The sequence below is a fragment of the Chiloscyllium plagiosum genome, unplaced genomic scaffold (genome assembly GCF_037043375.1).
Source record: "Chiloscyllium plagiosum isolate Xiang-an unplaced genomic scaffold, Cpla_swu_hap1 HiC_scaffold_20, whole genome shotgun sequence".
Classification (NCBI taxonomy): domain Eukaryota; kingdom Metazoa; phylum Chordata; class Chondrichthyes; order Orectolobiformes; family Hemiscylliidae; genus Chiloscyllium; species Chiloscyllium plagiosum.
This window is the reverse complement of record NW_028270158.1, coordinates 47,655,630-47,727,718: the sequence shown is the minus strand read 5'-3', so window position 1 is coordinate 47,727,718 and position 72,089 is coordinate 47,655,630. Positions and strand designations below refer to the sequence as shown.

The 72,089-nt window shown below is 40.5% G+C and overlaps 1 protein-coding gene across 2 annotated transcripts; it reads left to right on the top strand.

Moving 5' to 3' along the window:
* The first annotated feature begins 17,667 nt into the window (after positions 1-17,667).
* pdgfaa (platelet-derived growth factor alpha polypeptide a) lies at positions 17,668-55,506 on the top strand. Of its 2 annotated transcripts, XM_043711349.2 has the most exons (7): positions 17,668-18,436; positions 19,515-19,611; positions 26,175-26,279; positions 35,696-35,883; positions 49,455-49,578; positions 50,774-50,903; positions 53,217-55,506. In XM_043711349.2, exons 1-6 carry the CDS (start codon positions 18,377-18,379, stop codon positions 50,881-50,883), a joined length of 684 nt encoding a protein of 227 aa, XP_043567284.1. In that variant the 5' UTR covers positions 17,668-18,376; the 3' UTR covers positions 50,884-50,903; positions 53,217-55,506. The 2 variants fall into 2 exon arrangements, with proteins under 2 accessions (XP_043567284.1, XP_043567285.1); XM_043711350.2 differs by lacking the exon at positions 50,774-50,903 and having other exon boundaries at positions 17,671-18,436.
* The last annotated feature ends 16,583 nt before the right edge of the window (positions 55,507-72,089 follow it).

Here is a 72,089-nt window from a genome sequence, read left to right as displayed (position 1 = left end):
CCAAACAGGATTTGGAAAGATATTAGGGCAAGTGACCAAGAGCTTGGTTAGAGGGATGGGTTTTAAAGAGGACTGAAAGGAGAAGGACTAGGCCAAAAAGCTCAGATAATTTCTCCTTAGTTCCAGGCAGCCAAAGGCACAGCCAACAATTGTGGTTCCATTAAAATTGAGGATAGACTAGAGGCCAGAAATAGAAAGTTTGAACACCAGAGGTGACAGAAACATGAAGAATGAGGCAATTGCGAAATTTAAAAACAAACACAAATTAATACGTTATATATTTATATATGAGTCTTCCTGTGGTAGTTTCTACCTGTCCATTTTATATTGTTTTTGCAATGCTTGATCATACTTTGTCACTCTGTCTGTTCCTATCATTTCTCATACCTCTACCACACACTTTGATGTGTCGTGATTTTGAAGTCTTTACACTTCATGCTTTGTCTCTCTGCCAGGACCAATTCGAACATGGCCATAATCGTGTTAAAAAAGACATCAAATGATTAGCGAATGAGAAAAGCAAAGCAGGGAAACAGAGGAAAGTGGAGGAACTGGGAAAACGAAAAGAGGGGAAATCTCAGAAGCATGAGAGAGGGAAAGAAATAGAAGTAAAAAAAGATAAGGAAGAAACAGACTAACCCGGTGAAACGAAAGTAGGGAAAGCAGATGTCAAAATATTGAGGGAAAGAGAGAGAGAATTGGGAGCACCAGAAATAAGAGAGATAAAGTGAGAGATGTGCAGAGGGAGAAACCAGTAGCAGAGGCTTACAGCTAAACCTGCTTCCATGACTGATGAGAGAAAAAGGAAGAAATATGATGCACGCTCTGTTCAATATTTTCTTCTTTCTCTATTCTAATAGACTCTTCTCTCTGCTTCATAGTTTCCTGCTGACTAGACTGCAGCGGACAGGACTCTGGTCTCTAAAGGAAGGTGAACTAACCAATAGAGATACTTCAAGGAGAAAGTTAGGACTGCAGATGCTGGAGATCAGAGCTGAAAATGTGTTGCTGGAAAAGCACAGCAGGTCAGGCAGCATCCAAGGAACAGGACAATCGACGTTTCGGGCATAAGCCCTTCTTCAGGAAACCCTTCCTGAAGAAGGGCTTATGCCCGAAACGTCGATTTTCCTGTTCCTTGGATGCTGCCTGACCTGCTGCGCTTTTCCAGCAACACATTTTCAGCAATAGAGATACTTCCCATACATGGGCTGGGGAAGCATAAAGAACTTGCTGTCAGAACTGGCAATGGCTGCCACGTTATCCACCTGTCAGCAGGCTGCACTTCTCATCCTCTCCACAAGGGGCAATGTTTAGCAAAGTTCTGCCCATCAAAAAAAGAAAAACATGGAAACAGAGGAGCAAGTGCAAAAGAGGATGCCAGAAGGGAGAGGGTATAACCAACAGCACACAGCATCAAACAAATTTAATTACATGTCAACACAAGAACACTCTACAAGTCAAGCTTCTGTGTATTAAATGTCCTGCCTACAGTATTCTTCCTCAAAGTCTTCCCAAAACGTAGTTCTGCTAAAATGAAGGTTCCAGTGTCCAGTTCCTCCTTGTTTGCTGTAGCCAAGTTGTTGACTCATAGTAACCGCAGACTTGCCCTTATCCACCAGCCAATAGAGTCAATGTGTGAGACATGTGTCTTGAGTATGGTTAGCTGAAATTGCACCTTGTTTTAATAAGTTAATAAACCAAAAGAAAAAGTTTCCAGATATAAGAGATTGGCCAATATGCTCTTAGTAATTAGTGGCTTTGCTGGGAAGGCACTGGGTTATGTTACACCCTTAATGTAAGAAGTCTGTTCTATGAAGGTGACTCGATAACCACTGAAAGTGAATTTTTCAGAGAGACTGTGGAAAGTGGTTTCAACAAACATGTTATTTAACTTTATCAAAGAAGCTACATGAACATTGTAAATAGTATTTGCGTCCACTAGCAAGACATGCTTAATATTGGAATATGAGATATACACTGATCAGCCCACCTTATCCAGTATTGCATTTAATTATCAATAGTTAATTGGTTTGAACAAAAGAACAAAGAACAAAGAAAATTTACAGCCCAGGATCAGGCCCTTGGGGCCCTCCAAGAGTGAGCCGATCCAAATCCACTGTCTAAACCTATCGCCCAATTCCTAAGCATCTGTATCCCTCTGTTCCCCACCTATTCATGCATCTGTCCAGATGTACCTTAAATGAATCTACCATGCCTGCCTCTACTACCTCTGCTGGCAACACATTCCAAGCACCTACCACCCTCAGTGTAAAGTACTTGCCACATAAATCCCCTTTAAACTTTTCACCTCTCACCTTGTACGTGTGACCTTGAATCCCTCACCCTGGTAAAAGGCTTATCTCTATCTACCCTGTCTATACCCTTCATGATTTTGTAAACCCTCAATCAGGTCCCTCCGCAATCTCCTTTTTCCTAATGAAAACAATCCTAACCTACTCAACCTCTCTTCATAGCTAGCACCTTCCATACCAGGCAACATCCTCCTAAACCTTCTCTGCACCCTCTCCAAAGTGTCCACATCCTTTTGGTAATGTGGTGACCAGAACTGTGCACAGTATTCTAAATGCGGCCAAACCAAAGTCTTGTACAATTTTAGCATGACCTGCCAGCTCTTTTACTCAATACCCCATCCGATGAAGGCAGGCATAACCATGTGCCTTCTTGACCACTGTATTCACCTGTGCAGCAACCTTCAGGTACAATGGACCTGAACCCCCAGATCTCTCTGCTCATCAACTTATCAAATGCCTTACTAAAGTCCATGTATATGACATCTACAGCCCTTCCTTCATCTATGAACTTGGTCACTTCCTTAAAGAACTCTATTAAGTTGGTAAGGCACAATCTATCCCGCACAAAACCATGTTGCCCACCATTGATAAGCCCATTCTTTTCCAAATATAAATATATTTTATCCTTCAGTACCTTCTCCAGCATCTTTCCCACCACTGACGTCAGGCTCACTGGCCTGTAGTTACCTGGAATATCCCTACTACCCTTCTTGTACAGGGAGACAACATGAGCAAGCCTCCAGTCCTCCAGCACCTCACCTGTGTTTAAAGATGCTATAAAGATATCTGTCAGGCCCCCAGCTATTTCATGTCTAACCTCCCTCTGCAGCCTGGGATAGATCCATCCAGTCCTGGGGATTTTTCCACTTTAATATCCTTTAGCCTACCCAAATCATCTTCCCTCCTTATGACAAATGATCCAGAGTAAACAAACTTCTATCTCTAATCTCAGCATTCATCACCTCCCGTTTCTCACTGAACACTGATGCAAAGTAATAATTGAGAATGTCATCCATTTTCTCAGGTTCAACACACAACTTCCTTCCTTATCCTTTAGTGGACCAATCCTTTCTCTAGTTACCCTCTTGCTTCTTATATAAGAATAAAAGGCCTTGGGATTCTCATTAATTCTACTCACTAAAGTTATTTCATGACCCCTTTTAGCTTGCTTGATTTCTCGTTTAAGATTGGTCCTACTCTCCCGATATTCCTTCAAGGCTCGTTCAGTTCTTAGCTGCCTGGACCTTATGGACGCTTCCCTTTTCCTCTTGGCTAGTCGCACAATTTCTCCTGTCATCCACAGTTCACGAATCTTGCCTTTCCTATCCTTTGTTTTCAAAGGGACATCTTCGAGGAGAAAGTGAGGTCTGCAGACGCTGGAGATCAAAGCCGAAACTTTATTGCTGGAACAGCACAGCAGGTCAGGCAGCATCCAGGTTCGACGTTTCGGGCACATGCCCTTCTTCAGGAATGAGCAGAGAGTGTTCAGCAGGAGAAGATAAAAGGTAGGGAGGAGGGACTTGGCGCCCACACCTCCCCCCTCACTTCTCTCCAAGGCCCCAAAGGAAACTTCCATATCCGCCACAGATTCACCTGCACCTCCACCCACATTATCTACTGCATCCGCTGCAGCCGGTGTGGCCTCCTCTATATTGGCGAGACAGGCCGCCTACTTGCGGAGCGATTCAGAGAGCACCTCTGGGCCACCCGGACGAACCAACCCAATCACCCTGTAGCACAGCATTTCAACTCCCCCTCCCACTCCACCGAGGATATGCAGGTCATTGGACTCATCCACCGCCAAACCACAACAACGCGACGGTCGGAGGAGGAGCGTCTTATCTTCCGACTGGGAACCCTCCAACCACAGGGGATGAACTTGGACTTCACCAGTTTCTTCATCCCCCCTCCCCCCACCTTGTCTCAGCCGAATCCCTCCAGCCCGGCACCGCCTTCCTGACCTGCAGTCTTCTTCTTGACCTCTCCGCCTCCATCCTACTCCGACCTATCACCTTCACCTTGACCTCTTTCCACCTATCACATTTCCAACGCCCCTCCTCCAAGTCCCTCCTCCCTACCTTTTATCTTCTCCTGCTGAACACTCTCTGCTCATTCCTGAAGAAGGGCATGTGCCCGAAACGTCGAATCTTCTGTTCCCTAGATGCTGCCTGACCTGCTGTGCTGTTCCAGCAATAAAGTTTCGGCTTTCAAAGGGACATGCCTATCTTGCACTACCTTCAACCTATCTTTGAAAGCCTCCCACGTATCAAATGTGGACTTTCCTTCAAATAGCTGTGTCCAATCCACATATCCCAGTTCCTGCCTCATTTTGTATAATTGGCCTTGGCCCAGTTTAGTACTCATCCCTTAGGACCACTCTCATCTTCATCTATGAGTATTCTAAAACTTACAGAATTGTGGTCACTATTCCCAAAGAGATCCCTTACCGCAACTTCTACCACCTGGCCTGGCTCATTCCCCAACACCAGTTCCAAAATGGCCCCTACCCTTGTTGGACCATTGCTTGAGAAAACTTTCCTGGACGCTCTTTACAAATTCTGCCCCATCCAGACCTCTGAAACTAAGTGTATCCCAGTCATAGTTGAAAAAATTAAAATCTCCCATCATCACCACCCTGTTGCCTCTACATCTCTCCATAATCTGTTCACCTATTTGTTCTTCTACCTCACGCTCACTGTTGGGAGGTCTGTAATACAGCCCCAACAATGTAATTGCACCCTTCTTATTTCTCAGCTCCACCCATAATGCCTCACTGCTCAAGCCCTCCATAGTGTCCTCCTTTAGCACAGCTGTGATATCATCCCTGACCAACAATGCAACTCCTCCCCCTCTTTTACTTCCCTCCCTGTCCTGTCTAAAGCATCTATATCCTGAAACATTTAGTTGCCAATCATGCCCTTCCTTCAATCAAGTCTCTGTGATCGCAATAACATCATACTCCCAGACAGCAATCCAAGCCTTACCCACGACACTCCTTGCGCTTTGTGATCCTCCAGTTTCCACCTCATTGACTACTACTCTCCTGTTCTGGTTCCCAGCACCCTGCCGCTTTAGTTTAAAACCTCCCCAACAGCAGTAGCAAAAACTCTGCCAGGGACATTAGTTCCAATATGGCTGAGGTGTAGACCGTCCAATTTGTCATGGTCTCACTTTCCCCAGAACCAGTCCCAATGTTCCACAAATCTCTACGCCTCTCTCCTACACCATCCCTCAAACCATGTGTTCATCCTGCCTATTCTTTCATTTCTCCGCTGGCTAGCACGTGGCACTGGTAGCAATCCTGAGTTTGTATCAACTTCATTTATCCTTTTATATCTACAGCTAATATCATGGATGTAAATTCATCCATTTGTTAGATTTCCATCTGAATAAAGCAAATGTTTTATGAATTCACATGAGTGAATTGATAAGTTTTTGTAACTTGTTCCTTCACTGAGTTCTTGGTTCTGTAAGAATGGAATCTTTGCAATTCCCTCTTGGGATGTCCCACAGTGCTTTAAAGACAATGAAATACTTTGAAGGTATAGTATTTAGGAAATCTGGCAGCCAATTTGAACATAGCAAGCTCCCACAAAACAGCAATATATCAACTTGGTAACTTCTGTCTATTTATGTCAAAGAAAATGAGTGACCTTGAAAAATGGGCAAACTAACACATCTTGTCAGGGAGTTACAGAAGTAAAGGAGGCAAGGGGGTGACTAAAGCAAGTTGGAGGCTCATCAACCACCGGTTAGAAAGGGTTACCTCACTCAGGAGGTGTGATTAAAGAAACTCATCTTTCTTATTCTTGGTGAAGTGGCCCATAAAGCACCATTTTTTACACCCAGCATATGGTTGCTATTTTCCATAACAAAGCTTGACTCACAAATTCATAAAATTGTGGATCTGTGCGATGTGGAATTTGGTCTATTAAGTCTGTTCTGGCTCTTGAAAGATCAGTTCCAGGCAGTACCATTCTGTTTAACTCTCCGCTGTTTTAGACATGTCCATCAAGTTTCCTCTTCTCTACTCTAAACAGAGCAATTTCATCTTTTCTGTGCTGGGTCAGCAATTGTATTTTGTCCCTTGGTTTAATTAACTCCACATCCCAAACAGAAACAATTAAATGTGGTTCATTGCTTCATTAGATTTTGGGTTCTGTAAACTGGTAATCCTGTGATTCCTACATTTGTACCAATGTTCCATGCTGGACTGGCCAGAGGAGGTGTTTGCTTTGAAAGTCATCACCTCTAAAGTGGGAAATAACATAATTACTAGAGGAATGACTAACCTGAGTGTTTCTGTTTTGTTGCATGCTCCTAATTCTCACTCAGGCTACTGCTGAGAGTGTAGATTCCTGCCCCCATGGATTCCTTCATTCAATTTTTGGTGTCATAACATGCAGAACTCAGTGTATGCCAAATGTGGGTTTCTTCAGGTGTTGATATGAATACTTGCAATGCTCTTTATCTTTACACTCAGTTCATCCCATGCAGTGTAGTACTTCAGGTCGTCTATGATAAATACGCCACTATCTGCTCACTATTGTTTTAGATTCTTCCAAAGCCTTCCGTACATTTGTAAGTGGTGGGTTGCCCATCTGAATAAAGATGTTAGTTCGACATATCTTCAGGTGAGAGACTGAGTAATGTTACTTCTGGTGTTGATTTGATGGAAATGGTAAAAGTCAAAGGAAAATTGAATACAGCATGTAGAGATAGGCTGTTTCATTGATGAATTGATTTAAAGAAGCTGCCAAAGAATCAGAGGCAATAAGGAGAATTTTGTTATGCAGTGAGTTGTTTTGCACAATCTGATGAAAGATGGAAGTAGATTCAGTGGTGACTTTCATAAAAGGAATTAGTTGTACTCCTGAAAGATGAAAAGAGGAGTGGAAAGGCAGTAATTTTTTATAGTTCTTTCAAATAGCCAAATGAGGCAGAGGGGGCCAAATGGCCTCATTCTATGTTGTACAATTTTACGATTATATCTCTAGCTTTTTGTTTGTACTTTTTTTTCTCATCAACAGTAAACAAATTACTTTACTCCATAACCTAAATTGCAAACTCTCAGCTTTTTGTACCAGTATGTGGCCCTGTAAACAAGGATGTTAGTAGATATGCAGTGCAACATTTCTCTAATTCAAAGAAAGCAAGTTCCTGATAATTTATAAAGAACTTACAAACATGGAACAACAACGTGCCTTTATAAAGAACATAAATGTAGGAAATTAATTCATGATGCATCTGTGATTGATAATCAAAGAAAATTTAACAGAAGGCCACATAATCAGATATTAAGATGAGAAAACAAAATATTGGTCAACGAGGTAGATTTTTAAGAGAGTCTTTAAGGAGAGAGATGCAGAGAGACGGAATGGTTTAGAGAGGAGATTCAGGAGTTCCGGGCTCAGGCAACTGTAGGTGCAGGCTCCACAGGTAAAGCAATTAAAATTACGGATGTACAAGAAGCCAGAATCAACACTGACCTATCGTCATTTTCTCTTCAAAGGAGACTGCCCTGGATGTTAATCAGCTGTTCAGTTGCTTTCTGATTTTTCTGTTGTTCATTTTTCTTTTAATCACCATTTGATGCAAGACTCTGATTTGGAGCCAAACCTCACATCTCTTTAAGTACAGCCCACAATAAATGTGTTTTATTCAGGTTTTCTTGTCATACAGAAAACATTAATGATGGGTGTTACCCTGAACCACTTTATGTATCACACAAAATCGTTGCAGATCACTTTGACATGTTGCCAAATAAGTCACATTCAGCAATGAATGATTTATTTTGTAGGAACATTGATTGCAGAACCGTATAGTGAAGTCTTTAAAAATCTTGGAAATTTAGGAAATGATTTCATGTCTTGTTTAATGATCAAACAAGGTGAATGTTTGTATGGAGGTGGAATGAGTCACTTGAATTTCAGTTCACAACGCTACTCACAGAAACATCATCTGGTTGTTATCTCACTGTTTGTGGGAGCTTGCTGTGCACAAATTGGCTGCTGGATCTCCTAAAATAGTGACTATACTTTTAAAAGTACATGATTGGCTGTAAAATACTTTGCGATATTCTGTGGTTGTACAATGTGTGTTAGCAAATTCAAGTCTTTCTTCCTTTTTAAGACCAAAACCATTCTGGTGAGTAATTAAGACCATAGCCCCAACACTATCTTCTTTCCCACTGCACAATTAGAGCAAATCCAATGGTGCTAAGTGTCAAGGGATATTTTACTACACTAAAGGTTTTGGATGTATCCAAATTATTTCACAAGTGAAATTGGAATCCTTCATGAAGAAACACTGGCTTCTACGAAATAAGTAGCACTATTGTCTCAGAGACAGATATTTGCATGTAGAAATCCAATTCCAGAAATTCTTTAAATAATCTTTTTGGACAATAAAGTGGGGTGTTGCTCTGGTAGCGATGTTGTATTTTGAATGGTTAAACCCAGACCTGATTGCCTTCTCAATTTCATATTTAAAAAACACATGATATTCTTTGAAGAAAGACAAAAAAGGTTGTCCCAGTTACTACTGAATCTTCAAACAATCACCAAAACAGAATGTCTGCTGATTTATTTATTAGTAGGCTTGCTAGCAGAATAAACAAGAGTAAATTTGACTAGAGTAAGATTAGGACCAATCAAGGATAGTAGTGGAAAGTTGTATGTGGAATCTGAGGGCATAGGGGAAGTAATTAATGAATACTTTTCATCAGTATTCACATTGGAAAAGGGCAATGTTAGTGACAATACGGAGATCCAGGCTCCAGGATTAGATGGGATTGGGGTTGACAAAGAGGAGGTTTTAGCAATTTTGGAAGATCTGAAAATAGATAAGACCCCTGTGCCGGATGAGATTTATCCTCGGATTCTCTGGGAAGCCAGGGAGGAGATTGCAGAGCCTTTGGCTTTGAACTTTATGTCATCATTGTCGACAGGAGTAGTATCAGAAGACTGGAGGACAGCAAATGTTGCTCCTTTGATAAAGAAAGGGTGTCGGGACAACCCTGATAATTATAGGTCAGTGAGCCTTACTTCAGTTGTGGGTATGGTGTTGGAAAAAGGTTATAAGATTTATAATCATCTGCAAAGGAATAATTTGATTAGGGATAGTCAACACGATTTTGTGAAGCGTAGGTTGCACCTCGCTAACTTTATTGAGTTCTTTGAGAAGGTGACAAAAATGGTGGATGAAGGTAAAACGGTTAATGTGATGTATATGGATTTCAGTAAGGCGTTTGATAAGGTTCCACACGGTAAGCTATTGCACAAAATATGGAGTTTCGGGATTGAAGGTGATTTAGTGATTTGGATCAGAAATTGGCTAGCTGAAAGAAGACAGAGAGTGTGGTTGATGGGAAATGTTCATCCTGGAGCTCAGTTACCATGGTGTTCTGCAAGGATCTGTCTTGGGGTCACTGCTGTTTGTCATTTTTATAAATGATCCGGATGTAGGCATAGAAGGATGGGTTAGTAAATTTGCAGATGACACTAAGATAGGCAGAGTTGTGGATAGTGCTGAAGGATGTTGTAAGGTTACAAAGGGACATAGCTAAGATGCAGAGCTGGGCTGAGAAGTGGCAAATGGAGTTTAATGCAGAAAAGTGTGAGGTAGTTCACTTCGGAAGAAACAACAGGAATGCAGAGTACTGGGCTAATGGTAAAATTCTTAGCAGTGTAGATGAGCAGAGAGGTCACGGTGTCCAGGTTTGTTAAGAAGGCATATGGTGTGTTGGTGTTTATTGGTAGGGAGATTGAGTTTCAGAGCCATGAGGTCATGCTTCAGCTGTAAAAGACACTGGTAAGGCCGTACCTGGAGTATTACATGCAGTTTTGGTCACCAGATTATAGGAAGGATATGGAAGCTGTGGAAAGAGTTCAGAGGAGATTTACTAGGATGTTGCCTGGTATGGAAGAGAGGTCTTACGAGGAAAGGCTGAGGGAACTGAGGCTGTTTTCGTTGGAGACAAGAAGGTTGAGAGGTGGCTTAATCGAGACTTATAAGATAATCAGAGGGTTAGAGAGGGTGGATGGTGAGAGCTAACACAAGGGGTCATAGCTTTGAATTGAGGAGTGATAGATTTAGGACAGATATCAGGGGTAATGTCTTCACTCAGAGAGTAGTCGGGGCGTGGAACGGCCTGCCTGCAACAGTAGTAGACTCACCAATGTTAAGAGCATTTAAATGGGCATTGGACATACTATGGATAATAATGGAATGGTGTAGGTTAGATGGGTATCAGATTATTTTCACAGGTCAACACAACATTGTGGGCCAAAGGGCCTGTACTGTGCTACAACGTCCTATGTTCTATGAAAGGGACAGGAGCAGCATGGAGAGTCAGTGCATGTGTGAGAGGAAAAAGAGGTGTGAATATATCAGAGAAACTTACAGTACAGAAGGAGGCCATTCAAATGATTGTGTCTGTATTCGCTCCTGAGAATGATTATTTTTGCAGGAGGAGGGTATACAGTGGGGTGCCCATGGTCAGTACTAGGACAAACACTTTTCTTGATTTATACTAATGACTTAGATATCAATGTGTAGGGTACAATTTCAGAAATTACAGATGGGAAAGAATTTAGAAATATTGCAAATTGGGGAGCATCGTAGAGTCATAGAGATGTACAACATAGAAACAGACCCTTCGGTCCAACTCTTCCATGCCAACCAGATATCTCAACTCAATCTCGTCCCACCTGCCAACACCTGGCCCATATCCCTCCAAACCCTTCCTATTCATATATCCATCCAGATGCCTTTTAAATGTTGCAATTTTATCAGCCTCCACCACTTCCTCTGGCAGCTCATTCCATACATGCACCACCCTCTACGTGAAAAAGTTGCCGCTAGGGTCTCTTTTATATCTTTTCCCTCTCACCCTAAAGCTATGCCCTCTGGTTCTGGACTCTCCCACCTCAGGAAAAATACTTTGTCTATTTATCCAATCCATACCCCTCATGATTTTATAAGCCTCCATAGGGCCACCCCTCAGCCTCTGACGCTCCAGGGAAAACAGCCCCAGCCTATTCAGCCTCTCCCTATAGCTCAAATCCTCCAACCCTGGCAAAGTCCTCGAAAATCTTTTCTGAACCCTTTCACATTTTACATCATCCTTCCAATAGGAAGGAGACCAAAATTGCACGCAATATTCCAAAAGTGACCTAACCAATGCCCTGTACAGCCACAACATGACCTCCCAACTCCTGTACTCAATACTCTGACCAATAAAAGAAAGTATACCAAACGTCTTCATGATCAACTTCAAAATGATATAGGTAGACTGATGGAATGGGTGGACAGGAAATTTAATGTAGAAAATTGTGAGCTCATACATTTTGATTTGGAGAACAAGGATAGATAATATAAAGTACAGAATTCAATTCTAGCGGAGTGTGGGAGCAGAGGTACTTGGGAAATGGTGTGACCAAGTCATTGAAGGTGGCAACAAGCAGGACATGTTGAGAAAGTGGTTCATTAGAATTCTGGTATTTGCAAATAAAGGTATAGGGAATAACACATGAAAATGATGATGCATCTGTATAAAACTCTGGTTCAGCCTCAAATATAGTATTGTGTCCAATTCTGGCCAGCACGCATTAGGAAGGACACGTAACTATTGGAGAGGGTGCAGAGAAGATTCACAAGAATGGTTGCAGTGATATGGGTCAGAGGATTGAGAACCAAGGACACAGAGTTAAGATTTTTGGCAGAAGAGCCAAAGGCCATGTTGGATCAGGATCTGGAATGCACTACCCAAGAGGATGTGACACAAATTCAATTGTGGCTTTCAAAAGTAAATTGGATAATGACCTGACAGGTTAACTTTTCAGGGCTACAGAGGATGGCAAGGGAGTGGGATGAGCTGAACACTTTTAAGAGCTAGCGCTGGCTCAATAGACCAAATGGCCTGTTTCTACACTGTAACCCTTCTATTCTATTCTTTTTTGGGAACCTGCTGTCTGTAAATTTGGTTTTGCTTTTACATATATTGTAACAGTAACTACGCTACAAAAGGTATTTATTCACCAGCATTACACTTTGGAATGTCCTGAGGTTATAAGTTGCTGAGTCACCTTCCATCTTGAATTAAAGCATGGGGATAAAGTGAAAGTGAAGAAGGATGCCAATGCAATTCATGCTAAGGGTGATTGTGGGGGTGTAAGGAAGGGAAGCTGTTATCGGAGGTGGCCTGGCCATGTTGGGACATATAATAGTCGAACCATTGAAATTGCTGCCACAACAGTTAAATTTACAGAAAAAGTGGTGAAGGGAGATGACCTGCTTGACCATATCAAAGATTTCAAAACAGTCAAGATAGAAAAGGAGGAGGAAGAGTAGGTGAAGTAACTGAGGCACCTGAAAGATACCTTCGTTTTCGAGACAAAAAGAGTTTCTTACCTTGTGAGCCAGAAGTAATGGTGAACTCATTCATTCATGTGATGAGCGTGTGACTGGCAAGGTTAGTATTAATTGCTCATTCCTAATTGTTCTTGGGAATGTGGTTGAGTTGTGTATTGAAGAAGCCAGTGCAGTACTCATAGGGAGGATATTCAAAGATTTTTATTGAGCAGTCATGAAGGAGCTGTGATATATTGTGACCAGGAGGGGAACTGGCAGCTACAGGTCCTTTAATGTTGAACCTGTCTTGACATTCGATTTTGCAGGTCAAAGGAGCTTTGGCTATTTACTGCAGAGCATTTTGTGGATAGCCCTCACTATTTCAGACGCCAGGTGGTTGAATGGAATTGCTTTTCCATTTTCGATGGGGTTCTGATAAAGTGGACTGCATTATCCTGGATAGTTTCAATCTATCCTGGAATGTTGTTCCAGCTGCACTCACCCAGGAATTTGCGGCATATTTGGTCACACTCCTGGATTGTCCCAGAAATTCCAAGGGTTTTTTTTTCAGGTGGAATGGAAGTGGGGAAACAGGAATTCAAGCTTGTGTTTACCTTGGGGGATGATCCCAGAGGATTTGAGCCAGGAGAAACAATGTTGCTTGAAAACAATTGGGACAGGTCAACCTGACATTAAATAAGGAACTGCCAATGCTGGAAATCTGGAACAAAAACAGAAATTGCTGGAGAAACTCAGCTGGTCTGGCAGCATCTATGGAGAGAAAGCAGAATTAACATTTTGAGTCCAGTGAAAAGTCTGAAGGGCTTGCTGTGTTTTTGACTGCTGAGTTTTTCCAGTAATTTCTGTGTTTGTTTGGGACATATCAACATTCACGTTTCATTAGATGTTGCAGTTTGGTGTACATATACCACAACATTGTGTACAAAATTTCTAAACTGTTGCTATTGTCTCTGTACCACCCGTGTTTAACTATCATCTGTACTTTACCAACAGATTTACATACTGTAGTGATGCAAGTGTCTGGAACACTTGACTCCCTATTGCTGTGACTCAATGGCAGATGCGAGATGGTTACTATAATAGCCTGCTTGATATTTGCCTGGAGGGAGGGATAATGCAGCCCCCACAATAAATCAATCTTAATGTGATGCATGCTGACATATTTCTCGTGATAGGAGACAGATGGAACGTATGAGCCATTGACCTTGTATTTTTTTGCTGAGCAGATAGAAAGTTACATTAGAAATTGATAGTGATTTTCAAGAGAAATAAAGACTTCCATTTATACCACGGGGTATTCCAAATTGCAGACAATTGAACTTTTTTAGAGTGTAGTCACTGTTTGAAAGTACGAAAAATGGCAGATAATTTATGCACAGTAAGCTCCCACAAAACAGGATTGCGGTGAGGGCCACGTAATGTGTTGGAGATTTAAGAATAAATGTAGGCAGGGCATTAGAGAGAACTCACTTACTCGTCTGAGAGAGCGCACAGGCCCTCAGTGCAATGTCTCATCTAAAAAGTAACATTTGATTCAATACCTGATCCCCGTTTCCGTTCTGCGCTCTGCCGTTAGTGGGAACCAGATCTTCTAACTCAGAAATGTGTGTGATCCACTGAACCCACAGCTGACTCAAATAGCCGCCATATCACCCTCTCGACGACATTCCATGTTGAAATCAATCTACATCTGCATCCAAAATTAGGAGTAAGATTTATGTGAACTTTTAGTGCATTTATTGTGAGCAGTTTGACACTGCGCTGAAGATTGGGTTAAATACCAAATAAACGGGCACTAGCTGTCACTGCAGATGGCATAATTGCGCCGACTGAGTTTAAAGCAACTTAGTTTCGGCATGCTCCCAAGAACTACACAAAAGCCCCGTGCGGTGATATAATCAAGAATAGAAAACAGGATTATTGATTTCTTGTCGTTTGCGAACGCTATAGTGGTTGCCTTTTGCTTACTTTGAACTACTCTGTTCAGATGCTACAAAATATGTGTATTTACAGGAATTACACAACAAATTAAAACGTTAATAAAATTGATGATCTTTATTAAGCTCCTGTCCCACTTGACAGGATTAAGATATGACTACGAAAGCAGATTGAGTGTACTTTGCACTATTCCCACTCCCCTTCGATCAAAGTCTGGCCTATTGGCGCCATACCACGGAACTATCAAAAAGCAAGTTGATTCTGCACCACCACGCTAATTTGCTCAATCTGTCATTTTGCAATAAGTAGTTTGCATGCCTTGTTTCATCTCGTAACTGATCCCGCTGCTTCAAAATGAGTTCAGATCAAAGGCAGAAGACTATGTGCATCGCAAATTTCACACCCAAACCGAGCGCTGACACAGGCAGGCATGATTCAGGACCGAAGATGCTTAATGATTAACAGGCTGGAAACGGGCCGTGAATAACTGCTGGCAAACAGGACAGTGGCTTCACTGATTTGCAGGCGCTGACTACTTCGGCTTCGACCGCTGGCAGCTTCCGCACATCCTGGGAGCCGCACGTGACACGGCCGGCGGGGGCATCCCCTGACGTCACTGCCCCGCGCTGGAGGGTGGGAGCGGCTCTGATTGGCTACTCACTGCGGCACGTCCCACGAGATGGGCATGCGCAGCGGGGCTCGCGGCTATTCAAACGGCAGCTTAACCCTGCGTCGCCAGCAGAGGGAGTATTTTGGGGATGGGGTAGGGGATAAAAGGGATAAATAGGGGTGCGGAGGTAAATAAGGGGTAAATAGGGATAAGGGGAGGGGCTGGAGAGGGAAGCGGATGGGTTGGGGTTGGAGAGGGGAGGAATGGAGATGGGGACAGTGGAGGAGAAGGAAATTGGGAAGGAGCAAGGAGGAGGGACAACTGTGGAGGAGATATGGGAGGTGGAGGAAATGGGGTAATGGGCGGAGGGGAAATTGAGGTGGGAAGAGGAGAGACGGGGTGGGAGTAGGGGAGAGGGAAAAAGGAAGAGAATGGGAAATGGGGTGGGGGTGGGAAATGGCGAGGAGAAGAAGGGGAAATGGGGTGATGGGGAAATTACGGGAGAGAGAAAGAGGCGAGGTGTAAAGGGGAAGGGGCAAAATGGTGAGGGAGAAGGGATGGATGGAAGGGGAAGGGATAGAGGGAGGAGGAAAGTGGGAGGGGAAAAGGAATGGGGGTGGAAAGAAATTTGGAGGAACGTGGGGAAGTACGAAGGCATGAAGGTAGAGCATAGGGGTGGGCTTAGTGAGGTGGAGATGTCAAGGCCTTGGAGAGAAGGGGAAATTTCAGGAAGGGGTTATGGTTTCCAGGGGACTTGGTTGAGGAGAACAGACAATTCCAGTCCAATCATGATTAACCCCAAAGCTTGCTTTCACCCACCTCTGGGCAAATACAGATGGGTACAGGTCAGAATTCTATTGTGTTTTCCATTGTTTAAAATTATGAGGAAGAGTCACTCAACACAAAATGTTAACTGATTTTTGTCCATATACGCAACCAGATTCAGCAATTTCTGTTTTTGTTTCTGATTTACAACATCCGCAGTTCTTTCAGTTTTTATTAAGAAACGTGGGAAACAGGAATACTATGGGAGTAGTACAATACTTTGCCCAAGGAGAATGGTTTTTAGCAATATTTCTCTCAGACCCTTCCACATTGTAATAGTGTGAAGTGAAAAATTGTGGGAAGTGACATGTATGGAAGATAAACAGAGGCATTGACTAGATAGGCCAAGTGGCCTAGTTTTGAGGTATGCATTCATTATAATTTCATTCTTCTGCTGTCATCTTTCCTTTCCTTGGTTTTGCTGTCTCTTCTTCCTTCCCTTTTCATTCTTGCCCTCTATTCTCAAGTTTCTTGCCCGACTGCACCTTCTCCCTCCTTCCCATATTGCTCCTCCTCTCCACTATCTCCCACTTAATTCCTTTCCCCATTTCTCCTGCATCCATTATCTCCCTCCACATTTTCATCGTCTACTCTCATGTTCCTCCATCACTTCCGACTGTCACACCACATTGTCCTTCAGGCCCACACTTTCTGAACCTTCTTTCCCCACCTCCATTTCTCTCCATCCTGTCTTGCTTTCAAAGCCATCCTTGTCCTGACACCTCTCACTACTCCACATCCCCCATCTCCTCCACCCTCCCTTATTTTTCAGCCACTTTCTGCCCTACCATTTTCCACTCTCCTGTCCACCTCCTCTTGCTGTCTCCACATTCTATCCCGCAATCCCATCTCAACCCTTCATCTACCTCTACCACTGCCCAATTCACACCATCCCTTTTCCCATCCCTCCATCCCATACCTTCCTGTTCCACCTCAATTCTACCACATCCACCACCTTTTCACCCACTTGCTCCACCCACTGCTCCCCACTTCCTCATCCATTATCCCCTCCCCAATCTCTCCCTCCCACCTCCTCCCCTATTACCCTCATCCATCCCCCTCCCCAGTCCCCTCACCCATTTACCCCTTCTATATTCCCATTTCCTCCTTACCCATCTCCCCCATCCATTCACTCCCCTATTCCTCCATACCTATCCACCCCTTCCCTATTTCTACCACTTCTTCATCCCCCACCCATCCACGCCTCCCCTATTCCTCCTCACCAGCCATCCTCATCCCTATTTCCACCCACCCCCCTAATTCGGTCTATTCCCCAAACGCACCCATCCCTCCCCCCCCCCCCCCCCCCCGGTCACCCACTACCCTCTCCGGGATTAGGAACCTAAATTCTCTGCTGGCCATGTACAAGTGAGTGGAAAGGCGGAGCTGAGTTTCCAGGCTTGCAGGGACCGGGCCGGGTCAGAGTGAGTCCGCCGCACATTGCAGTGAGCTCAGCGTGTGCCCAAGGACAGCAGCCGCGGGCCGTAAGAAACTCTGCCTGGGCGGAGACCGTGTGCGAGAGCCGCCTCTCGCTGCCCTCATCAGTCGCCAGTCGGCGGCACGATGTGAAGCTGTCTCAGTCTGAAGCTCTTTCCGAGGTTGGAGTTGGGGGGGGGGGGGGTGGCTATGAGGAGCTCCACAATTAGCCTCTGTTCCTGTGTAAGAGTGGGACCATCCAAGGCGCTTCTGCACCGGCTCCAGCATTTTCCATCCGAAGTAGCAGAAATTTCTGAACCGAAAGGAACCCCTTTCTCCTTGGCGGACCGTCTGAACTTCAGCCGCTACCCTATAAACTGCAGGAATTAACACCTTGACCCCCAAGTGAATTCAGAATTAAATTGGGGGGGGGGGGGGGAAACTCCAAGAAAAAACTTTGCCAGATTTTGAGTTCTCTCTTAATCTGGATCTTTAAGTGGGATCGTCCAAGTGGTGAACTTTCAAAAGAACAGGAATAAGTCGGTTTTTATGATAAATTCTCTCTCATAGAGACTCTGTGTCCCATCCCCTTTTTTTTGTGTGCAGCCAGACAGGTGATGGGCGTATCAGTCCGGTGCAGTGTTGACTCATGGGTTTTTCAGTTTGGTCTGATCTGAACAAATATGCAGATCTACCGGCTGGTCTGCTGCTGATGCCAGAGAGAGAGAGAGGGGACGGCAAGGAATTGTACAAATCCAATGTGAAACAGGGAGAAAAAAAAAATCCTCACACTCTTAGTGACTTTTCCGAGGGATGGTACTGATTTTTTCTGCGAAAGGGGCGCCGCTGAAGCTCCTAAATGATCGATTCTCGCTGCAGGACAAACTTGAAGTGAAACGAAATGAGAGCCACGGTTTATTTCATGCTCGGCTTTTGTTACCTGACCTGTGCATGTACAGAGGTAAGGTATTTCTTTAAAGTACGGTAACTGTTAACCTCCTCACGGCTCCCTGCTGTCCATGCTCTCTTTATTTATCTTGAGTGATAGCGGATGGTTCTTCTGCTATTTTCTTTGAGCTTTTGTGTGTGTGTGTGTGTGTTTTGAACGAGCCGTGCTTTTGTTAACCAGTCCCTGGCTCTGTGCAGTCGCAGCTCGTCTGCTCGGCAAACTCTGCGCCGGGTTTTCCACCAAATGTGCTTGCAAATATTCCCCTCCGTTAAAATTGATCAAACGGTTCTGTTGCTTTTTTAAAAAAAAAAATTCCCTCAGGGAATGGATATTTGTGCTTTGCACTAACTTGGTGCATGACAGCATTTTTTTTGCGGCAGGTCTTGGCTTGTGCTCCGAAACGCCTCGGTGTTCTTTAAGTGGGGTGGAGAGAGAGAAAAAATAAGGCAAAACGATCGTGAGTGGCCAGAATGGTGACTTTTATTACCTTCTCACCGAAAGACACCAGATCTGGAAGGGAGGGAGAGCAGCACAACAAATTATTGTTATCGCTGGAAGGCTGGGTTTGCGGGCAAAGTGGCTGAGGTCTCTTGTTAGAGCGTGTGTCTCTCTCTGATCAAAGTATCAGCCTGTGCGAGAGTTACAAGGAAACACAACACCAGGTGCTCCACACCGAGCCCACTAACTTTCTGGTGCGCTTGATTTAGCACTGCTACATTTTACTCGGCGACTGACTGCGAATCAGTGAGAACGAGCGCAATGGTGGTTTGCAAAATGATCTTACTCCCTGTCGGTCACTTCAGAGCTGTTTACTGCGGGAAGCTGGGGCTGAGCATTCGACCTGAAGGCGACATGCTCACAACCTCAAGTGCGCACTTGTTTTACTCGGCCTGTTTCAACCCCCTTTCACACAGAGCGGGTCAAGCTCTGCACTCATTCAAATGACTTATAAAGTTTCTAAAGAACTTGGAGAGTTTACTCTTTTTTTTAAAATTAAAACTTTTCATCGAGGAGGACGATGCGTCATTTGTTTTGTCGATTATTCTATTTTTATGCCTTTTTTCGCTTATTTGCCTCATTTACTTCCAAGGAAGCTGAATTTCCCCCCGAATTGCTTGAGAAGCTGGCACACAGTGATATTACCAGCATCCGCGATCTTCAGCGCCTCCTGGAGATTGAATCCGTAGGTAAATTATGTTTATATGTATATATTACCTTCTTTGTCTCGCACATGGGACCACGTTATTGCCTTGTAATAGTAAACCGCACATTTCACGCTGGCTGTCATGTTTATCAATTGTTTCTCGTGTAATGAAATGAAGTCTGAGAGGTTCAGAATCCTGACTTAAAGCATTAATGCAGACAGGCTGCAAAGCAGCTAGCGATCTCTGTAACATTACAACCCTTGTGTGAGAACCGGGGCGCTCCACTTTAGAACCCCTCCTCCCCACATACACAGGAAAATAAATTGTGATGGGCTTGGAACTGCATTTTAGGAGTCAGCTCGTGGTGGCACGGCGCGTCCGCCGTCCCACACCAAGCCAGAGTACATGATATTTAAGGCGTTTATAGTGCAAAGCCGGAACGGCTCTATATTTGCACAGTTGGGTTGTTGTATGTCATGTGAATTACAAGCGTCAAGACTGACAGCAAGCGCTTGAGACGCCCTTAGTAATGAAGATCAGCACATTGATCCGTTTAACCAGAGAAAGCACTGTTCTCCTTGATGCAGAGTGTTAGTATTAAATATGCCTTCGATGTAGACAGCACCCCTAACAACTAACCCGAGCGAGCTATTTGTGGAGAACATTCAGAAAATGTTAGGTGATAGTCATAACACAGAAGCAGACAGCTCAACTTCAAATATATTTCTTGGTTGAACGTTTAATTCGAATTACTGTACAACGGAAGACGTCACATATTGCAATTAAAAGCTTCTAAATGTATCAAACCGTGTTCCAGTAATGAGGATAGACCTCGAAGGTATTCCATTTTAGTGGAAAACGGTGGAGTGAGTTATTGAAGTCCACCGTATTCTTGAGGCAGAACCTCTTGATCATGGAGTATTGAACCCGCATTCTGGCATTCCACGGGCTGTTTCCTTTCTAAAACAAAAGGCCATCAGATGCTTAACAGCCACTGATTCTTTTCAAAGCTTTTGGTCAATTAACAGCAATTGGACACTGAAGACAACTTTTTAAAAATATTTGAGCAAGGGAGAAAAACATTATATTAATGTAGCACTTCACATCCATGGGGATATTCCGAAGAATCTCACAGTCACCAAAGAACCTTTTTACTTCTATTGCAATATGGTATCCAATTTGTGTAGGGCAAAATCCCACAATAGTAATTACCAGATAGTTTGTTTTAATGATGTGGTTTGAGTGAAATTGCATCAAGGCATCCTGCTCTCTTTTAAATAGTTCCATGAAATATATCTGAGAGGGCAAGTTTAAGATCTCTGTCTGAAAGACAGATGAGATGTTGCCACAGTGTTAGGATGGTAAATTAAAAGCCTACGTCAACAGAGCTAAGAATTCATGCCATACTCTGTGCTGACGTTGTAAATTAATTCATATGTCTGACAACATAGTTCGCAAAATTGAAAACATTATTAGCAATTCATTTTTAAAAATGCATGATCATGGTTTCACAAAGAGTCATGCAGGAAGGTATTATACTATTATAATACATATTCCCAATGAAGGAATTTTGCCCCAAAACGCTGATTTTCCTGCTCCTGAGATGCTGCCTGACCCATTATGCTTTTCCAGCACCACACTCTCCACAATTATAATACATAGTATGTTCTTTCTCTCAAAGGGAGAGAGTGTGGTGGAGGTACCCAGCTTAGATACATTCTGTGCAATAAAACATTCATAAAGGGGTCAACTGCTCCATCAAAATCCTCTTTCTGGTCATTGCATTTGTTGGTAAACAACAAAAACTGGCTTCTCTGTTTTTATTTTCCTTTTGTGGTCTGAATGACTTCAGACTGAATACAAACAGACCTGAACACCTGAGCAGGAGCCAAATGACCTCCGTGCAGGTTTTGACAGGTCAGTGAGTTGCAGGCTTGTGTTGACTGATTTTTGAAGTAATCTGTTGCATGGTGGCCAGAAGCAAGTCAAAAAAGCTGCAACACAAGTAACACATTTGATTGGATATAAACAAAACCCTGATATACTTTGATATGTGCATTGTAGTTGTTGCCAACATCTACATACACAAAATGTAAAGTTAACACAAGCAGTAACAGTATTTGCAAGTTAGTAAAATTCAGGCACACAGAAACCCTTAGAACAAGTAGATTAAATAAACAATGACTTTCATAAATGGGACTGGGGTAAGAAAACAGATTAACGTATTATTCAGACAACTGCTAAATCAGAAAAACAAATGTAGAGGAAATTTTTGGAGACTTTATCTGTTCAGACAGCAGTAGAATTATTGCACCATACCTAAATTCTTCACCAAACCTACACCAGTTCCCCCTCAAATAAAAACAAACAACCCAGGTTTGAAAGGACAAAACTCTCTCAGGATTTCTAGCTTGGTCTTGGTCCAGCAACTGCTTTTGAAGGGTAAGTGATGACAGACTCAAAATTGACTTTTTTTTCCCCCAATAAGAAAATGGGAACTGAAAGTAGCATTTTCAAGTTTCTGAGATATTAAAAAGTAAATTATGTGAATTTGCCTGCTACATAATTTAAGTGTCATATAACAAAAGTGATCATTTAAGTTTTAGTAAGCTCCACAATGGCACACTTTTTAATTCATAAATTTATATTGGCTGAATGTGGTGAAGAACTGTAGCAGTTAATACTGCTCTAGGACTGTTCATTTGATGAGTTGGTAGGTGCTTACATTCCCTGGAGTGGCACTGGCCTTACCAATTTAGGAAAAAAACCCTCTGTTTTAATTGGACTCTGGTGGGTTCATTGATCTTAACTGTGACAATGGCCAAGATATTACAATAGGACTGTGTGGGGCAATGAGGTTTGTGTTTTTATGTTGGATAAGGCCAAGTTGTGTTCTGCTGTGACTTGTTCACCTTTACTATAGTAAAGCCAGCTGCAAATACTTGCTGTCAAAATTAAAAATGCTTGGGCAAGGTACTGGTGGGTGCCCAATGCCTGTAGATTACAACCCAGCAAATAACAACAATTTGTACTTGTATTAGGCTTTTTAAGGTAGTAAAATATTCCAAGGTGCTTCAAAGATGTACTATGATATAAATATGTCACTAAGATATTTAAGGAGATATTAGGTCAGAAGGCTGAAGGCTTGGACAAAGGTAGGTTTTAAGGATTACTTTAAAAGTCAGAAAGCAGGGTAGAGAGATGTATAGTTAGGGAATTCCAGAACTTGGGGCCAAGATAACTGAAGGTGCAGCCACCAGTAGTGGAGTGATTAAAATTGGGGATACTTAAAAGGTCAGAATTAATCTGCAGATATCTCAAATAGTTGTGGGGCTGAAGTGGATTGAACCAAAAGGGAGGAGTGAGGCCCTAGAAGGATTTGAAGACCAGAATGAGAATTTTTAACATCAAAATTTAGCTTGACTGGGAGTTAGTGTAAGTTAGTCAGTCCAGTAGTGAGAGGTGAACAGGACTTGGTGTGAGTTAAGACATATGTAACAGGGTTTTAAATGGTCTCAGGTTTACAGATGGGCATAGTTGGAAGACCACCCTGCAGTGTAGTAGATTGCTGGATTTTTGAGTTAATGAAAGTCATAGTCATAGTCAGAAAGTATGAGGGAAATGAGAGTTTCAATGTTACTAAGGTAGACCTAGTGATGGTGTAAATATGAGGCTGAAGGTTCACCTCAGGAGTAAAATATGACACCAAGGTTACAAACAAATCGGCTTGATCTTGCATTGTTGCCAAAGGCAAAGATGGAGCAGGTAGCTAGGAAATGGGATATTAAGTTAATTCACCTGAGAGGGAGTTTTCTAAACCTCCTTAGTGCCTACTTAGTATTTTCTTTGACTTTCCTAATTAACTTTGTTCTTGTGTTCAGATGTCACTTTTCTCCTTGCTGAAATGTTCACTTATTTATTGAACACTTCTTAAATCTTTGTATTTTTATCCTGTTTTGCCATTTCCACTTTCAGCTCAGTTTATTTTATTATTTTGAGTTTCCTCTATTATTGTTGTTAATTTTTAAGTAATTGTCTACTTCTGCATGTTGAAAGCATTTTGAGTGCTTTCTGAAATGAGAACTGAAAAACTGTAGAAATTTTGGAGATTTGGGCCTTAGCTGAAAATGTGTTGTTGGAAAAGTGCAGCAGGTCAGGCAGCATCCAAGGAACAGGAGAATCGACGTTTCGGGCATAAGCCTTATTCTGGATCCGTAGGAGTTTAATTTGCTGGGTTTATCATATTCCCAGCAAATGAGGAGCAAACTCAAAAATCCCTGTAATTCAGACAGCTTCAATAACTCTAACATCTGTCACATGTTGGTACTTCTTACAGTAGTCTTTAACTGGGGACTGACTTACTAATTATAAACAGACAATGTAGCATGGTATCGTCAAGCTGCCAGTTCCCAGGGTGTGGGATATTGACAGAGGTGGCAGCAAGCTTTGTGTTGTTATTAAACCTGAGATGATCTACTGAAAAAAAGATGTAATTAATTACCTTGTTGGCTAAGCTTGTGTTATCATTCATTCTCAGCAATAATTACTGGTTGGTGATTACTTATTCACATTATTATTTTGATTTGATTACCTATAGTGTGGAAACAGGCCCTTCGGCCCAACAAGTCCACACCAATCCTCCAAAGAGTAACCCACCCAGACTCATTTCCCTCTGACTGACACACCTGACCTACAGGCAATTTTGCATGGCCAATTCACCTGACCTGCACATTTTAGGATTATCCTCCAGAGCACCCAGAGGAAACCAACACAGGTACAGGGAGAACGTGCAAACTCCACACAGACCGTTGCCCGAGGCTGGAATCGAACCTGGGGCCCTGGTGCTGTGAGGCAGCAGTGCTAACCACTGAGCCACCATGCCACCCCTTGTAGGGAGTGTTGTTTTAAATTTGAAATACAGTAATGCTGTTCATGTTAAACATGATCAATAAATGCTTATATTCACTTCTTAACTTTGATTACAAATTTGATATTTAGGACCAAGACAAAGTGAAATGTGTAAAGAGATCTGTTAAAGAAATACTGTAACTTTTCACCGAGTAATGTTTTGAAGTGCCATCGCAATTTAAGGACAAAACAGACCTAAGTGTCGAGAAATATTCTCGCTTGCTGTCTCACCGTGGGGCTGTGGCTCCACATCTGCTGGACACCTTCCAGTGCTACAATCTTCAAAGTGTGAACCCGAGCATGAAACCTTTAATACAGTTAAACCTGTTACATGCCCTTACTGAGTGACCACACTTGCAACCTTTCTAAACATGGAAAAATGATCAAGTGTGGGATTCTCCTGCCCCAACATCAGTTTGTGAAATTAACTGTGGTACCCCTGCCTGTTATTTTAGTTGAAATCATTATTTTAGCACACATGAGTAAATGAAATTGGGACTTTCTAGTTTCTGTGGCTCAATGCCACATTATCCTTAATCTTAAATATAAACCCCAAAACTGTTCTCAGATATCAGTTTATTGTGTCAGGAAAACATTGAACAAGGTTCGTGCATGGAAGAAAGTTTGTGTGGAGGATTGCAGTTTTACTAACCTGTCCAGTTTTTCTCTGTGCCATACCTATGTGGTTGATTTATTTCCAGATTTGTGAAACTTAACTGATCTCATGTGAGGTTGGTGGTGGGGATACTCAGAATGGCTGCAGCATCCCTACGATAATGAAGGGAAGAATCAATTAAGTTTTTCATTTGATTATTGTCCAACGACCCCTTCTGGAAATGTTCAGGTAGATGCCAGGATTACCAATGAAAGCTAATTTCCTTCTCCCACCTCAGCACACTAACATGGTACAAATGTGAAATTAGGCTAGTTGTTCATGCACAACTGGGAGTGGAACTCTTAGATGCTCAGAAATTGAGGAAAATGGGGGAGAAAATTATTTTAAAATGTAACAATGATCACTGTGTGGAGAAAATAATTAATTGTATATTGTTAATGAACAAAATACAACATGGGTGAGACTGGATCCCTGACTTTTATTTCTTATACAATGTCTGTATTGATGAATGGCTATTTTCGTGATTGGTATAATTATAGTAACACTTAAGTCGTATCTCACAGTAGTTGTTGTACTTTGAATTAGCACAAATTGACACTCTGAGAGTCCTCAAAGGCGAATAGTGCATTTAACAGTATTGTATGTTTTATGCACTTTGCCATTAAAAAAAAACATTGTAGCTGTCATGAAAACTTACTGGCTAAATATACAATTTAGTGTAATACTGAGGGAAACATGCCTGGTGGATTGATTTCCATCTTTGGTAACTGTTACATCCTTGGTTTTTCATGAGGACAAGGAATAGGTTCACTATACTTAACCTTAGAATCCATGGCTTCCAGCTTGGAACATTAGCATGTGCTTGGCTGTGATGATTCATGTCGCTAAATAGTATGCTAACTGTTGCTTTGAATTGAGATTGGATCATCTGTGAAATATAAATGAAATTCTTTGTGTTTGATTGCAGGAATGATGACAGTCAACATAAAATATTTAAACGCGCATTTAATATTAACATTGTACTTGGTGTATCAAATGATATGGCTAGTTCTCATATGTACAATTTTTCCTCATATCACAGGGGATGATGATCACACAGAATCTAATTTAAGGTCTCACAGTATTAATGCAGTAAAACATGAATATACAAAGCGTTCAGCACCTATACGCAGAAGGCGAAGTATTGGTAAGTGTAGTTTTACCATTTTATTTTGTAACAGTATCTTTTAAGTATTGTATAACTTTATTTTTGTTATGCAGTAGTACCTATTTTGGATACATCAAGCAGTTTATGGGAGAGGTTTACCAGGTCTATCAATATTGTGAAGATGGAAGTGATTACAATCTGAATTATTTAAAATTCTTTTGTATTAGACAATTATTTCAATATCACAGAATCTTATGGTGATACTGTGATCCTGACTTTGTCTTAGAAATCAGTTGAGGATCAGATCAGATGTCATTCATTTGGATGATTTCAGTGTGACATGGAGTTTGCTCACTTTTAAAGTAATACTGATTGTCAGCTCATGTTCCCCTTATTGGTGATTTGAGATGAGATGTATTATTCCTTTATATCATGCAGCGGTATAGACATGTCCTATTATTGTGTAGTTCATGTCATAAGACTGTTGAAACTAGCAAACTGTGTTCTTCCCCCGCCCAAACCATATAGAAATGGACTTGAGCAGCTTTGCACCTGTAAATGTTATCTTGAATAGCTCCAGCTGTAGTTTGGCTCAAAGACATAGCACACCTTGCAATTGACTTAATATTGACAAAGTGTTTAGACTGCTTGCTGTTTATGCTGTTACCTGAACTCCTTGATGTTACTGCCGTGTGATATGCTCTATGTAATTTCAGTAAAACTAATATAAGAAGAGGGCCATAGTGAAAGAACTACACAATGTGGATTTTCTTTCAAATTCTTTCCTCTCTTGGTAGGATTCCACCCATCCCAGTAAATCTTCACGTGACTATTTCTCACATGCAAAATCAGATGGGAATTGTTGGCAAGCCACACAAACATTTTGTTAGGTGATTCTGCCACACTCAATGTTTCTATGGTTTGCACCTTTAACAGGGTACCTAGATAGCAAATAGTGACCTGGCTGATTTTGCTTGCATCTTCTCTTAGCCAAGACTGATCTAAGTTGTAAACCAATCAACTGAGCCATCAGAGCATTGTTTGCAGACAACTGGGAACCCGCATACACTGTGTCGCTAGTCTTTAATTGTTGCAGGTCCATTTAGAAATATTGACATAGATCCTCTCCCTACCTCTAACTTCCTCAAAGACAGTGGGGCAAACACATCAAAGCTGTGTACCCAGAGCAGGGCTTCAATAATTGGAGGCACAAAGTTATAAACTTTATAAAACTGATACTTTCTGGAACTGGCAAGGCTCTGCCTGTTATCCAAGGAAAAACAATACTCTCATTACAAAACAGTTTATGAATAAATAACATAAAAATTGTGCTAGAAAGTCAATAGGTACAGAATATGTGCCTGCTTATAGACTCCTATTTACCAATTCATAACTTTGTATCACTGCCAAACTTACAAAAACATACAATGCCAACGAGATAGAATATACTTAATAGCTTTAAATGTTGATTAATACTTAAATTGGAAAACACCTTATGTTTTCACTTTTGTTTACCTTGAGGTGTGCTACTTTGTTACTTTGTCTCCTCTAAATTGCTTAAAATTGTATCTTTTGGAATTATTTCTGAATTATTGTGGTGATTCTATAATTTGTGGAGCTCTACTCACAAGTAGAAAGGCATCAAAGAACTAGGAAGAAATGATAACATCTTTATTGTTGACCTTGCATAATTTTCCTGGGAGTCTGGTGGAGGCTTGTTGAATCAGCATTTGAAGATAAGTAATATAAATAACAGGGTGCTATAGGTATAACATGTAAGTTACTGAATATCAGGACCAGTCAGCCATTACATAGTAAGTCTGTTTTCTACTTTAAATAAATAGTTAGGTGAAGTTTTGGTTAGAGAGTGTGTCATTTTAGTTCATCATAGCTGTCAGCTGAGGAGGAGCATTGGTAGAGGACTAAACAAGCTGCCTCTTCATTGTCCCAGAGAATTAAGGGATATAGATAATGTAAAATAGCCTAAAACTCTGATAAAGAAAGAAAAGCAAAGTTCACTTTGTTATGTGTTCACATTGTGAATTCAGATTAACTTGATGTAATACCTGAGCTTTATTCTCACTGTCACTGTTTATGATCCCACCTGAGCCTGATCTTGACTTCCTTTTTGTAATGAACATCCAGGCATCAATTAATGTACATATAAGCATGGTTTCCTTTTCTCAGAAAATGTTGCAATTCAACATGTGAAATAAATAGCCTGGTACTAAGATGTTTTTAAAAAAGTAAACAAAAGCAATATTCTGTGGATGCTGGCAATTTGAAATGAAAATGCTGGAAGTAGTCAGCAGGTTTGGCTGGATCTGTGGAGACAACATCGGGTATTTTGGTCAAACCTTAATGATCAACCTTTTCCATTTTTATTTGGAAAAAATGGTCATTTAGAAATAGAATTGCCTGTAGGTATCTAATATTCACCATGTGCTTCTTAAAATGGTTCTGCCAATTAAATCTTGTTATCCCTTCCTCTGTTCAAAGGATGAGGAATGGTTCTATGCATGCTGGGTATCCTCTGAAAGCCAGTCTTCATGTGCTAAACTGTCTTCAGTTTAAACAGTGTGTAACAGCAGGATATTTGATAAGTATCACAACTGAACCTGATCCTGTCATTGCCCAGCATTTACATGATTCCTTCTAGCAAACATCATTGGACAGTGATTAGGGGCAAGTATCCTGCTCATTCTCCCTCTTCTAGACTCTCGTAGTCAACTCTTGCCTTATAACTTACCATAGCAAGTTCAGACAACCTTTCACAGACCAGAGATTGAATGTGGGGATTATGTCAGTATAATTCTATTCCAGCATAGCTAGTAGATTTACTAATTGAGTAGGTTACACCAGCCCCATAGTGTTTTTTACACATTTGTTTACCTTGAAACAAAATGTAGCACTAATTATCTGAAACCCTGACAACTATAGATTAGTACATTCAGACTGCTGAATATGTCATGGTCTATCCTTGAAATTTGTTGGCTAGTGATTTAATCAAACTTTTATTTCATGAGAAAATTGGCAAAACAGCAAAGTATCAGTCATTGTGTTAGTAAAATGAACTTAATCCTGTTATAGTGTTGTAAATCCAAATTACAGATTTCAAATCCTCATTTAAATCTCCTAGATTTTCAAAATCCTGTTTAAAATCTAATACATTTGTACTGATAGCTTGTGTAACTGTTGTTTATGTCAACCCTCTGTTAATCATACAGGCAATGACTGTTATGTTGCACAAAGCACAGTATTTCACTTCTGATTCCCAGTAATGTAGTATGAATTTTAAAGGTATATGAAATTAAATGGTCATTTATTAATATATTTTCCCTTTGACATTTTCTTTCTAAAGTGTTGTAGTTTGTACAGTTGAAACATACTGTGGAAAATCCTCATGTAAGCAAACCTGCCCCAATACATTCTTTAAATTCAAATTCATGCCCCAACATGTTGCAGAGAAGCTGAAGACACATTGTACTGCTGCAAAACTTGTTTATATCTGCATCAATATACCTAGAACAGTCAAATAACATGAGACTGTTTTCTGTCAGCTATAAAGATTTTCGCTCGTTACGTCTGACCTGAGCTGCATGGGTAGACAAAACTGGGCTAGACTCCCACCCTGGCTGATGATCAGCTGGAATAGAGACTAAACTGCTATGACATTTAATACATCCATGTATACTAGAACAGTCCGAAGAGCGTTTGTTATACATAGGTAATGTGTGATTTTTTTTTTTTGAAATCCTGAATAATCTAACAAAATTTGGAACAGGCATTTTCATATTCCATATCGATACTGAACCTTTTTTTCACTGGCTTTTCATTTGGTCAGAAAGTGGAAACTTAACACCAAAGAGCAAATTTTGTTCTACAGAGCTTCACAATTCTGTGTAGCAGTAACAATGATTGAAAGGAAGCCTATAAAAATGGGCAGACTGCTTCAACCTGCACAAAGTCATGTCTGGTTGTGGCCTGGCTTGGGGAGTCATGTGAGAGAAAGAAATAATGGTGATATACAATAGCGCACAAAGTGTTGTACTGATTTTGTACATCTAGATGTCACTATTGTGCCTCTAAATAGTGGGAGTGTTTCTGAAGTAAGTGACATCCAATAGCAAGGAAAGAATCTTTAAATTAATATGTTCTGTTGTTTCACTAATATTCAGGTGAATGGATCATTAACAGTGGAATTGGAATGTTCCTTGTTAGTTTTACCTCACTTGTTCCTCCTTATTCCTGCCACTTTTCACTCTTCCTGCCCGAAATGCTATTTAGGGAGTACAATTTCTTGATGTGTAATGTTGACTCATGACCACTCTGTGTGTGTGTGTGTGCGTGTGTGTGCATATGTGTTCGTTCATGACTGGTTGTGGGGTTGGTGATAGAGTGAGAACAATCCTACCATTATCAAAGTACACTTTGCAGCAAGGTCCATCAAATAATACTTAGCATTGTAAACCTCAACCAATTTTTAAAAATTCTTTCCTTTCCAGTTGACCATAAGAATTGGTCAACTCAGTTGACTTAACTTAAGCCAGACACCTCTCAAAAATTGACTCAACCTGACTACGAACTTTTCTGCTTCGATGCATTCTGATCTCAACTTTGATCAAAGAAAAATGGACATCTGTTATCACCTATTATAGTAGCCTGGATTTCAAATATTTACCTTGTTATTTGCAGCTTCTAAAATTGAATATAAACATACTAGTTAGTAGCTGAAGTAGGCCATTTGGCCCCTTGAACTGTTCAGCCATTCAATAAAAGTTTGACTGATCTAAGTGTGCTTTCAACACCACTTTCCTTACTACCCTGATATCCTTAACTTTCTTCTCCCAAATGGTGAGATATACTTTCAGCATCCACCTATTTAAATCCCATCAGGATCAATAAGGTCACCTCTCATTCTTCCAAACTCCAGTGGATACAGATCCAACTTTTCCAACCTTCATAAAATAACCCTTTCATATTGGGAAACAGTCATGTGAGTTTTCTCTGAGCTGTTTCTCATGGAATTATGTCCTTTCTTAAATAATTGATACTTTGAATTATTTTGTTTTACTAAAGTTGAGGATGACACACAAGGATACCAAAGGGATAGGTTCAGGTTAAATGAATTAGCAAAAATTATCAGATGGAGTATGTCAGAAAACGTGATGTTCTGCACTTCGGTAGGGAGAATAGAAGAGCTAAATATTATTTGAAAGGGGAAAGACTGCAGAAAGCTTCAGCACAGAGAGGTTTATGGATTCTCGTGCATGAATCTCAAAAAGCTAGCGTCCAAATTCAGTGGCTAATGGAGAAGGCACATGAACTGCTGACCTTTAGATAAAAGAGAATGGAGTATAAAAGTAGAGATTCTTGATTGGTAGGGGATCAAGGATTTTGGGAGAAGCCAAGAGAATGGGTTTGAGAAACTCCTGAGCCATAGTCGAATGGTGGAGCAAACTTGATAGCCTCATTGCTCATGTATCTAAGGGTCTTATGGAAGTCTTGCTGAAACTATACAAAGCACGATTAGACCGCACTTGGAATACTGTGAACCATTTTGGTCCCCTTCTCTAATGACACATACTGGCATTGAAAGCAGTCCAGAGGAAGTTCACTAGGGTATGCTAGCATGGAGGAATTTTATTATGGGGAGAGGCTGAGTAGAGTAGGTTGGGTTTGTCTTTATTGGTGATAAGAGTGAGAGGAGACCTTGTAGAAATGCAATATTCATAAGGGGCTTTACAAGATCAAGAGATGTTTCCCTTGGGGGGGATAATCTCAGATTAAGAGGATGCCTATTTAAGACTGAGATGAAGTGGATTTTTTTCTGAGGGTCGACAATCTATGGAATGTTTACCAAAGAAGGCTGTCAAGGATTGGTCATTAAGCATATGTGAAGCTGAGATAGACAGACAGGGTTTCTAATCTGTAAAGGAATCAAGAGTTATGGGAGAAAAGGCAGGAACGTGGAGTTGAGTATTGTCAGATCAACTGTGATCTCATTGAATGGCTGAATACTTCTGCTCGTACACCTTATGGTGTAAGTACATGGACTTCTCTTCAGCCTCATGTAGAGTCACTTCCAATGGTTTCAACAGTGCTCTGTATAACAGAAGCATACCACCAATTTTGGTTTCATTTGCAAGCTTACTAACCACACCTTCTGTATTCACATCCAAATCATTTATTAAAATGATAAAAGCAGTGGACCCAGCACCGATTCTTGCGGCACACCGCTGGTCACAGGCCTCCAGTCCAACTCTCCCCCGGCTCCCTCTGTCTCCTACCTTCAAGCCAATTTTGTATCCAGATGGCTAGTTCTCCTTATATTCCATGTGCTCTAATCTTGCTAACCAATCTACCATGCGGAGTCATGTCGAACGCCTTGCTGGAGTCCACATGGACAATGTCTACCGCTCTGCCTTCATAATCTTCTCTGTTACTTCTTCAAAAAAAAACTCATTCAAATCGGTGAGTCATGATTTCCTACATACAAAGCCATGTTGACTATCCCTAATCAATCTTTGCCTTTCCAAATACATGTAAATCCTGTGCCTCAGAATCCTTTCTAAGAACTTAACCACCACTGATGTCAGGCTCACTGGTCTGTAGTTCCCTGGCTTTACCTTACCACATTTCTTAAATAATGGCACCGTGTTAGCTAACCTCCAGTCTTCTGGCATTTCACCCTTGGCTACTGATAATACAAATATCTTAGCAAGGGGTCTAGCAATCACTTCTCTAGCTTCCCATAAAGTTCTGGGGTGCATCTGATCAGGACCCAGGGATTTATCCACCTTCATGCGTTTTAAGACAAGCACCACCACCTCTGTAATATTGACACTTTTCAAGATTCAGTATTGTTTGTGGTGCATTTTTCCTGGCAGTACATCATCTCAAAATCTTCTAAAGAAAGAATGCATCACATTTATATAGCAACTTTCATGATTTTAGATTGTTCCAAAACACTTTAGTTAATTAAGTATTTGAAAAGTGTAGCTACTGTTATAATATAGGAAATAAGACAGCCATTTTGGGCATACCAAGGTGTTACGAACTGAAACATGATAATGACCACATCATCTGTATTTGTGTTGACTGAATGTATATTGTTGGCAAGGACACAAGAGATAACATGCCGAAATACCGATAGAACCTCGAATGGAATTGTGTGGGTTCTCCTTTGACAGCAGTTTTGGGCAAGATCCAACTCCTCTTTAATCCCCATATTGTATAAATAGAGTATGTTGTTTAGAAAATAAATCCAAATAACATGAAGTCATTCATATAAAGCTTTCAAAGGGCATGTAAAACATAGTGCATCCTCACCTAGTTGTTCATGTTGTCACTATGCTATAGTATGGATTTTCTACATAGAGTACTGTGTAATCCGTGTCTTTCGTGTTCTGGACTCTTAAGTTCCTTTGCTTATAAAGATAATGTATTCTTGAAAACATCATCGAGAATAAGTAGATAAGTAGTGAAACTTGGGTATGGTTACAGAGTATTATGATAAAGAAGAACCCTTTGGCCCATCAAGTCATTTCTGGCTTCTCTACACTAATCCCATTTTCCAGAACTTGGCCAATTTTCTTGAATGTTAGGTGCCCAGTTATAAGTCTGTATTTGGTGCTGAAGGTAGGCAATGAGAAAATGAATGATCTGCAACATGGAATGACTCTCACACTTAAAAGCTGGATTGGTTAACATGCTACCTCATGTGGTAGTGAGAGATATAGATTGGAAATCTCTAAACTTTTATTCATGGTCTGTACTCTTAGTCCTCAAGCCAAGAACAGTTGGGTTATCCAGTTGGCTTCTGTATTTCAGGCCAATCAAAGGAAACAAATCAGGCAAGGTGCCTGCTTCCAATTATTTCCACATGACCTGCACAATGGGAAAATACCTACTTGTGAATGAGTATGATCCGCTAGTGTTTATAATACTATTTAAGTAGTAATTTATACCTTCAGAGTAGGAAGAATAACGTCATTTAAAAAAATGTAAAGAGAGGAGCATGTTAGGGAGAGGGGAAAAGGTAGGTTGGAAAATAATCTGTGCACAACTGCAGTGTTGTAAGCCACTGGAATGAAAGCAGAGCTTCTCTGACCACATGTGTGTGGTGCTAGTTATGAATGGCACACTTCCATTGTATGGTTTCTGGGTGTGATTGTAGTGGTATGCAAGCAAGTGCAATGTACACATCCCTGCTGGCTGAATCAGAAGGTAATGATTAATGCATTTTAAAGTTTTTTGTGTAATAATAGATATATCAGGGGACTTTATACCTGACCATTGCCTACTATTCAGTCTATAAATGACAAGATCTTAGAACAAATAACATTTTTTCCCCTGTAATTGTTTATTAGGCTCCTTGTGTAATTTTGTTTTGACCATTTAACATGTCCATGATATGCTTTCTTCAGCTAATGTCATGCTATTAAACAGAGACCAGTGTACTTTAATTGAAATTAGGTGAGATACTGAGATTAAAGGATGAATTTCAGAAGGGTTTAGGTGCTGTGCTTGATTTGGGCTTAAATGAGCACATTAGGCCCAATGCCAACTCACCTTAGGTCCACTTCTGTATGGTGTTTGTTAGTTTCCTTTACCATTAGGATATTGGCAACAAACACTTTTAATGTTAATCACTGTTAATTGCATGTGTGACTCCATGAGAAGCTGCACTGTTTTGTGTGCTACTGACCCCTATAATAGATTAAAGTGTGGCTGGTTCAATAGAAAATGCACTGTTGTGTGTGGTAGAGCCATATAATTACGAAGGTCCAAGGTTTAATGGCTAATTCATATTGAGTTAACTGAAGCAGGAACATGTTGCAATGGACCCACATGGTGCTTTTCAGGTTAAACTATTTTTCTTCATTAATCTGTTCAGAGATGTTATTACACAACTCTGGAGCAGGTTGGACTTGAATGTGGGCCTCCTGATTCAGGGGTAGGGATGCTACCACTGTACCGCAAGAGGATCCCCTTTAGGCGAAAGAGAGAAAGGATTAAGCAAAACTCCTTCTATTGCTCTCTTTTAAATAACCCCTGGTGGAATGTATGGATGTCAACAGTTGGCAAGGTAGTTGAATAAATTGCTGACGCTCACCATGAGACTCACATGTGACTGGTTAGTTACATACCAGATGGTTTTTTTTTGCTGTTGAATCTATACCTTCAGCAAGCCAATCTGCAGGAATGTAAAATAAAAACCCAGAAAATGCATTTATAACGAGGATGAAAAGCCCTGACTGTTTTCCTAAATATGTTTGCCAAGCAAAATTTCCCCTTTGTGCTTTAAGTTACTTTTTTCTGACAGTAAATACATTTATTGACTCGAATGCTTTGTCTATTTTGAAACATATCTTACGAGTTCAAAAGAAATTGTCTTTCAAACATAAAATATTTGAACCAATACTCAAAGTTACTTTGTTGAAATTTTTCAGAAGAAGCTGTTCCTGCAGTGTGTAAAACAAGGACTGTCATTTATGAAATACCTCGCAGTCAGATAGATCCCACCTCTGCCAACTTCCTGATATGGCCTGCTTGTGTGGAGGTCAGACGCTGCACAGGCTGCTGCAACACTGGCAGCGTCAAATGCCAGCCCTCTCGGATACATCATCGAAGTGTCAAGGTGAGGAAAAAGAACTTAATAGACTGGGTTACAATTGAATCTCACTCATCCATAATCTCATCCTATTCTTTAGAGGAGTGGGTGGAAGGGGGAGTTTGGAGGGAATCCATGTTGGCATGCGTTGTGTGAAAAATAACTTGATATCATCTTATCCATCGTTTAATAAGCCTTAAAGTGATTTTAATTGGTTCTTTTAGGATCTGGAGAATACATTTTTGAAAAGAAAATAAACAATGATATGGTCTGTCTGTTCTTGGCACAAACTGAAGTAAATGGAAAAATAGCTCGTTTATATCCTACAGTAGCTTAGCTGTTTTGGGGTGGATGCAAAAACCTTCATTTTGACCAATGACTTTATATATTTTACTAGGAGCTAACTGCACTTCAGGCCATTATTAACAAAATTGAACTAGTATTGGAATAAAAGATTCAATATTTTGTGATGCTGTAGTCAAAATTAATGAATTAATGTGGCAAAGCTGTTATATTAATGTGGACTGCTTATGATGTTGAGGATCTGGAAATGACATATTTTATTCCTTTTAATACGAAATAACTAGCATACTAAAGGCCAGCTTTAGAACACAAAGCCCATTATGGGTGTTTCAAACAGACCTCGTTGTTTTAATGGAAATGACAGGATGGGGGGTGTTTATTTTTTTCTGAATGGATATCGCCACATGGCCTTTGATGTAATTAATTGTGTTCACATTTGAATGGAACCATTTTGGTTTTTGGAAATGTATCTTTCAGTGAATGCTGGTGTTTACCAGAACTGGATGATTATTGTCTCAGTGCAAAGTGGAGGTAATTTCCATGGCACGTGACTCATAAACAGATGAAGATGCATATGTTGGCAATTCTTGGAATGTAAGCTAAGTTCTCCTTCAGTGACTAAATTGTGACAGCCAATTACTTCAAGTGGGTAGAGTGTCCTTTTCTGTAATTTAAATTATGAGAAGACTCAATTTATCGACAAAAAATTAGTGACTTATGCTGGATCAGAGTAATCCAGATATAATGCCAGAGAATGCCAAACTGGTGACAAATTTGTTTTGATGCTAACTGAATTTTTTGTCCAGCTGTGAATTTGATGTGGGTTGTAGCTTTTAATCACTGAAAAATGTAGCAAATAATTCATCTGATCATTGTGTGAACTAAGTAATCTCAGGCAACACATGTTGTCTAGCTGTGTTTTGAAAAGGAAACTAGAAATTGCTTGTCAATCATATTGTCTGTATTTCCAGGATACTTGAAAGTTACTTTGTTGAGCTAGCTTTATCTGCCTGTTAAAATAGCTTCAGCTCTATACTATTTATACAATTTTTATCACATGCTAAATAAAGAAACACACATTTAGCTAAATACAAACTAGGAGATCTTCAGTAAGTGCTCAAATGTTTTAATGGGAATTAACATTGGCCCTGGTAGACTATACTAAGAAAACCCTGTGATCCTGGTGGGTTAATTGTTTGTGGGTGATGTTCTTAGTAGGATTGTTACATGCATTAGCAGCTTTGGGCTAATGGGGGAAATAACCCAGCAAGGGTCTCTGTGTCTGACCTATTGCTGAAGCACTTACTGATTTGGATATTTTGAGACTTCATACTGATTTTGTTAGCACTTGTTGGTTCAACTCACGCATGAAGAATAATCACTTTAGTGAGGCAAATGAATGAGACTGAAACTTTTATAAAGTCCTTTTATAAAGTTTCTGTTTTTTTTCTAAAGTGCAAAGCCAAGAAATAAAATATCTGGTGCAAAATTTGATCTTTTTACTGATACCACACTTTTAGTCTAGAGAAGAGCAATGCAGAGTCAAGCTTAGAGTGGTGCTGGAAAAGCACAGCAGGTCAGGCAGCATCCGAGATGCAGAAAAATTGACGTTTCGGGCAATGCAGATCCTATCGAGAATTGAATTTGTAGATTGGTGCTAATGTAAGTAGCTCACTAATGTGCATGTTGTCTGAGAAACACTTCATGGAATATAGAATAAATATGGGGCAAGTTTATGGGATTTTCCTCAACTGCATATTTTCCCAAGGAAGCTAAGGATCTTCTATGTTACAATGAGAGTTTGACTTTGTTTTCTTATAGTTTTGTCTGCATATGATTACATTTTTCAGCCTGTTGGTACAAGGGCCTAATCATATATACTGTGTACATGATTAGAACCTTTCTAGATAAAGATCTCAAAGCTTTGCCTGTTCATTGACTGTAAAAAGATTTGGACCAATGATGACTTCAGTTGTTAATTATAGTCTCCATTGCAGCAGCAGGTGTTTCAAGGGACACATTTCAAGAATTTTATTGTGTTTTGCTGTGCTTTGACTTGTAAAATGAACTGTCTGAAGTTCTATATAAATCTTCTCCTCCAAAACCTATTTGCCTAAAGGGTCTGCAAGTATCTCTGTTTTCAGTTATAGTCTGAGCAGGAGACATCCATTGACTAACAGGATTCTTGCACTCTCACCTGAGCCGTGTGAACAGATACAAGGTCATTTTTTTAAAAAACTGTTAAAAGGACAAACATGTAGTTGTTGCCAGTGAGGTCAATTATCAAGCTATACAGAGATAACATGAGATGAAACTTCATACATTACTACAGTGCAAGCTCTACCAAATGGTTTTGTTAATTAGAAGCACAAATACAAAATTAAGCATCCCTTGATAAACAATTATTGTCTTAGACTTTGGGGAATCTATTCCATGTTTGCCCCCTTTTGCAAGTGTATTCATGCTCCAAGTAACCAAAAGGGTCATTTAATTATTTAGTTATTCCTGATTTTAGAGGCTGAAAGATAAGTACCATAGGTTGAAAAAACTAAAAAGGGAAAACCATATTAATTAGCAGCGATTGTTTGTTTTAAAATCCTGAAGACCGTTGAAGGGAGGAAAGACTCAAGAAGATTAGCATTTTTGAAATTCTATGGTTGAGGGTGGGGGAGGGGGAGCAGCAAGTTGAAGTGTAAGATTGTGGTACATCCAAAAGTGAAAGTGTATTAGGCTAGAAAAAACAAGATAAAAACATCATGAGCAATGACCATAAGTAATATAATTTTACTTTATTCTGGCAAATAAATTCCAACTCCCGTGCTACTTTCCATTATTGCTGCAACAGTAAACTAATTTTCAATTTCCTGATGCTGAAAATTTGTAGAATATGAAGAAACTTGAAGCCAAATACTATAAAATTGAGATCAAGCAAACCCAAACATTTGCACGTGCAGATGCGCCAAATTAACAACACACATAGATAGCTGTAGTAATACTGAGATACTGTGGGTGAGTTTGTGCTTTCATTTGGTCAATCCAGCAGCAGCAGCAGCAGCAGGTTTAGGACTTGAGAGGCAAAATAAAGGGAAGAATTCACAAAAAGCAAAAACTAATGCAACAGCTGTAACCTAAAAGACCTCAGAGTTAAACCTCAGACAATTGCCTAAACCATTAACAGCTTAAAGACTACTCAACTGCTTAAGGCTATTTCAAAAGTAAATGGGTGTGCTGTGGAGAATACAAGAAAGTGCTGAATACCTTCTGAATTTTTCTGAACTAAAGATTACACCATCAGGCGCACATCTTTTAATTTACACAACCCACTCACTGCCTCATTTTAAGCTTCTGGGATTCAACTGTTTAATAGTTTAATAACACTTTAAAAGTTGGAGCCAAATCAATCTCACGTTGAACCAGGGGATGTTTGTTTTTAGGCTTTTATTAAGACATTGTGACAGGTATATTATATGAAGAAAATATCAATGCAAAAAGCCTGTGCTACAAAATAAAGAGCCTTTCAACTTGTCTATTAAGTGTCTTGCAAGCACAAAGTCTTAGTAGACATGGACACAGGCTGGAAACATGCCTGAAATGTTGTAGTTCTTGATTTGCAAACCCGTATTTGAAGGTAACGAGGCTCAATGGCAGTAGCAGAGTATCACCATAAACACACAGAACTGAAGACAAGTCATATTGGACTCAAAGTATTGACTGTTTCTCTCTCCCTACAGCCATTTTCAGAGTTGCTGAGTTTCTCCAGCCCTGTCTGTTTTTAAATCACAGTATTACGTGCGCAATAAGCACAACTTTGTTGAAATTGAAAAGTGATATTGGTAACACATACATTTGCAAGTTCAAATAAAATTCTTCTATCCACCATTTTCATCTAAAAGTGCTTAGGTAGTGCAAAGGGGTTTCATATGATCAATTAGACCTTGTTAAATCTTAACTACATTTACTGGCTAATATTGTATTTATACCATTCGATTGTATTATCACAACTAGCCCCAACCATCAATTTCCTGCGATCTGAATGAGACATTAAATTTTTAACTTATTATAGCGATTCTCATCATACATGGATCTAAAAACAAATTATACCATAGGATGAATGAGTTAATGAGCAGACTATTTTGTGCTGGAGATGACAGAGGGAGTAGTGAATTGCTACAGAAGACTACTGTCATTTTGTTTTAAGATTGTTTAATAGCTGGAGAATGTGCAGTATGATCTTATTTAAGGAAGGATGAAAACACATTGAAAGCAGTTCAGAGAAACTTTACGAGACTAATACCTGGATAGGTGGATCTGTCTTATGAGGAAATGTTGGACAGGTTAGACTTGAATGAAATACATAAGATCCTAAGGCATGGTAGATATGGAGAAGACATTTCTGTTTATGGGAAAAACCGAGAACTGGGGGTCACCCATTGTAACAGAGACGAGGTAATTTGTTTTCGTTGAAGGTCCTGTACTTTGCTGAAAGCAGAGACTTTGATTATTTTTTAGAGGTGAATAGGTTCTTGCTAAGGGTAAAATGTTCTCTTGGGTAGGTGGGTATATACAATCAGAATAGCCATGATTAATAAATGGCAGGGCAGTCTTGAGAGGCTGAATAGCCTGCTCCTGCTTCTTGTTCCTGTGAAATCTGACATACATTGTTTTAGTGAACCTGATTTCCAGTTAATGACATTTAGTTAATGATCTGTCTTGAACCATTTGGCAACTATGCTAAATCCACAACTAAACTAATTGGACTTTTAACAAACTCTTGAAAATGGCAGGATTAATTCATTCTTCATGTTTTTGACATGGTTCTGGGTCTTGATTTGTCATGGGAAACTTGCAAACTTGTTGAAACATTGTAGGATCGTTATAAGTACAACTGGAAAAAAATCCCTGGACTTGGTTGAAAGGACAGGTATGATGGTTTTAATTTTGTAAACATTACATCCAAAGAAAGAGTGAGTATTTTTTATCTCCCTTTTGTTTCAGCTGTCGAGATTAGTTAGGGCTCCACCATTTGATCTGCTGGTTCAGGACAGAACAAATACCCATCCCAGATGACAATAGCTTGCATAGCTCTTTAATTTTGATCACGTTATTTCTTCTGTAAGGCTAATTGTCCTTTAAATTACATCACATTAGTGTTGCTGATCCTGAATTCAGTCAGAACTACAGTATCAATGCAAAGAATTTGGACTGAATGGGGGTTGTGAAGAGGTGTGGTGCTGTTATTAGGTTTGCATTTAGTGCCACATCTCAGTTTTTCAGGCTGCTGTCAAATTGCAGACAGGCCAAGATTCTGATGAAAGATCGCAGACCCAAAATATTAAATTTGTTTTGCACTCCACTGTTGCTGCCGGATCGCAATTGTTGTATTGGTTTTGTCTTTATTTCAATATTTGCAGATTAGCATTACTTTTCCATTGCTGAACTATCTAAATCTCCAGCATCTGCAGACCTCACTTTCTCCTATCTAAATCTTTCACATTGGAAGGAGAGAACAAACTTGAATCACTAATAGAACTTGAAAGCAACTACATATTCAAAAGTGCAGCCTTGGTTCTTTGAATTAAATGTAAATGGCCGTAGGAGAGAGCATCATCTATTGCAAAGGGAAGTTAATGTAAATGTGTCATAGCACCCATCTAGGGATTGTTCTATATTCACCTTTGTTGGTTTTCTGTTTCTTTGTCCATGCTGTCTGGTCCTGTTGGTGCCTTAGATGAATCCTGTCACTGTGGCAGAATTCATCTAAGGTACCAACTGTAGGTGTTCTTTGTTTGTTTATCACAATAGAAGTGATTTGCCTTTTGAAGTTTTCCTTCTCACACTGAACTAGAGTTTTGTCATGCTAAGAACATTACCATTATCACCTATTTTTGTCATCCAGAGAGGTGACTTTCCAGCAAGGGTTTCAGCCATAAAAATATTTCAATGTGTGAGTGTGTGTATATGTCTACTAATGACAAATGAAGCTTTTTTCTGTTCCTTGCTGAGAGATTCACCAGTGATTCTATAGGCCATAAAGATAGAACAATGTTTGCAGAGGACTAATCCAATAAAATAGCAGAATACCTTTTAATAGCTTTAAACTGAATTCTGCAGCTCTACATATCTCTATATTTTAAAATATGTTTTGAGAGTGACTTTACATATCTGCACTGCCAGCTTGAAAGCAACATATCAGAAATCCAAGCATGTGCTACTGAATGATTTTGTTTCCACTATTGAAAATAATTTTATTTTATTTATATTATTATCTTTATATTTTATAAAGTCTTTTATTTATATATTGTCTTTAGTTAGATATCATCATCCAAGCTAAAGAACAGGCAATAATTTTCCAAAATATGTCTGGATTAGATTTTCCTAAAATCTTGAAGATATTTCTATTGAACAGGAATACAGTAATGATAGACTAAAGTTGTACACAGGCACAGGAAAGAGTCTCTTAGTTCTCTCGTAGTGTTTTATGAGGAGCTGCTAAATGGGCAAAAAGAATTAAAATTATTCATTGGATGTATGTAATCCTAGATTTATTGTCCAGCCCATAGTGATTGTATAACTTTGTGATTAACTGGACTGTTTTGAGCAATACAGTCTACCAAATCCAGTAGACATGCACTTAAACAGTATTGATTGGGGATAAAGGGTTTCCTTCTGCAAACAGTAATAGAAGGCCTTTTGGTTTTTTTATGATGCCTCAGAATCTTTCAATGTAACTTTTCTGCTTTAATTATGAATGCTAAATGGAAGTCAAATTTTTCACCTTTGGGTAGTGTGATTATCGCCTGCTAATTCATTATCAGAATCATTATAGTGGCAATAACTTGCATTCACATAATTCCATTGATATAGTAAAGTATCCCAGGAGGCTGAGGAGATGGGAACTGGAATGATGTGTGTATGCTCCGCAGTTAATTTATTGGAGGGAATTATTGATATTCACAATCTAGACGTCTTCTGAAATATAAACTTTTTGTCAGCTCAAACTTTTTTAGCTGGAGGAATTCAGCAGGTCTGGCAGCATAGAGTCATAGTCATAGAGATGTACAACATGGAAACAGATCCTTCAGTCCATCTTGTTCATGCTGACCAGATATTCCAACCTAATCTAGTCCCATTTGCCAGCACTTGGCCCATATCCCTCTAAACCCTTAATATTCATATACCCATCCAGATGCGTTTTAAATGTTGTAATTGTACCAGCCTCCACCACTTCCTCTGGCAGCTCATTCCATACATGCACTGCCCTCTGCATGAAACAGTTGCCCCTTGGGTCCCTTTTACATCCTTTCCTCCTCACCCGAAACCTATGCTCTCTAGTTCTGGACCCCAACCTACCCCAGGGAAAAAGCATTGTCTATTTATCCTATTCGTGCCCCTCTTGATTTTATAAACCTCTGAGGTCACCCCTTAGCCTCTGATGCTCCAGGGAAACAACCCCAGCATATTCAGCCTCTCCCTATGTTCCAAATCTTCCAAACCTGGCAAAATCCTTGTAAATCTTTTCTGAACCTTTTCAAGTTTCACAACATTCTTCCGATAGGAAGGAGAACAGAATTGCACGCAATATTCCAAAAATGGCCTAACCAATGTCCTGTACAACTTCAACATGACCTCCCAACTCCTGTACTCAATACTCTGACCAATAAAGGAAAGTATACCAAATGCCTTCATTATCCTATCTATGTGCAACTCGTATTTACAAGGAGCTATGAACCTGCACTCCAAGGTCTCTTTGTTCAGCAACACTCCCTAGGACCTTACCATTAAGTGTATAAGTCGTGCTAAGATTTGTGTTCCCAAAATGCAGCACCTCGCATTTATCTAAATTAAACTCCATCTGCCATTTCTCAGCCCATTGGCCCATCTGATCAAGATCCCACTGTAATCTGAGGTAACCTTCTTCATTGTCCACTACACCTCCAATTTTGGTGTCATCTGCAAACTTACAAACTATACCTCTTATACTCACATCCCAATCATTTATATAAATGACAAAAAGAAGTGGACCTCATAGAGATGTATAGCACGGAAACAGACCCTTCAGTGCAACTCGTCCATGCTGACCAGATATCCTAACCTAATCTAGTCCAATTTACCAGCACTTGGCCCATATCCCTCCAAACCCTTCTTACTCATATACCCACCAGATGCCTTTTAAATGCTGTAATTGTACCAGCTTCCACCACTTCCTCTAGCAGTTCATTCCACACACGCACCACTCTCTCTGTGTGAAAAAGCTGCCCCATCGGAGGGTCGGTGTGGACTTGTTGGGCCAAAGGGCCTGTTTCCACACTGTAAGTAATCTAATCTAATCTAATCTCCTACTAGATTTTCCCACCCCAGGGAAAAGAGCTTGTCCATTTATCCTATCCATGCCCTTGATAATTATATAAACCTCTATAAGGTAACGCCTCACTTTCCGACACTCCAGGGAAAATAGCCCTGCTCTATTCAGCCTCTCACTATAGCTAAAATCCTCCAATCCTGGCAACATCCTTGTAAATCTTTTCTGAATCCTTTCAAGTTTCACAACATACTTCCAATAGGAAGGAGACCAATAAAGGAAAGCATACCAAATGCCTTCTTCACTATCCTATCTACCTGCAATTCTACTTTCAAGGAGATATGAAGCTGCACTCCAAGGTCTCTTTGTTCAGCAACACTCCCTAAGACCTTATCATTAAGTATATATGTCCTGGTTTGATTTGCTTTTCCAAAATGCAGCACCTCATATTTATCTAAATTATCTCCTGAGCCCAATGGCCCATCTCCTATGTTCACATCCAAATCATTTATATAAATGATGAAAAGCATTGGACCCAGCATCGCTCCTTGTGGCATACCACAGGTCACAGGCCTCCAGTCTGAAAAGCAACCCTCCACCACCATCCTCTGTCTTCTACCTTTGAGCCAGTTCTGTATCCAGATGGCTAGTTCTCCATGTATTTTATGAAATCTCACCTTGCTAACGAGTCTCCCATGGGGAACGCCTTACTGAAGTCCATATAGATTATGTTGACTGCTCTGCTGTCATCAATCCTTTTTGTTCTTCAAAAAATTAAATCAAGTTTGTGAGACATGATTTCCCACGCACAAAGCCATGCTGACTATCCTTAATCAGTCCTTGCCTTTCCAAATACATGTAAATCCTGTCCCTCAGGATTCCCTCCAACGTCTTGCCCACCACCGATGTCAGGTTCACCGGTATATAGTTCCCTGGCTTTTCCTTACCACCTTTCTTAAATAGTGGCACCATATTTACCACATCAACCTCCTGTCTTCTGGCACCTCACCTGTGACTATTGATGATACAAATATCTCAGAAAAGGGTCCAGTAATCACTTCCCTAGCTTCACACAGAGTTCTAGGGTACACCTGATCAGGTCCTGGGGATTTATCCACTTATGCTTTTGAAGACATCCAGCACTTCTTCCTCTGTAATATGGACATTTTTCAACATGTCACCATCTATTTTCCTACAGTCTATATCTTCCATGTCCTTCTCCACAGTAAACATTGATGCAAGATACTCATTTAGTATCTCCCCCTTCTCCTTCGGCTCCACACATAAGCTGCCTTGCTGATCTTTGAAGGCCCCAATTCTCTCCCTAGTTACCCTTTTGTCCTTAATTTATTTATAAAATCCCTTTGGCTTCTCCTTAACCCTATTTTCCAAAGCTGTCTCATGTCTCCTTTTTGCCCTCCTGATTTCCCTCTTAAGGATACTCCTACTGTGTTTATACTTTTCTAAGGATTCATTCAATCTCTTCTGTCTATACCTGATGTATGCTTCCTTCTTTTTCTTAACCAAACCTCAATTTCTATAGTCATCCACCATTCCCTATACCTACCAGCCTTTCCTTTCACCCTAACAGGAATATACTGTCTCTTTTCTCTTGTTATCTCATTTCTGACGGCTTCCCATTTTCCAGCTGTCCCTGTACCTGCGAACATCTGCCCCCAGTTCTTGCCTAATATCGTCAAAATTAACCTTCGTCCAATGTAGAACTTCATCTTTTAGATCTGGTCTCTCCTTTTCCATCACTATTTTAAATCTAATAGAATTATGGTCTGCTGGCCCTAAAGTGCTCCCCCACTGCCTTATTTCCCAAGAGTAGGTCAAGTTTTGCACCTTCTCTAGTAGGTACATCCATGTAGTGAATCAGAAAATTTTCCTGTACACACTTAACAAATTCCTCTCCATCTAAACCCGTAACACTATGCCAGTTCCAGTCTGAGTTTGGAAAATTAAAATCCCCTACCATAACCGTGGGCGGCACGGTGGCACAGTGGTTAGCACTGCTGCCTCACAGCGCCAGAAACCCGGGTTCAATTCCCGCCTCAGGCGACTGACTGTGTGGAGTTTGCACATTCTCACCGTGTCTGCATGGGTTTCCTCCCACAGTCCAAAAATGTGCAGGTTAGGTGAATTGGCCACGCTAAATTGCCCGTAGTGTTAGGTACAGCGGTAAATGTAGGGGAATGGGTCTGGGTGGGTGCGCTTCGGCGGGTTGGTGTGGATTTGTTCGGCCGAAGGGCCTGTTTCCACACCGTAAGTAATCTAATCTAATCATAACCATCCTATTATTCTTACGGATAACTGAAATCTCTTTACAAATTTGTTTCTCAATTTCCCTCTTGACTATTAGGGGGTTCTGTAATACAATCCCAATAAGGTGATCATCCCTTTCTTATTTCTCAGTTCCACACAAATAACTTCCCTGGACATATTCCCAGGAATATCCTCTGTCAGTATAGCAGTAATGCTGCCTTCTGGAACATTAAGCTACCAGTCCTGACCATCTCTGGGCTAAGTTTCTGTGATTGCAATGATATCCCAGTCCCATGTTCCTAACCATGCCCTGAGTTAATTTGCCTGACTTGTTAGGCTTCTTGCATTGAAGTAAATGCAGTTTAATTTATCAGTCCTACCTTGTTCTCTGCTTTGTTCCTGTCTGTCTTGACTGTTTGACTCGCTCCCTTTCCCAACGAAACCAGTCTCAGATTGATGTCTTTCCTCACTATTTTCCTGAGTCCCACTCCCCCACCTTACTAGTTTAAATTATCCCGAGGAGTTCTAGCAAATCTCCCTGCCAATATATTAGTCCACTTCCAATTCAAGTTCAATCCGTCCTCCTTGCGCAGATCGCTTCTACCATATAAGAGATTCCAATGTTCCAAAAATGTAAACCCTTCTCCCCTGCGCCAGTTCCTCAGTCATGCATTCATCTGCTCTATCCTCCTATTCTTACCCTCACTAGCTCATAGCACTGGGAGTAATCCAGATATTACTACCCTCAAGGACCTTTTTTTTAAATTCCTGCCTAACTTTCTATATTCTCCCTTCAGAATCTCAACCTTTTCCCTTTCTATGCCATTAGCTCCAATGTGTACAATGGCTTCCTGCTGGTCTCTCTCCCCTTTGAGAACATTCTGCACCTTCTCTGTGACATCCTTGATCCTGCAACCAGGGAGGCAACACACATTCTGATTTTTCACTGTTGGCCGCAGAAACGTCTGTCTGTGCCTCTGACTAGAAAGTCCCCTATTACAGTTGATTGCTTGGAACACAACATACTCCTCATTACTTTGGAGTCAGTCTCGATAGCAAAAACTTGGATGTATGTGCTACATGCCCCTGAGAGTCCATCACCCCATAAATTTTCCAAAATAGCAAGCTTGTTTGAAATGGGAATAACCACAGAAAACTCCTGCACTATCTGTGTACCCCTCCTACCTTTTCTGTAGTTAACCCATCTATCTGATTTTATCTGTAGCTTTTCTGCCTTCCTATAACTGCCATCCATCATATTCCCTAGCTCTTGTAAATTCCTCTCAATGCCACTCAAATCAATCCATGTGATCTGATAGGATTTGCAACCAAAGACACTTCCTGCAGACATAATCATCAGTAACATGGAAATTCTCTCTAAACCTCCACATCCAACAGGAAGAGCACATCACTCTACTAAAGGCCAACTTTCCTTCTTCACAATCTACAGACCCAGAAGATAGCACTATCCTTTTGCTCTAAAAAAGTGTTCCTTTAATTCTCGTCGTTTATATTTTTAAAATATAATCAAGAGACAGATCTCCCTAAAACATATAATCAAGAAAGGACCCACTCTACTCACTATTGGAGACTTACAACAAAGCTTAAAAGCTATGCATGTATCTGTTCCTATGCTGTGAGCTCTCCCACACAGATTCTTACAAGGTCAGCTGTGAATTTCGCTGTTTGTTAATTATTTTCTAGATACACTCCAATGTCCAGAGATACATGAACTCAAACAGCAAAGGAAGTAACTGTGCAGATTAACTGCTGTGTCAGTTAGCAGTGTAGGTTTCTTTTTCTCTCTCCCTCACTGACCATGTGGTTGCAGCCTTTTGTCTGTCTTTCTCCTTTTTTAAAAGTGCTGTTGTTTTGATCTTTTTCCCCCAAAGTTCCCAAACAAAGCAACAGCATATAAAACAGTAGTTACTGCTCCTCGGATTGAAGGAAATCACCTCCAATGACGGAAATACCTCAAAAAAGGAGCAGCTCTTACAGCCACAATTTTATCCCATCCTCCATCTTGGATTGTGAATTGCACTTGCTGACTAATACCTGTGTGAGAATACAAACTGATCTTATTTTATAATTTGCAGATCATGAAAAGCTGTCTGCTTTGAACAGGTAGAAATTTAGTGTTGATGCAGAGAAGAGGCCCAGTGGAATAGCATTTAAAGGTTTATATCAAATGCACTGTCTAAATTTTGCTTTACAGTGTTGCTCTGTTTTTTGCATTTACAATTTTTTATGACTTAAAACTGAACTTATACATTTGACTGTAGATTTTAATCTATTCTTATTCACACAATGCTTAGTGCTTTGGAAAACTTTATTGTAAAGCTGCTTTAAGTGCTAGATTAACACAGTTGACTAGAAGAGGTTAATGACTGCATTCAAACAGTAGACATATTCCACTATTGGAGGGAAGTGCTGCATTGATTGATTTTTCATTGGGATACTGTTGTAGGTAATACTATTTATTTTCCGTACTTTCATCTCAGTAACCCTAAATCCAATATTGTATTTGTTGTTCCTACAGTTTGCCCATGGAAACACAAGATAATTTATGTAATGTACCTTATATTTAAAAACAGAACAAAACTATGTTGGAAATATTGAATCCATAATAGTGAATGTTTTAATTCCCATGAACTGAATTCATTCTCTTCATTATATCATGTAGTAACTATAGGATAAGGCTATTAACATACCTTTTGTTGATTTACAGGTTGCAAAAGTGGAGTATATAAGGCGCAAGCCCAGATTAAAGGAGGTTATAGTGAGGTTAGAAGAGCACCTGGAATGTATGTGCACATTACTACATTCTAATTCAGAATACAGAGAACATGAAGGTACTTGACTGCATCTAAAGTGCTTTGGTTTATCTGTGTTTAGTGTTATTGTGAAAGTGCCTTAGGATGTTTTGCTATGTTAAAGGTGCTTTTTAAAGAGATGTTGTTGTTATTAAACTATTTAGCATTATTAAACAGTACATTTGGCAATATTAAAATATAATTTGCAGTTTCTTCAGCAGATGCATTCTAACATTGTTAAATTCTTACTGATAGAGTTGCTACAATTGGATGACCAGACTACTTAGTTTTTAAGGTCTGTCTTGCAATTGCTAAATTGTAAACCAGATAGTAGGTCTTCATCTTTAGTATGGAGACCTACAAATCATCCCTCATTTGATCATCTTAGCAATAATTTGGAAGTTGAAGCCTTGAAATTGGAATGATATTTTGTGAAATCACTAGCAGACACTAATGTGTTTGTTTGAGTGTTATTAGTATGCTGTTTTATTGAGGACTAAAGTTAAACAGAATCAATATTTTTGAAATAAGTTTTTTGCAGTTATTTTGATCAACCATGTTATGACATTTCCAGAGCAGGTTGATCTTGAATCAAGACCTTCTAGCCCAGAGTAAGAGGTTTTGTAAGAACAAGTTAATGTTTGAAGCATTAAGCTTCTTATTATCCACAAAAGCTGATGCAGGAACAGGACTGGTCGCTTCAGCCAGTTGAGAACTTTTGTCAACCAACTCTTTAATCCCCATTTCCTGGTTCCTGTCCATGTACTTTGATAATCATACTCCCTTTTGATATTACACTGACTTTCAGAGTCACTGTATTTCACATTTTTCTAACTCTAAAGTTTTTTTGATCCAGACCTGCTCTTAGCCAGCTTAGTTCAAGACTTAACCACTGCTAATAGTTAAAAGGCTTATTGAACAAAGTAAGTAAGATAGGAAAGTGATAAAATTGATTTTTAAAAAATTGAACTTCTTAAAATTGAGTTGAATAACTCTGAGCTACTATACACGTGCACTAATTCTCTTGTTGAAATTATTCTTCCTTCCAATAAGTCGAGCCTCCTGCCCCTTCATCAGTTTGAGACTGAACAAAAAGATGGTAACCCTGCATTTAGTGGTCAATGAAGTATGATAAAGCTGCTGAGTTAGTAAGATTGTGATCTGTTTTTGGCTAGAAACAGCTCCAGTACTTGTTTCTATCTGTATAAATTCCAACACAAGTGCATTTTCTTAGGGCCTTTCACCAGCCCAAAGCGCTTTAAAGGAAGAAATAGTGAAAAAATTAAAAAACGGAAGCGTAAAAAGTTAATACTGGCACCTGACAAGGATGTGTTTCCAACATAAAAGCTCTGGGATGCATTCAGGTAGGACCTGCTGTGCTGATAACTGATATCAGCCTGCATAAATCATCAGCAAAATTAATAATCAGATGCTATAATTTAACACAATCACATTCCAGTTTGTAGCACATATCACCTTGAGATTGGGTAGAAATGATTTTTTGATGGGCTTGATTGATTCTGCCTTTGGGGAGTTATGCTTCCTGAAGCTGATCACTGCTGGATGTTTCACACCTTCACTGCTTATTTTACCTTTCACTGATTTGAAGGGCATGCACCTGCACAATCCTAGCCTGACCTTTTCCTGCACTATTGCTGATTGTTGACTGCTTGATTTCTTGTACAAATCTCAATGACTTGCCCTGTGTGAATTGATTTTGTGTGAAACGACTGCATCTTTATAACTTTGTTTGTTTATAAATGCATTTTGTGTTCATGGTTAGATCAAACGAAATATTTTGTCTGAATAAGTAAGGTTCCTCAGTCGTTCTCACCTCACACTACCCTTACTCATTTATTTACTGTTATCTTCTTATTTATGATTCCACTTTTGGCTACTTCAGCCAGGTGGTGGTAGGCCTGTTTACATGAAGGATATAACAGGCAAGTTTCAATCTGTTCCCATTTCCTTCGCGTATGTAAGGGGGCCCTTTGGATAACAGTCAGGTCAGAAATGGAAACGTAAGTTCCTCTCAACACTTTAGCCCAGAAACACAGGAGCAGTTTGTAATGCCGTGCTACTCTGACTAAACTGAGCACTGGCAAGGAAGTTTCAGGGCTATGTGATTTAATACGTTGAACGGTGCCTTTATCCACTGGAGAATTGGGAGTGCTACTGAGCAATCCATATGCGGAAGTGATGATTGTGGACTGAATGGAATGCTCAGTTGCTGAGGCGATGATTACCAAACACCATTTAGTGCCGAGCTTGATAATTGGCTGCTCTGCAAATCTTTGTTTTAAAATAAATCTTGTATCTGTGCAGTGTCGTGCTGCAGTTGCCTTTCCTCCAGTTACTTGATTGGACACTGTTCCTTTAACCATTTACTTCTCAGAGCATTATCATTTTGGACTCCAGTGTCACTAATATTGTGCTATTTTTGATTATAACATCTGAGTCCCAAAAATGTCACCGGTTTTAAGCTGTACCTCACAGTATTCACCCCAACCCAAACTATCCCAAATGTTATTCTGGATCTTGCGTGAGCCAGTCTTAACAGGGCTGATATCTTCTCAGTTTGTCCTTGTATTGGACAGAGGAAATTCAGCAGGATTGTGGTTTTTTTTTGTTATTTATTCCTGGGATATGGGCATTGCTGGCTAGACCAGCATTTGTTGCCCATTCTTAGAGGGGCATTTAAGAATCAACCACGTTTTAGTGTATCGGAAATCATATGTAGATTAGACTAGACCACATAAGGATCATTAGTGAATCAGATGAGTTTTTACAACAATTAGCAGGGGTTACATGATCGCAAACTTCTTCTTCCATGACTTTTATTGAATTCAAGTTTCACTGTCTGTTGTGGTATGATTCAAACCAATGTTCCCTGAACTTGAACCTGATGTTCTTGTTTAATAGTCCAGAGACATTATCACTTTTTCACGACTTCTCCAAGATAGTATTTCGCCCTAAGTCCCCTCTGATTTTTTTCCCTGCATGGACTTCAGAGGTTCCTGGGTGTCAGCAACTGGAAGTCAATATATTGGCACGTCGATAGGTGTGTGCAGACCCTCAGCAACTGCACAGTGTAGTCCCGACCACGAGTCAGGGATTACTGCTTAAAATTATATGTTCAGAACTTGAGCAGGGATAGAATTTGTCTCAACTGAATAGGTCCTTAATGGTGAATTGCTGGCAGCAGTTTGCTTTCTTCTAACTATATACAGCTGAAAGACCTATTTGGAACAGGAGTTGGAAGCAAATTGAGTGGAGATGAACAGTTACACACTCGTGTTGGTTTAATGTTGATATCCGAAAAGCATATATCTGTGCACAATCCTTCAGCTATGTACGTTTGATTGCACAAAAGAAGCTTGCTAATTATATTTTTAAACAAGTGGTTGAAACTTACAACATGATCTGCTGTTAACTGATTGTTCTGTTTGCGATCATCAAATTCCTTTACTACAATGCCTACACATGTGGGCTTGAATGAGTGATTTGCCAAGAAAACATTAGCAAAGACTTTGACATTAAGATGTCACTCTCGATTTAATAAACCACAATGTACACTAGACCCATTTCATACTGTGCTCTAAAAAGGATTGATTGCTTGCTATTTACTTAAGATGCAGTATTGCTGTTATTTATGTTTAATTTTCCTTTTCTTGCAGATGTGAGGTGAAAATAAGCTACATGAGGACTTACAGTGGGGGGCATGCACATACATCTCTTTTGTTACATGCCAAAAGCCTATTGCCAAAGGTGCTTTTTCTCGACTGTTATTTTCCTTTGCCCTCATTAGAACTGTTTTCCCAGCAAATTGAAAATGGACAAAAAAAACTGTCTTAATTCCAAGGCAATCAGGAGGAATATTGTGGAATGAGACTGCTCAGTGAACTGACGGGAGGCATCTTGATGTTTTATATACATTGAAAAAAAAGGCATTCAAATACATGGCAAGAATGTCTAAAATGCTGCTGAAAGGACATGGTTTCAAGTGAATGGAGAACATATAATGAAGAACTTTTAAAAATGGTGCTGTTGATTAATAGGCTGTGTCTCCGTAAAGCCTCAATGGGACTTAACACAAATGAGAGGCACGGACCATTTGAGAAGCCTCTGCCAGTACTTTCTTTTCCAGAGCTTATCCACAAGACTGTGGGGCAATCTTGCACATTGTTCTTGTTTTAATATGAACTACGCAGTTCCTTCAGAGGGGATCGGGTGGGGAGCCTTGAAGACGGATGTTGAGTTTATTCTCGCACCATTGAGTGTATATTAAGCTTGCTTCTACTGTATTCTTTTTAATGTTTTATTATTCTGTGGACTACTTGTATATTTTATTGCATTTAGGAGACTGCAGGTATGACTTTCCAGCATATCATTGATTTATTTTACTGGAAGAATATGATCTTTAACCAAGCTGTTCAGAAAATTGCGTTCTTGTAAAATAAAATCCCAGTCTTTTCAATATGTTCCTTTCTTTCCCCTCCTTTCTAATTTAAAGCATTTTAAGTAAAATTATTTTGCATTAATAAATGATACAAAAAGCTGGAAAATAACATTTATTTCTGGTCTGTACAGTCTGAAAATGTTTTTTTTGCCTGTTAGTAATAGCACATTTTTGTGAATTCCATCTTTTGAAGGAAAAGCATTTTCAAACTTTTATTTCACATGTGTGATTGTCTGAAATGGTCAAGAGTATATATGGCAATGGGAACTATAAAAATATGGACAGTGAGCTCGACAAGAAAACCTGATGTTCTACCAGAAAACCTGATCTTTTTAAAATATGTGGTCACAATAATAATTAAACTTCTGAATATATTCAAGAAAGTAGTGCTGTGATTTCCAAAAAGAGTATTGGTCATTCACTTAATAGGGGCTTCCATTATTCCACTTTGGTCATGCTTTACAATTTATCTTTCCATGTAGGTCATTTCATTGGCTGCTACTGAGCCATAGCCCTAACTTCAAACCATCCCCATTCCTGTTCTGCTAATTTAGCAATAGCAAGGGTATGCTGGCTGTCCACGTCTCCTGTTCTTTTTTATGGACCATTCGACCTAAATGTCTACTGCTCAGCTTTGATTTTGGCAGTTGTACGGTTGTGACACGGAATGAGGCTAGGGATGAACTTAGCTTTGCTGATGTCTTCAATCCTCACACTATCTTGACTTGTTACTATATCACCATTCCTTTACTATTGCTAGGTCACAATCCTGGAACACCCTTCCTAATAGCGTTGTAACTCCATACTTCTCCAGGACTGCAGTGTTTCAAGAAAGCAGTCTAGCACCACTCTATCCAGGATGTTTTGAGATGGACATCGAATATTAACCCAGCCAATAATGCCCGTATCCAATGTATGAATAAAAAAACCTCTTAGACATCATATTCCCTGATGCAGTTAGCACACACAATATGGATACGGTTGTGTAAGTTATTGGAATAATGATTCAGAGGGCAAGATTTCATATTCCATCATAGTAATTTGAGAATTTTAATTCAATCTTGAAAGTCTGCAAATAAAATAATTTAATAAAACTGCCGGATTGTTTTTAGAAACATTCATTAGTTCATGAAGGCCCTTCAGGGAAGTGAAACCTGCTGTCTGGTCTGTTGTGATTGTAGTCCTACAGCATCATCTTTAGCTTTTAACTGGCATTTGAAATGACTTCAGAAGGTGCTCCACCAGCTCCTTTTCAAGCCAGCCATGGATGGGTAATAAATGCCAATCTTGCCAGCAATACCCACACAGAATGTTTTTAAAAATTTGGACTTTGAGGTATTGGAGGCGTTTGCTGCCAAGGGTACTGTAATTAGTAGAACCTAGTATATTAAATAGCTGCTATTTTTTGCATAGTTTGTCATTTATTTCTGTACATCGCAAAAGCCTAATAATTTCTGTTCAAGAATTATAATATTCTGCAGGGCAGAACCTTATATTATTCATATGAATAGTGATTGCTTCTTTGAGTTAAATTTGCCTGTAATTCTAAAGTTTTAATATATCAATGCATGACATTAATCACATTCTTGATTTTTCACATTTGATCTGGAAAATATTCAATATTGTTTCAAATTATGTTTTCAAGCAGCAGAAACCCAAAGTTACTTTTATTAAATGTTATTTATGCCTTTCTGGTAATTTCTTATTGGATGATATTTACCATGGCACTCTTGGGTACCTTGCCAAAGTGGTCATCATTTTGAGCTATTTGACTGAATGCTGCATCATGATAAAGCCCAATTCTAACATTTACCCATTCACACTTCCAGTGATCAATATCAGGGGCCATTTTCTTTAGTGAGTTCCAGCTGAAATAGGCAAGTCTAAAAGGGAGATTATTGAGCCCCTGGCAATTGTCTGCTTCACCCTACCACCACTCAAAAGTCCTGGAGGTATAGTGAAAGTTTCTTTTGAAATTGCTGTTATATTTTTCATCTAAATTGTGACAAGAAAATACTTGAATTTCTAGGGTGCCTTTCACAATCTCAGAACATCCAAAATGTTTCAGATCCACTAAGAAAATAAGTATTAGGAGAGGGACTAGATCATTCTGCCTCATGATTCTCCTTTGTCATTCAGTCAGATCACTGCTGACTTATCTCGTTTCCACCTCCCCAACCAAGTTGTTTATCCCTTGGTTTCCCCTTGAGTCTTAAAAATCTACTTCACTCTTGAATTTACTTTGCTGAGCGTCCACAGTGGCTGAATTGGAGGATTCCAAAGACTTATAGATTCTAGGTGAATAATTGCCTTTCCTTCTATGTTTTAAATGATCCACCCTTTATGCTGAAATCATATCCCCTAGTTCTAGACTGTCTATCCTGTGAAATAGCTTCTGGGTATCATTCCTTAGACAAGGGGAGCAATATAATTTACCAGATCTTGTCTCACCAAACCCTCTATTTGGTAGCAAGACTTCCTCTTGCAATAAAAGTAAATAACATTTGCCCTCCTAACTGCTTGCTATACGTGCAAGATAACATTCTGGCAGAACTTTCAGGTCCTGCCAATGACTGGAATAAAGACAGGTGGGATCTTTAAGAATCCAGCATTGACTCGAGTATGAGTTTCTTCCCTCTGGTCCTGGTGCCAGCCATTTTAGGGAAGAGAGATTCAGGAAACTGACTAATCAGTCAGAGTGGACTGCCAATTAGGCTTGTTTTAAGCCTTTTTAATGGCACTTATTGGAGGTGGGGGGTGAATGGAACTTCCAGTTGATCGCCAGTTGCCAATTGTAACAGGCAATTTAGTGGGGGTAGAACCATCTGTACTGATGGGCCTTTACCTGTACCCTCAACCAGTCAGACATGAAAGGACACCCTGGAGTGTTTTCCCCTTCCTCATAGCGATGGCCTGATTGCCATTTCTAATTTCACTAAATTTTTAAGAGTTGAGAGTGTGCCTCCATGTTGAAGTTCTGTTAATTATCCTTCACCACAACCTATTGTTGATCAAAAGCTGGAAGATAAATGAAAAATAATTTCAGCCAAGGGAGCCTGCCCACCACCCTTAATTTGACAGGGAACCCACATTTAATAAAAACAACTTTGGGTTTCTGCTGCTTTGAAACAAAACTTGAAAAAAAAAATTCATATTTTCCAGATTACAACGTAGTGCTGTGAAAACTCAGGTCACTAACTACCCTACCACCCTATTAGATTTGGGTTCTGAAACCTCAGCCTTTGAAGGGAAAATTCTGCTTACAAGTGTCCTTCCATAAGGATGTCCAATTTTGCTAGCACTTTGAAGTTTCTCATTGTTTTATAAAATATTGTGTTTTTACTTCTTCCTGCAATATTTTCCTACATTTAGACTCATTTTCTGCCTTATTGCCCAATCTCTTTATTTGTCGGTGTGCCTTTGCTTCACTTTTTATTGTCATCAAACTTAATGAATTACTCCTTGTCTGTTCTACATGAGAACCTTTGAATTGCATTAACTGTGGGAAACACATGGTAATAGTTGGATGATGAGATTTTTAGTGATGTTACTTGAGAGATAAGTACTGGCTGGAACACTGGGGAGAATGTCCTTGATTTTCTTCAACAATGTACCATGAGACCTTTTACATTCACATAAGAGAATGGCTTTGATGTTAAATGAAAGTTTCATCTGTAAGAGAGTACATCCAACAGTACTGCAGTAAGTTCAATTCCACCCTCGGGCAACTATCTGCGTGGAGTTTGCACGTTCTTCCTGTCTCTGTGTGGGTTTCTGCTGGGTCCTGGGGTTTCCTCCCAACAATTCAAATATGTGCATGTTAGGTGAATTGGAGTCAAAAAGTGTAGCGTTGGAAAAGCACAGCAGGCCAGGCAGCATCCGAGGAGCAGGAGAGTTGAAGTTTTGACCGTAAGCATGAAGAGCTTATGCTCGAAACATTGACTCTCCTACTCTTCGGACGCTGCCTGAGTGGCTGTGCTTTTCCAGTGCTACACTTTTTGACTCTGATCTCCAGCATCTGCAGTCCTCACTTTCTCCAGGTTAGGTGGATTGACCATGCTAGATTACCCATAGTGTTCAGGAATGTGTGGGTTAGGTGTGTTAGCCATTGGAAATGCAGGTTTTCGGGGATGGGTCTGAGTGGGAAGATCTTTGGAAGGTTGATATGGACTTGTTGGGCTGAATGGCCTGTTTTCACAAGTAGGGCTTCTAAGGATAATGAGGAAATTGTCCTGGTCTTATACTGGGAACTGGAGAGGAGGCTTGTACACACATCCTTCTGATGTGTTTGTTGCATTTCTAACTTTCCAATACTTAATATGGAAATATGTGACGTTTTGTTTGATGAGCGCAGCCATTTATACTTCAATACATTGATGTGGCTGAATTTCCCCAGCTTTATCCTCATTACCCATTGTAACCTGCAATGGAAAATAAGCAGAAGCCAGGAGCCTCCAATGTGGTTACATAATCACAAAAAAACCTGATTAAGAATTCAGGAGAAATGTCATACCCAGAATGCGATGATACTGCAAAATGCATCACCAGAGTTGTTGAAGTGACTAGGTTGGATGCACTTAAAGACAAGTTGAAAGGAGGAGAAAGTAATAGAAGGATACATCACTGGGCAATGCTTGCTGGTGTGATCTATAAATACCAGCATAGACCAAATGGGCTGAATGGCCAGTTTTGGTACTGTTACTTATGCTAAGGTATAAGCTGTGCCTTGGGTCAGCTTGGTTCATTTTAATCAACGTAGTATTTTGAACAGATTTTGGGCAATGTTACTGGCAAACCATACAGCCTTGAAAACTGAGGGATTTTTTTCAGATGTTTTAAGATACTTCTCATACAGTAGAGAAAGTAAACCTGGACCAATTGTTACACATACATCAGAACAAGGCATGTGCAGGGGTGAAAAATGGGTTTCTTCACAACAATTGGTGATTGGAATAGGTAGCTAAAAAGCAAATAAGGCTGGTTGAGATGTAAACCATTTAAACCACGTTAAAAATCACATAACACCAGGTTATCGTCCAACAGGTTTAATTGGAAGCACTAGCTTTCAGAATGCTGCTCCTTCTCAGCACTCCGAAAGCTAGTGCTTCCAATTAAACCTATTGGACTATAACCTGGTGTTGTGTGATTTTTAACGTGGTTTAAATGGTTTACATCTCAACCAGCTGACTTCACTCATGGTAATGTGTGGTTGATACTCTGGAAGGATAAGATCAAATGGGCTGAACACTCATCTTCACTCAAATCTATCATATACCCAGTTTGGTATGAATTATTTTTATCTTGATATATATGAAACATGTTTTCTTAGTTTCACTAATTTTAAAATGGGTGTTCCCTACTTTGTACTCATGTCTACTTGAAAATGGAGGAGAATATGTCCCTATAATTTTTACATGTACTTTGAACATGCACTCCCCCCTAATTTTCCTTCTGCTTTGAACTGTATATAATTATTGGGTTTTCTTTCTTTACCTGGATGAGGCACGGCACTTCAATTATTGGCTGCTGTAAAGTTAAATTCCATCATACAGTCATTGCATCACAACAGAGTTTTTATTTGGAGTGCGCAAGTATGTTTTAATCTTTAAACTAAAATAGAAGTAATAATTGTAGGACCTCGAAGCAAGAATTAAACATTCATCTCCAGGAAACTATTGAGGAAAACTATGAGGAAGTATCATTGGGAAATTTAACATAAAGAGCAGTTTCTTTATTATTTTATTAGTTGAAAAATACAAGAGTTAAGATTAGATTTCCCACAGCACAGAAACAGGCCCTTCAGTCCAACAAGTCCACACTAACCCTCTGAAGAGTAACGCACCCAGACCCTTTCCGCTGACTAATGAACCTAACACTATGGGCAATTTAGTATGGCCAATTCACCTGACCTGCACATCTTTGGATTGTGGGAGGAAACCCACACAGACACAGAGAGAATGTGTAAACACCACACAGACAATTGCCCAGGTCCTTGGTGCTGTGAGGCAGCAGTGCTAACCACTGAGCCACCCCTTAAGGTGTTGCATATACTGATAAGACAAGTATCATCAATTGGGATAGTGAAGAGCTTTTGCTTTCCAATTGGCTGTGAACAGGCAATGGATATGCAGTACTGGACAACCAATGGGGCTGGAATGAGTGTGGGACAAGTGGGGGGGAAACAATCAGAAGCGATATCATGAGATAAACTTTGGAAATAGATCCAATCACAGTTAGCAACCGTAGGTCATTGTGTGCACTTGGATTTAAACCTGCATGTCAGTTGAAGACCCCCAGCTTCTGACAGTAACAGGTTACACAAAGACAAAGTTGTAACAAGCAGCAGCATGTTACTCAGATAGCTATGATAGCTGTTAAGTAGTAACAGCTGCTATTTTGTGCTGTACAAGATTCCTGGTCCTTTTGCTGTTCATTATATAATCCTACTTCTAATGTAGTGGGCTGGGATTAAGCTTCACATGAAAATCCAAGACCTGATTTGAAAAGAAACTCAGCATTTTTTGGCTCAATTATGTAACTTATTTCAATCATATATTGGCAAGAAAGAAAAATAGACCCTACATAACATTTTTCATCACTGGGAGATGTCCCAAAGAGCTTTACAGCCAATGAAGTCTTGTTGAAATGTCGTCCCTGTTGGAATGTAAGAGATGCAACATAAATTTTCATGCAACAAACAGTAATGTGATAATGAGCAGTTAAGTCTTTTCCAGTAAGGTTGATTGAGTACCATGAAATCTTCTATGTCCATTTTAGAGGACAGAAAGGAGCGCTGATTAATATCTCATACAAAAAAAGTGCAATCTCCGAGAATGTAGCACTTTCTTCTCACAGACACCGGAATTATAGCCTGGATTTTTTGTTCAATCCTCTGGAAAAGGACATTAACTCTTGACTAACCATAGTCGGATTGAAAAGTGCTGCCAAATGATTAACACAAATGTAATTTTGTGATTCTGCCGCTGTGGATTGTTAATGGGTAGATGAGGAGCATTGTAAATGTTAACAGATCTGGCAGTGCTAGAATTAATGAAGTTGCAACAAACCAATTTTGTAGTAAGTCCCATCAGAGTAGGCCAGTGTTGGCAGGACAACTATTTTCATTCTCTTTTTTTTCCACAAGTGTTGTATTTGGAGATATTTGCGCTGTGCATTGTACAGCATGCGCATACATCAGTGTATGCCCTTCCTGTCCTTGAATATAGTAAAACCAAATGTAAGATCACAAACTGCTGATTGAAAGCTATTTCTATGCAGCACTTTTTGCACTGGGCACAGGTTGGGCATCATCTCATGTCAGGGTTTTGAATGTAAGCTTGTTGTTATGCTGCTAAAAGATGAAAATCACTAGCTCTGTGAGTCTTAATATGAAAAACTACCTTTGACAAAAAAAAAGGGTGAGAATTCCTTTTGTATCCATCTGCTACATGCCAGGAATACATATCATAAACTGCTCATGAATTCCAAACCCAAAAGAATCTCAGGGAAAGTACAAATTTGTCATTATGGGTTCCCGATGTGGCCTAGGAAGAGGTGTGTCAGATTATTTATCCAAATATCCACAGTGTTTTTTAAGAAAAGGTACAGGCGGGTAAAGCACCAACTGGCCTAATTAATGGCCACTTAAGGGTTTGTTTCCACCCCTCCATGTGTGCCTGGAGATGAAATACAGAGGCTAGTCTGCTCCTTTAACATCTCAGGAGAAAAGATGCAAAGGAAGAAAGTCACCTGCTTTTGAGTAGGAAAGGGTAACCTGTGCACACCGGGGACACCCTGCCACCCCATCCCCCACCCCTGTGATGTTACCCTCTGTGCCTCCAAAACCCAAAGTGCACCCAGTGCCCCCATTCCTGGGAGTCCCTGTCCTCCCCTGAAAGAGAACACTGAGCTCATCTCAAAATCCATATTATCTTCTCCTGAGGGCTGCTGGGACTTGCCAGCAGCTCCCAAGGGTAGCACCTGCCCCAAATGCTATGTTAAGGCTATTCTCAGAGGTAAAGGGCAGCCTTTCATAAGGCGCTTTAGTTGCTGGGCTTACAACTACTGTTTCAACTGGGCCGGGGGAGATTGCTGTACACCCCAGCCCTTACCCTCTACCCCACCACCAATAAAACTCAGCCCTGAAAGGAGGTCACTGCTGGAGTCCAAACTAAAGATGTCAGGTGGAATCTCGTACCCTAATCTATGGTGAGTTCGGTACGGTGTACTCAATCCAAAATTTGGAGCAGATAATGTAACCCAGGGTACCTACACTCCCACTAGACAGTGTTGGGGAGAGCTATTAAGAGTAGGGACCAGGAACAAAATAGACAGACTGATCTTAGTGGCGGAAGTGGGTATTGCAGATGCTGGAGACTCAAGTCAAGATTAGAGTGGTGCTGGAAAAGCACAGCAGGTCAAGGAGCAGGAAAATTGGCGTTTCAGGAAATCATGGAAGAATCCAGCATAGGCGGGCATTCTGCCCATTGTGCCAGTGCTGGCTCTGGAAGAATCAATTAGTCCCACTTTCTTGCTAATGATATGAATCATTAAAAATTACAGCTCAGAAGGAAGTCAGTGAATGCATGATGTATCGAACATTTTAAGGGTTGTATCCACTTTAATCCAAAAGTAAAATACTGTAAATTCTCAGAATCCAAATTAAAAGTTAAATTTTACGGGTGAGACGGTGGCTCAGTGGTTAACACTACTGCCTCACAGCGCCAGGGACATGGGTTTGATTCCAGCCTCAGGTGACTGTCTGTGTGGAGTTTGCATATTCTTCCTGTGGCTGTGTGGGTTTCCTCTGGATGTTCCAGTTTCCTCCCACAGTCCAAAGATGTACATGTTAGGTGAATTGGTTGTGCTAAATTGCTCACAGTGTTCAGGGATGTGTAGGTTAGGTACATTAGTTAGGGGCGAATGTAAAGTAATAAGGTAGTGTAATGGGTCTGTGTGGGTTACTCTTTGGAGAGTCAGTGTGGACTTGTTGGGAGGAATGGCCTGTTTCCACACTGTAGGGATTCTATGATTTCTAGAAGCAAATGGAAATGCTTGTAATTGGTGACAGAGCAACAGAGTTAACATTTCAGGTTTGTATTTCTGGATTCTGATGAAAGGTCTTAGTATTTATATCATTTTTTGATCTACTTTAATCCAGCTTTATTACTCTCACCCTCATATCCCTGATGTTGATTTTACTGATTGATAAACATTGGTTTCTCTTCTTGCACACACCCCTTCCCAGATTTACTACGTGATTGCAAATTTTGCCTGAGATATGGCTTGACATAGATAATTCATTCGGTTCCATGATCTCAGATTGACATTATGATAACTGCAGTTAATTATGTAATGTTTATCTACTGGTCCTTCCCAGCCTTGGAGCAAGGACATTATTGAATTCCAATCCCTCGGTATAACATTGCTTTGTTATTTATCTGTCACATTATCTCAGATGTTGATGCAAAGGGAGTTTATTTTTCTCACCTCAGATTCCATAGTTGTTGTCCCACTCTCTCCCTCTCTTAGGTTTTTGATTCTGGTTGATAATATGAGTCATATCTTTGATATGGTGGCTATCCACACCTCCAGGCACAACCGAAAGCATTTCTGGAATGCCCAGCACCGTTTGATCCAGTGGGTTTATTGACATTACAAAGAATTCTCTTCTGAAGGATATATTGATAAGTAACAGTTTGTGGAGTTACAGAATCATAGAATGATCAACAAAGGAAGGCAAACAGTCCGTCAAATCTATGCCAGCTGTTCGAAAAAAAACTTGCATTGATATAGCACTTTCAATGATTGCAGAACATCTCAGCGTATTTTTCAGCCAATTAAATGTTTTGAAGCGAGTCACTGTTGTAATGTAGGAAACACAGTACTCAATATGTACACAGCAAACTCATCAATGGTAATGATCAGATAACCTGTTTTTGTGATGTTGATTGAGGGATGAATTGGTCAGGACATGAGGGAGAGTAGCAGCAAGTGTTAGGGACAGAGGGTTAGTATTAGTGTTAGGGTTAGAGTTCTTAGTGTAAGGGGGTCACAATTTTAAGACAGAGTTGAGGGACATAGAACATAGAAATAGGAGCAGTAATAAGCCACTCGCACAGTTCCCCCCACCTCCGACCACCCTCAACCAGCCAACCCCCCACCATCCCCACCCTCCCCTCCACCTTAAGCCTGCCATTCAACATGATCACAGATGATCTGTTCCAGGCCTCAGCTCCTCTCTTGTGCCAGCTCAGCATAGCTGTCAACTCCCTGATATTCTAAAAATCTATCTATATCCTGTTTAAATAGTTTTGGTGATTCATCCTCCACAATTATCTGGGATAGAGAACTCCAACATGCACTTCCCTATGGGAAAAGAAATTCCTTCACATCTGTTAATTGAGTGTTCCGTTATTCTGTAATGATGTCCCTAGTTTGAAATTCCCTCACTAGTGAAAACATCATCTCAACATTTACTCTGTCAACCCGCTCTCAGAATCTTAAATGTTTCCCCTCATTCTTCGAATGAATAAAGGCCTAACCTGTTTAGCTGTTCTTCATGAAGTCAATCCTTTCATGTCAGAATAAGCCTAATGAACCTCTCTTGAGCTGCCTCCATTGTTGTTATGTCCTTTGTTAAATACATGTACCAAAACATTCGCTGTATTCCAGATCCAGCCTCAATAACGCCCTGTACAGCGATAACAAGGATTCCCTATTTTTAAACTCCAACTCCCGACCATTAAAGGGTAAAATTCCAAATGCTTTCTTGATTATTTGCTTACATTTCCCGTTTCATGCACAGCATATCCTAATCCTTCTGTGTTGCAGAATCTCTTACCATTTAAATAATTGACTCTGCCTCCCAAAGTCCATGACCCCACATTTTCCTGCATTAAACTCTAACTGTTAAGTTTTTGCATACTCATTCAAACATTCTACGTTCCCTTGCCAATTCCTTATGTCCTTATTACAATATGCCTTCCCTCCTATTTTTGTACCCTCAGCAAATCTGGATACATTACACTCTGCCCCCTCCTCCATATTTTTAACTTAGACAATAAATAATTGAGGGAAAGTGAGGACTGCAGATGCTGGAGAGTCAGGTCAAAAAGTGTGGCGCTGGGAAAGCACAGCAGGTCAGGCAGCAACTGAGGAGCAGGAGAGTCGACGTTTCGGGCATAAGCTCATGAGGAATGTGGTGATGGGGGGGAAATGGGGGTGCTGAGAGATAAATAAGAGGGTGGGAGTGGGGCTGGGGGCAAGGTAGCTGAGAAGGTGCTAGGTGAATGCAGATGGGGGTGATTGTGGTAGGTTAGTGGGGAGGGTCCAGGAGATCGGTGTGAAGAAAGATGGACAGGTGCGACTGGTCAAGAAGGTGGTGCCGAGTTGGAGGGCTGGATCTAGGGTGAGGTGGGGGAGGGGAGATAAGGAAACTGGTGAACTCGACATTGATGCCATGTGGTTGAAGGGTCCCAAGGCGGAAGATGAGATGTTCCTCCTCCAAGTGAGAATTCGCTTGGATTTGGTGGTGGAGGAGGCCCAGGTGGAGTGGGAGGGGGAGTTGAAGTGGTTGACCATAGGGCGATGGGGTTGTTGGTACATGTATCCCAGAAATGGTCCCTGAAACATTCAGCAAGTTGGTGTCCTGTCTCCCCAATGTAGAGGAGACAGTGGATGAGATGTTTGGATGTGCAAGAAAATCTCTGCCTGATGTGGAAGGATCCTTTGGGGCCTTGGATAGAAGTGTGGGAGCAGGTTTTATATCTCTTGCGGTGGCAAGCGAAGATGCTGAGAGTGGAGAGTGGGTTCGTGGGGGTTGTGGACCTAATGAGGGAGTCGCAGAGGGAATGGTCTTTGCGATAGGGGTGGGGAGGGAAATGTATTTCTGGTGGTAGGGTCTGATTGTAGGTGGCGGAAGTGACAGAGGATAATGTGCTGGATCCAGAGATTGAATGGATGCAGGTCCTTGGACTCCTGCATCGCCAGACCATAGCAACATGACGGCTGGAGGAAGAGCGCCTCATCGTCTGCCTGGGAACACTCCAACCACAAGGGATGAACTCAGATTTCTCCAGTTTCCTCATTTCCCCTCCCCCCACCTTGTCTCAGTCCCAACTCTCGAACTCAGCACCACCTTCCTAATCTGCAATCTTCTATCTGACCTCTCCGCCTCCGCCCCCACTCCGGCCTATCACCCACACCTTATCACCCTCACCTTAACCTCCTTCCACCTATCGCATTTCCAATGCCCCTCCCCCAAGTCCCTCCTCCCTACCTTTTATTTTAGCCTGCTTGGCACACTTTGCTCATTCCTGAAGAAGAGCTCATGCCCGAAAAGTCGATTCTCCTGCTCCTTGGATGCTGCCTGACCTGCAGCACTTTTCCAGCAACACATTTTCAGCTCTGATCTCCAGCATCTGAGTCTTCACTTTCTCCTGGATCCAGAGATTGGTGCAGTGAAAGGTGAGGACCAGGGGGATTTATCCTTGTTGCAGTTGGAGGGGTCGGCGACTAGGGCAGAGGTGTGGAAATTGGAGTAGATGTCCTGGTGGGGATTGTGGGAGGAGAAATTGCAGTCTTGGAAATAGGAGGCCATCTGGAATGTCCTGGAGTGGAATTGCTCCTTCTGGGAGCAGATGCTGTGAAGGGGGAGGAATTGGGAGTAAGGGGTAGCGTGTTTACAGCGAGGGGCATGTGGTGGGAGGAGGTGTAGTCCAGGTAGCTGTGGGAGTCGATGGGCTTGAAATAGATATCCGTGTTAAGTCTGTCACTAGAAATAGAGATGGAGAGGTCCAGGAAGGGGCGGGAGTTGTCCGAGATGGTGCAGGTGAACTTGAGTTCGGGCTGTATGAGGTAGTGAAGGAAAAGGTAGGGAATGGTGCCAGTGTAACTACCGAAGATGGACTGTTCCATGTACCTGAAGAATAGGCAGGCATAACTGGGTCCCATGGCTCCCTCTTTGGTCTGAAGGAAGTGGGAGGATTCGAAGGAGAAGTTGTTGAGGGTGAGGACCCGTTCAGTCATCGAATGAGTGTGTCAGTGGAGGTGTATTGGTTGGGTTGACGGGAGTGGAAGAAACGGAGGGCTTGGAGGCCTTCGTCACAGTGGATGGACATGTACAGGGACTGGACGTCCACGGTGAAGATGAGGCTTTGGGAACTGGGGAACCAAAAGTCATGGAGAAGGTGGAGGGTGTGGGTAGTGTCCCGAACATATGTGGGGAGATCCTGGACCAAGGGGGACAGGACAGTGTTGAGATATGAGGAGGTAAATTCGGTGGGGCAGGAACAGGCAGAGACATTGGGTCGAGCGGGGCAGTCAGGTCTGTGGAGTTTGGGTAAGTGGTAGAACTGGGTAGTCACGTCTAAATAATTGAAGACCTAGGACTGGCCCTTGTGGGACTCCACTCGAGTCATAGAGATGTACAGCATTTCGGCCCAAATGATCCATTCCCACCAGATTATTTAAAATTTATCTAGTCCTATTTGCCAGTATTTGGCCCATATCACCTTAAACCTGTCTTATTCATATACCCATCCAGGTGCCTTTTAAATGCTGTACTTGTTCTAGCTTTCAGCACCACCTCTGACAGCTCATTCCATATGTGCACCACCCTCTGCACGAAAAAGTTGCCCCTTAAGTCCCTTGTAAATCTTTCACTTCTCAACTAGTTATGTGGTTCCAAGCTGAGAAAGATAATTAATGCCAACTCTTTGTCTTCCTTGTGTTAATCAATCCTTAATCCATACTTATACATTACCCCCAATAGTCCTGAGCTCCTATCTTGTGCAATAACCTTTTATGTGACACTTTATTGAATGCTTTCTGAAATTTAAATGTACCACATCCACAAGTTCCCCTCTGTCAACTCTCCAAAGAACTTTAGCACATTTTTCAAACATGATTTCTCTTTCACACAACTGTATTAATTTCAATTGATTGCTTTCTGCTTATCTAAATGTCCTACTATCCCTTCCTTAGTATTTTGTCAACTGGAAAACTGGCCTGTAGTTTCCTGCTTCCATTCTCAAACAGAAACTGAGAAAGATTTTTTTCTGTCAGAACAATTCTGTGGAATTGTTTATCATAGATAGTTATTGAGGTTGGGTCATTCAATATTTCACGGCTGAAATAGACAAGCTTTAATCAGTAAGGGAATCAAGCAAAAGGCAGGCAGGTCAGTCATGATCTAATTGAATGGGGTAGCAGACGAGATGGGTCAAATGATCTATTTCTGGTTCCACATTTAATGGTCAATGTTATAATGGGAATTGCTCTTTTGATTTGTTTTCGTTTCCCCTCCTAAATTCAAATTGCATTATCTTACACGTTCCTTCCATCTTGAATGCCACACTGTAGTAAGTGAAAATTCCAGTTTTTGAATTTCTTATGTACTCATGCATGATGTCAAGATGCTGCAATATCATCAGCCTACTCCTCCAACTTCAATCTCCACCATTTTATATCATAAGCCTGGCATCACCTAGTTACATTTTCTACCTTGCACCTTTTCCCATCTCTATCATCAGCCATTCTCACTTTTTCTTGCTTGTATTTCTAAGGCAACACAGCATTATCACAAATATTTCAGGCTTTATTTTAATTCCTTCCATGTAGCTCAGGAGGTAATACACATTCCTGTGTCTGGGCTTCCTTGATTCAATCTCCAAGTCAGGGCTTTCAGCATTGGATTTAAACTCTGTGCGGTGCTGAGGCTATGTTCATTATTGAAGAGGTTGTCTTTTAGATGATATGTTAAAATAAGGTAATGTATGTCTCTCAAAAATATCCCACAATACCATTTGAACATGTATAGACATATTCTCATTGTTGCTTTCACCAATGTTCATTTTTCAAATAATATCACTTATAAAACAACAGCTTCTCAGGCTATCTCATCATTGTTTACAAATCGACTGCAATGTTTTATTACATTATAGCATTAACTGAACTTTCAAAGTTCTGATGACAAGTTATCAACATGAAATGTTAACTCTATTTCTCCCTCCACAGACTCTAACAGACCTGAAGACTATTTCCAGCCTTTTTCTGTTTTTATTTAAGACTGACCAGCACATTGCTTCTGAATTCTGTTTTTGTTAAAAGCACTTCATTGGCCATAAAGTGCTTTGGGATGTCCGGTGTTTGTGAAATGGACTATAAAGACAGAAGCACTTTTTAAAATTTTGATTAATATTGCCGTTGAAGTTCCTATCCTGCGCACCCCACCCCCTGCCACCCAGCCCTCCACCTCCCATCTCACTTGTAACAGAACGATCAGGGATTTCATTAACAGGATAACATCTTAAGTCATTTCTCAGCTTCTGGCCAAATGAGTCAGTTCCAAGTTATTTTTTACAGCAGTTTTATCTGTAGGAAACATTTATTGTTTTCATTGCTTGGTGACATGAGTCATTGCATTACTCGTTGACAGAGTCACCACACAGAACGTTCTTTCGTAGTTTAACAGTAGCAATATGTGTGGGAGTCTGTTCATTAGACTGATACTTCAACCGGCATGAATCAAATTAATGACAGAAAGTAATTGATCACAACACCAGGCCTTGTGGATTTCACTTGCAACAATAATAGCTCACTGACAACCCCACTCTGCATGTTACTGTGATTGGCTTGTTTCACAATTGACTGGTCAACATGTCAATAAGCTTGAAAGACTGCTGTGAGTCACCGTGAGGTCTCTGCTCACCAATAAAGGAAGCGCCATATTTCAGATGAGCCATTAAACAAAGGATCACTCTGCTCCCTCAAATAGATGTTAAAGATTCCATGGCACTATTTCAAATAAGAGACGAAGAGTTATCTCTGAGGTTCTGGCCAATATTTATTCCCTCAATTACTAAAGCAAATTATCTGGGCATTGTTGTACTGCTATTTCTGGGAGATTGTTGTGTCGCAGTTTCAAACCACATTTCCTACAATACAACCATGATTACACTTCAAAAGTACATCCCCAATTGTAAAAACGCTTTGGAAGATCCTGAGGCTGCTGGAAATGCATATCTTTCTTCCATCAACAGGAGACATGATAAAAGGGAAATACAAAAACAGTAGAAACACAAAGAGCACAGGATTAAACGTCAACAGGTGATGGTGTTGATGGAGGGCCAGAGAATGGAGAGAGCGGTCTACCTAGGTACCAGCTTCTAATTACTGGGCAGTGTCACTTTCTGGAATGGGTTTTCATGGGAATGTCAAAAGAGGCAGGTTTGAATTTAGCTCTTCTGCATTCTCCTTCACTGTGACAGCCAATCTACACTTGCACAAAGATGCACAGCTGAATAACATAATAATAATAATAAGAATAATAATAAGCACCTAGAGCCAGCATGAGTCTACCTTTTCCGTAGAGAATGGGAGGAACAAAGCTGTCTGGATGGTTTCAGGTGTAATCCTACTGAGGAAAATAAATACTTGAGAGTGGATATGGAAAGAGAAGCTGAAGAAAACATTGGAGGGGTAGGGTTTACAATTAAATGAGACAAAGTGCAGAAAAAGCTAGTCAGGATAGGCTTGGCAAGAGAAGGTTTTCGGGCCTGATGCTATAGTGGACTAAAGAAAAAGACCTTCACATGAACCCATGAATAATGCCTTGGAAATTGTATTGATCTCTATCTGTGACCAAGCAATTATTCATGGCTATTACAGCTGGAATCTTAACAGGTGAAAGAAGTAAGCTGGAACTTCACATTGGGATAAAGTACCTGCCTTTTACCATCTGTGAGAAAAGCTTTTAGAATCTACTTACAGTTATAATATTGAGGGGTTATAGGTCTTCTCAGGTTTATAGAAAACACAAAAGAGAAATAAATACTTGCATTCATATAGCGCCTTCTACAACCACAGGACATCACGATACAATTTTACATACTTTAAAAGGCTGGCTACTGTTGTAATCCAATTAATTAGCTGCAATTAATTTGTGCACAGTGAACTCTCATGAGCAGCAAAGTGATAATGACCAGCTAATCTGTTGTTGATTCTGTGAATAACTGCCTCGCTTTCTAATGAACGATGTCTATGACTCTATCTATATCATGGAATATGTTGTGCCCGGCTGACAGAGCAGTTTAACGGCATCCAAAAGGGAGCACAGCACTACTTCAGTCCAGCTTTAGAGCATCAGCCTCAATGACTGTGCTCAAGAGTAAGATTTAAACAATTTAAGCAATAGCTGACAGTCATGATAGTGAGATAACAAATGGACAAGAATTTGGTGACAAAATATCAGGAAATTTAATAGCAGATAGCATTATTAGTTGTGAAAATAAGCCTGCAATTAGTGGCAAGATATTAATACACAATTACTTTTGAACATGCCATAGGATCAAGTGATTGTATCATTCTTTACGTTCTGTTATGGCAAAGTCCTAACCCTAACCCTAACCCTAAACCTGACGCAAACCCTAAACCTAACCCTAACCCTGACCCTAACTGCATCCCTAACCCTAACCCTGACACCGACCCTAACCCTAACCATAACCCTAAACCTAACCCTGATACTGACCCTAACCCTAACCCTAACCCTGACCTCGACCCTAACCCTAACCCTAACCCTAACCCTAACCCTAAACCTAACCCTAACCCTAACCCTATCGCCTAACCGTAACCCTGACCCCCACCCTAACCCTAACCCTAAAACTAAACCTAACCCTAAACCTAACCCTAATCCTAACCCTAACCCTAATCCTAACCCTAGTCCTTACCCTAACCCTAACCCTAACCCTGATCCTGACCCTAACCTTAACCCTAACCCTGATCCTAACCCTAACCCTAAACCTAACCCTAACCCTGACCCTGATCCTAGCCCTATCCCTAACCTTAACCTTAACCCTAACCCTGACCCTAACCATAACCCTAAACCTAACCCTAACCCAGATCCTGACCCTAACCCTAACCCTAACCCTAAACCTAACCCTGACCCCAACCCTAACCCTAACCCTGACCCTAACCCTAACCCTAACTCTGATCCTAACTCTAACCCTGATCCTGACTGTAAGCCTAACCCGAACCTTAACCCTAACCCTAACCCTAACCCTAACCCTAACCCTATCGCCTAACCCTAACC

Bases quoted from the DNA above. Each gene is read 5' to 3' on its own strand.
- pdgfaa (XM_043711349.2), top strand. From the start codon at position 18,377: ATGAGAGCCACGGTTTATTTCATGCTCGGCTTTTGTTACCTGACCTGT. The intron at 18,437-19,514 runs GTAAGGTATTTC...TTTACTTCCAAG, and splicing joins TGACCTGTGCATGTACAGAG to GAAGCTGAATTTCCCCCCGA. The intron at 26,280-35,695 runs GTAAGTGTAGTT...GAAATTTTTCAG, and splicing joins ACGCAGAAGGCGAAGTATTG to AAGAAGCTGTTCCTGCAGTG.